The sequence below is a fragment of the Chanodichthys erythropterus genome, chromosome 22 (assembly GCF_024489055.1).
Source record: "Chanodichthys erythropterus isolate Z2021 chromosome 22, ASM2448905v1, whole genome shotgun sequence".
NCBI lineage: Eukaryota > Metazoa > Chordata > Actinopteri > Cypriniformes > Xenocyprididae > Chanodichthys > Chanodichthys erythropterus.
This window is the reverse complement of record NC_090242.1, coordinates 36918058-36989285: the sequence shown is the minus strand read 5'-3', so window position 1 is coordinate 36989285 and position 71228 is coordinate 36918058. Positions and strand designations below refer to the sequence as shown.

General features: G+C 41.1%; 6 protein-coding genes across 18 annotated transcripts in view; 3 read left to right on the top strand and 3 right to left on the bottom strand.

The window, feature by feature from the left end:
• dtwd2 (DTW domain containing 2) overlaps window positions 1-1301 on the top strand; it is a 4290-nt gene extending 2989 nt beyond the window's left edge. Inside the window, exons 4-6 of the mRNA XM_067375057.1 lie at window positions 42-234; window positions 925-1053; window positions 1122-1301. Coding sequence (XP_067231158.1) covers window positions 42-234; window positions 925-1053; window positions 1122-1292 — 493 coding nt within the window. The 3' untranslated portion in view covers window positions 1293-1301. The remainder of the gene's footprint in view (window positions 1-41; window positions 235-924; window positions 1054-1121) is intronic.
• Window positions 1302-1648: 347 nt separating this feature from the next.
• stard4 (StAR related lipid transfer domain containing 4) lies at window positions 1649-6982 on the top strand. 6 transcript variants are annotated; one of them, XM_067375061.1, is made up of 6 exons: window positions 1649-1773; window positions 2161-2247; window positions 2346-2392; window positions 2461-2587; window positions 3641-3755; window positions 3846-6982. In XM_067375061.1, exons 2-6 carry the CDS (start codon window positions 2161-2163, stop codon window positions 4067-4069), a joined length of 600 nt encoding a protein of 199 aa, XP_067231162.1. In that variant the 5' UTR covers window positions 1649-1773; the 3' UTR covers window positions 4070-6982. The 6 variants fall into 6 exon arrangements, with proteins under 6 accessions (XP_067231162.1, XP_067231161.1, XP_067231163.1 ...); XM_067375060.1 differs by having other exon boundaries at window positions 2343-2392; XM_067375062.1 differs by lacking the exon at window positions 2161-2247 and having other exon boundaries at window positions 1730-1773.
• Window positions 6983-11409: 4427 nt separating this feature from the next.
• On the top strand, window positions 11410-26645 carry jak2a (Janus kinase 2a). Of its 2 annotated transcripts, XM_067375052.1 has the most exons (25): window positions 11410-11491; window positions 11714-11914; window positions 15201-15324; window positions 15393-15510; window positions 15788-15933; window positions 16026-16317; window positions 17498-17572; window positions 17799-17918; window positions 17998-18155; window positions 18312-18423; window positions 18535-18721; window positions 18798-18916; window positions 19755-19889; window positions 19978-20065; window positions 20140-20267; window positions 20337-20475; window positions 20627-20778; window positions 20854-21004; window positions 21081-21214; window positions 21294-21483; window positions 21565-21689; window positions 21765-21937; window positions 22040-22157; window positions 24034-24147; window positions 24623-26645. In XM_067375052.1, the coding sequence occupies exons 1-25, from the start codon at window positions 11419-11421 to the stop codon at window positions 24728-24730; spliced, it is 3480 nt and encodes a 1159-aa protein (XP_067231153.1). In that variant the 5' UTR covers window positions 11410-11418; the 3' UTR covers window positions 24731-26645. The 2 variants fall into 2 exon arrangements, with proteins under 2 accessions (XP_067231153.1, XP_067231154.1); XM_067375053.1 differs by lacking the exon at window positions 17498-17572.
• Window positions 26646-31745: 5100 nt separating this feature from the next.
• rln1 (relaxin 1) lies at window positions 31746-33044 on the bottom strand. The gene is made up of 2 exons (XM_067376757.1): window positions 32800-33044; window positions 31746-32190 (listed from the first exon to the last, which is right to left on the bottom strand). The coding sequence occupies exons 1-2, from the start codon at window positions 32993-32995 to the stop codon at window positions 31955-31957; spliced, it is 432 nt and encodes a 143-aa protein (XP_067232858.1). The 5' UTR covers window positions 32996-33044; the 3' UTR covers window positions 31746-31954.
• A 228-nt stretch (window positions 33045-33272) lies between these two features.
• Window positions 33273-46763, bottom strand: plgrkt (plasminogen receptor, C-terminal lysine transmembrane protein). Its single transcript, XM_067376206.1, has 5 exons — window positions 46673-46763; window positions 45274-45355; window positions 35880-36010; window positions 34606-34715; window positions 33273-33888 (listed from the first exon to the last, which is right to left on the bottom strand). Exons 2-5 carry the CDS (start codon window positions 45352-45354, stop codon window positions 33761-33763), a joined length of 450 nt encoding a protein of 149 aa, XP_067232307.1. The 5' UTR covers window position 45355; window positions 46673-46763; the 3' UTR covers window positions 33273-33760.
• An 870-nt stretch (window positions 46764-47633) lies between these two features.
• LOC137012554 (ral guanine nucleotide dissociation stimulator-like) lies at window positions 47634-67738 on the bottom strand. 7 transcript variants are annotated; one of them, XM_067375852.1, is made up of 17 exons: window positions 59827-60791; window positions 57179-57483; window positions 56907-56975; window positions 56516-56709; window positions 56231-56352; window positions 55852-56067; window positions 55582-55770; window positions 55361-55438; window positions 54075-54161; window positions 53644-53676; window positions 53433-53554; window positions 53259-53354; window positions 52690-52906; window positions 52185-52259; window positions 51181-51249; window positions 49914-50028; window positions 47634-49770 (listed from the first exon to the last, which is right to left on the bottom strand). In XM_067375852.1, the coding sequence occupies exons 1-17, from the start codon at window positions 59995-59997 to the stop codon at window positions 49595-49597; spliced, it is 2334 nt and encodes a 777-aa protein (XP_067231953.1). In that variant the 5' UTR covers window positions 59998-60791; the 3' UTR covers window positions 47634-49594. The 7 variants fall into 7 exon arrangements, with proteins under 7 accessions (XP_067231953.1, XP_067231952.1, XP_067231949.1 ...); XM_067375851.1 differs by lacking the exon at window positions 59827-60791 and adding an exon at window positions 67029-67738 and having other exon boundaries at window positions 47635-49770; window positions 51181-51432; XM_067375848.1 differs by having other exon boundaries at window positions 47635-49770; window positions 51181-51432; window positions 59827-60789.
• Window positions 67739-71228: the final 3490 nt, after the last annotated feature.

The window sequence follows — 71228 nt, the reverse complement described above, 5'->3', positions numbered from 1 at the left end:
CGAGCGACGCGCGCAGGTGTTTGACCGTGTTTCTGTGTCAGATATCCGGAGCTGGCGGCTGTGTGTAGAGACCCGCACTCTCTCCTGCTGTATCCCGGAGCCATGGCTGACAATCTGGAGGATCTGAGCACGGATTTCACCGCAACGCCCCACAACGTCATTCTGATCGACGGCACCTGGAGTCAAGCTAAAGACATGTTCCTGAGGAACGCTCTCCTGCGGCTGCCCAGACAGGTGTGATCCTGTTCTCCGCTCCACATCCCGACCATCCCGCGAATACTGAATCATTTCTAGCAGTAATTGTGTTCAAACAATTAAAATAAACGTATATGGTCGGACCCGATAGCCTCGTGGGTAGCATGTCAACATATAACGCATTTTGGGATATCGCATAAAAACGCTGAATGAAAATGCCAAGATGCGCATAAATTCTAAAAAAAAAGAAAATCGTTTTACGATAAGAATGATAAGATGACATGCGCATAAATTCATTATTATGCGAATAAACTCCTCTATTCGGTAAACACATTTAACGAATAAATCCCTCAATGTGCTAACTCAGCTAACTGTGATTGGATGACTGGACTGCTTTTGAAGTCACCATGAAATCAAATGGACATTCTTGTTTTTTTATGAAATATTGCAGTGTTTATTCTAAATGATTTATCATTATTGTGTTAAATTCATGTTCTAGTAATCTTGAATCAGAATATCTTCTCCTCCCTCTTGCATCTCTTCTCTGATGACGAGGGCGGGGCAACCTGTCAGTCACATGAGATCCACCAATAGCAAACCACAACCATCCAATCAGTTCCCCACAGACAAAATCAAGCCCCGCCCTACATTTGTTTTTGTTTGCGAAGTGTTTCACTCGGATATACGTCACAATAGGGACCGAGTTTAACGTGCGCTCTTTTCCTGCAGGTTCAGCTCCGCAGCGCCCCCTCCAGTCAGTACGTGATCCGCACGCAGCCCACCAACATGTGCGTGTCGACGCTGGAGTGTGCGGCCGTCACTCTGTCCATCATGGAGAAGAACCACAGCATTCAGGAGGTTTGTGTTCTTCAGAAGGACGGTAACCCTGGTGTGATGTGTGTCTGACGTCGGTGTGTTTCTCGCAGGTTCTCCTCAAACCTCTTCAGGCTCTGTGCTCCTTTCAGCTGCAGCACGGCGCTCAGATCCACCACAGCAAAGAACATCTCATCAGAAACGGACAATACAACAAGATCATGCCCAAAAACAAACGCAAGATACGAAGGATGCAGAAACTCATCAGCAACCAGAATATATGAGACCCTTACTACGCATTTTCAGTTTCTTTCTACAGATTCAGCTTTTGTAATATTATTATTATTATTTGTAGTCTGTCTAGGTTTTAATGATGTGAATGATGGTTTACTAAGCAATATTTACATGATCTATCTGTGTGAATGAAATTTCATCTGTTCACTCTGGGTTTATATTGAACGCGTTCAGTAATGACTGTGATTGAAGAATTAAAGCGGTTTGTTTGACGTGTGATTGTGTTTTGCGCCCTCTGGTGTCACAATACTGTAGCGCAGCTTAGAGACCTACTGAATAACATCCGAGATTTAAATAACCAATCAGCTCGCGAGTATGAGCGCATCTATCTGCGTTTGACCAATCACGTGAGGGCAAATACATGTAAGGCGGAGTCGACACTTCTGATTGGCAGTTCAGCGTATTGACATCGTGGAGAAACAAGAAATCAAGCTAATATCACCTTCATCTGAGCGAATATTCGCCAACACGGTACGACTGGATCATATTTATTTATTCATTCATTCATTATGAAGATGTTTGATCAGCTGATAGTGATTTTAGATGCTTTCTGATAGTTTTTGAATTGCTAATGAAAACTTCTTGAAGTGATTTTAATGCAGCGATTTTATGTAATTTCGGTTATAATTTTTGAATAGTTTGCTATGATAGTAATAACAATTTCGCCTATATTCGCCTGCATATTTTCATTAACATATAGGCTGTTATAACATAATTCCAGTTATATTAAATGAGTTCCATGGGTGAGTTTCAGTTATGACATCAACAACACAATTTCGCCTATATATTTTCTTACATGATGGGCAGTTATTATTTAATCACATAATAATTGCAGATATACTGATGAATGCGTTTCAGATGGACAGTTCGTCTCGACAGCTTCGGGAAACTCTCGTCTCGTATCACAGTCTGAATGAATCCGAGTGGAACATCGCGAAGAAATCAGTCAGTTCTCTTCTATCCTGACCGTTAAATATTTCCCGCGTCGTTCATTTCAAACCGCGCTGAAAATACCTGTTCTGATTCTCCGCTTCTTTCAGAAGGATGTGACCGTGTGGAGGAAACCTTCGGACGAGTTTAGCGGATTTCTGTGAGTTTAAAGTCGCTAATCAGCAGCTCTAATCGAGTTAACTAGTTATTAATGATGGTTTTGTTCAGATATAAAGCCGAAGGAACTGTCGCGGAGAATCCGCGGAGGATCATTGATTTCATGATTCCCGGGCCCTGCAGGATGAGCTGGGACAGTCTGATGACTTCGATGGAGATTGTGAAAACACTCGACGAGGTGAATGTCTGTATGTCCACATCTATATCGCACGTTAATGTACAACTGGATTATGAAAGCAGGTGACAGTTCAGCAAGCAATAAACTTCACAAACACCTTTAAACAGCATTATCTTTACATTATTCACCCACAATCTTGCAGATTTTTGTCCATCACGAGCTGTAATAACACTGATTGTTTAGGATTAAACATTCTTTGAACGCCACTTAACCCTATAAAGCCTGACATATAAATAATGGTGAGATTTAAAAAAACGTGTTTTTTGAACCCTTTAGACAAAATATTTTTTTACAAATCAAAAAAAAAAAAAAACCTCGTTGAGGATCATATTTGATGCATTAGGATTTTATGGCTCATATAGAATGATAATAGTGAGAATATGGAGGGAAAAAAAACATTTTATGTAAAAATATGCAATTTGCTATAGTGTGACAGGTTTATCATATCATTCATTTAGAGCCTTAGAAACGTGCGTATTAAAGGGTTAGTTCACCCAAAAATGACATTTCTGTCATTAATTACTCTCCCTCATGTCGTTACACACCCGTAAGACCTTCGTTCAGGACACAAATTGAGATATTTTTGATGAAATCCGAGGTTTTTTTTTATCCTTCATTGAAAGTAACAAAATTACCACGTTTAATGTCCAGAAAAGTAGTAAAAACATTGAGAGACAAATTTGTTTGAAAAATTTGTTTTGTTTTTGCGCACAAAAATTATTCTCGTCTCTTCATAACATTAAGGTCACATGACTGTTTTAACAATGTCTTTAGTTCCTTTCTGGACCTTGAAAGTGTTGATTATATTGCTGTCTATGGATGAGTCTCTCGGATTTCATCAAAAAATATCTTAATTTGTGTCCTGAACGAAGGTCTTACGGGTGTGTAACGACATGAGGGAGAGTAATTAATGACAGAAATGTCATTTTTGGGTGAACCAACCCTTTAAATACGATACAGTCGTTTATAGGGTTAAATCTGTGTTTGTTTCTGTGATCCTCGACACAAAGATGTGCACGTGACAGAGGAACTGACGGACTGACTGTGTTTCAGGGCTGTTGTGTTGTGAAATACACCACCGCGGGGCAGCTGTGGAACATCATTTCTCCGCGAGAGTTTGTGGATTTCTCCTACACCTGCGACTATCAGCGCGGCCTGATGTCCTGCGGTCAGTCGCTCACGTCTCTTGAGTTTTCTGTTGGGTTGAGCCGTATCGTGACTCTTGACGGAGGTTGAATGTGATGTTTGTGTCGTTCAGGCGTGAGCGTCGATCATGCCGAGCAGAAGCCGGGGTTCGTGCGAGGATTCAATCACCCGTGCGGCTGGTTCTGTGTGCCGACGGAGGATCCCGCTGTCAGTCTACTGACCGGATACATCCAGACGGACCTGAGGGGAATGGTGCCGCAGACGGCCGTGGATACGGCCATGGCTTCTGGACTGGTCAGATTTTTCCATGACCTCAGACAAGCTCTGAAAGTTTAGCCTCCATGAAACACAGAACTGGAATGTACGTGTGAATCACGTGAAATCAATATGACGTATGTTGTGATACAGCTGCTCTCCACGGATACTGTAAATAATCCTCACAGGACACATTTATTTATTATTGCACTTCATGTTTTGTTTTTGTGCATGTTCACTTTTGGTTTAATGTGATTTTAATGCAGGTATTTTTCATAAAAAATATTTTTTAAAAATCCTATAAATACATTTTCTGACATTCTCCATCATCTCTCTTTCTGAGCAACACCAGGACTTCATTAAAAAATAAACAAATCACAGTTAATTTGTTTAACCTAAGTATTTTCATAAAGATTTGTGTGAGTTCATCTTTGAAGTCAGAAAATGAGGATGTGATTCCATCAAAGATCTGGTGAAGGTCCAACTCTGGAAACTCAACTCAGACTATGTTGAAAACATTCTACCAGAGTACGTCGATTTACATTGACCTGTTGATGTTTTCAGACTAGAAAAACTAGTGATCAGGGGCCTGTTTCAGAAAGGAGGTTAAGTGAAAACTCTGAGTATGTTAACCCTGAAATGAGGGAAACTCTGGGTTTTCCGTTTCAGAATGGGAGGTATGTCAAACCCGAGAAAGCAGGTTAAGTCGAGCCCGTTTCTGAAAGAGAGGTAACTTATATTCAGAGTCAGTTACCATGGTAACTTACTCTGAACCTAACCTGGTCAGGAGCAGGTTTTCTTCGGTAAACCCAGAGTTTCCTTCGGTCTCCTCCCCTTTTTTAAAGTGCAAGTGATGTTTAAATAGTTCATTCATTCACGCTGCAAAAATGCTTTTCTTACCGAGTATATTTTGTCCTATTTCAAGTACAAATATCTAAACATTCTTAAATCAAGATGAATTTTGCATATAAGAAAATTATATAAGATATTTAGTCTTGTTTCCTGGGGATCTAAATTAAGTGCATTTTACTTAAGTAAAATTATCAATATCTGCCAGTGTGATAATAAAAATAATCTTAATGCAAAACAGAAAACAAGATTATTTGGAGTGTCTATTACTAAGTGCAAATTTACAGTAGCTCCGCCCACCAATGTCAGACCAGGTTAAAATTGTCAAACTCTCTTGTGGCTGCAGTGGTGGAGGCAGTAGTGTGTTGGGTGCGGAGAACTAAGCTGTGATGTGATTGACGGGGTTCAAATCTGCCTTCTGCCGAGCTCGCTATTCTCCCTTTTCCCATCACATAAGAAAGGCATTTATTTTCAATAAAATGAAGAAAATGTTCTAAAAGTGGAAGTAAATTGCCTAACGAGTGTTTAATAATGATAAAATCCTTTACACTCTTATTGCATCCAGTTAAATTATTTTTTCTTCTTTTTTTGCATGTGGGATACCATGAAAATGAATATTAATTCAATAATTTACAACAATAACACTCTACCAGTTTTCACCTTTGATATTATAACAGTGATAAGAATTAGACTTGCATTGACTCAGAAGTATCCGGACGTCCTATTGTCATGTGCTGTTGCCATGGTGAATCGTAATATCAGAGCTCCATTGATGATGGCTTTTCATAGTCGTGGTGCACGCGCTTAACTCCGAGTCAACCTACCCAGAGTCAGTTCAGCTGTTCTGAAACAGAAAACTCAAGAGTTTCCCATCTCAGAGTAAGTCAACTCAGAGTTGATTGAACCTCCTTACTGAAACGGGCCCCTGGTGTTTTCATGTGTTGGGGTTAACACATTACAAGTAACGTGCGTAACGTAATCAGATCACTTTTCTGATGTAACGAGTAAAGTAACGCATTACAAGTAACGTGCATAATTTAATCATACCACTTTTCTGATGTAACTGTAAATTACATTCTAATAACAAATGCATTTATTTATAGACAAAGAAAGTTACTGCAGATGAAGTATTTTCAAAAATAACAGTAATAGTATGAATTATAGCTGAACTATAGCGGAGAACCTGCGTCTGGACCTGACTACAACGTAGCCCAGGAGACAATGGGCCTACAGATCCAGTTCTGGCTGCATCTATAATTCAGATTTTTAATCCCCGTATCCGCTTACATATATTTATATATAATCGATTTTTAATCTCTATAATAAAAATGTACAATTCAGATGTTGATCTCCATATACATTTACATATATATATATATCTTCCAAGGGGTTTTTTCCCTCCTAGGACTTTTTTCCCAGTGCTAGCACGCTGGGTTTTTCTCCTAGGGGGTTTTTTCCACCCCTGGAAGTCAGCCGACATTGGCTTAATGTAGCACCATCTTGTATATGTTACATATTACCACGCTTGTTTGTACAGTTTATTTTTAACCACTTCCCTTTTTTTCTGTGCTTCTAATATGTAAAGCTGCTTTGAAACAATTACCAATTGTAAAAGCGCTATATAAATAAATTTGACTTGACTATAGCTAGTGATGCATGATGTCCAATTTAGTGGACAGATGATTAATCACAATTTCCTCCCAATCTAAAATCAGTTCTTGGAAAATTGAACAATGATATGACTCCTTAGATGTTACCCTACAACTTTTTTTTTTTTTTTTTTTTACCTGCAAGAGTCTCCTGGGGTAGGATAGAAGGAATGGATAGATATTCTGGAGCAGATGGCTTTTCTGAGGCCGTCGGAGAAAAAATTCCATATACACCGGCTTGCCACTTGGTGGCAGTGTTACAGGATGATGCACTGGTGTCCACTGTAGTGACCTCAATGCGTGAAAGAGTTAAATTAATATAATGAGTTTGTGCTTTACTGCGAGGTGATATCTCTGTCCATTTGTCATATTCAGTAGATGTTTTATCCAAAGTAACTTAAAAATGAGAAAATCAAAAACCACCACGAGAGGCAGTAACATGAAAACACTGCAAACCAAAGTTCAGGCTCTTTTTCTCAAAGGTAGACAGAAACTCAGATGTTCTGTTGGATTTTGCTAAATCATTTCAGTGAAAGTCAAAACCCTCTGTATTTTAGGTGCTTGTTAGTTCATTTTAAATTACAAATTAATTTCACGGACACGGCATAATAATACATGGATAATTAAGCAAAAAAAATTTCTAACTTCAAAGTCCATTTCAACTAGGATGACGTTGACGTAGAAACTCCGCCCACCGACGCAGCTGCTTCTGTGCGTGCGCGCTCGCGGCGGCGGAACGAGTGATCGGAGTTGAAGTTCGTGCGATGAGTGTCTCTCTGGATCCCGATCCGTAAATGAGGTTCGGCTCCTTTACAGCTTCTGACGCGCTCCGTAGGCGCGGATATGAGTTTGACAGCCGGTAACGGGACAGTCGGTCTCGGGTTCAGTTCGATCCGGTGATGCGGTTCGGTTCGAGTCTCCATGACAACAGAATCAGCAGAGTGAGTAACTTTAGTAAATAAACACACACACGTTTATCTTCACAGAGATATTTATAACCGATCGAGCAGTCGTTGAGGCGAATGAAGCTTCAGAAGGTTGTTTGGATTCTTCAGGGTTTGATTTTTGCTGTTTTGTTGTTGTCTGTTTGTGTGTGTGCGCGTGTGTCCTTTAAGATCCACTTACTGGAAAATCCTGTTTCTGTTTCGCTATGAATCCGGAGGGTTTCCCCTCATCCCGCTCTGTTATGACACACATGTGGCCCGTTTTACTGTTTGTCTGTTGTTTAGACCTTCTCTGACCACTGAATGTTTGCAGCTTCTCACATCGCTGTGGTTTGGGGTTGACAGCTTTATGAAAGTGACAGATTCTCATAGATCGACGAGCTGAACTGAATCAGTGAGATTTACGGTCACAAACAATTGCTTTGGGATGAGCTTTATCATATGCTGTAGACTGAAGGACATTGCTGTTGTCATGATTATTATGGGCTGCTGAGAGTTTCCTCAAGTAATTAGGGCTGGGTAAAAAAAAAATTGATTTCTCGATTTTAATCGATTCTCATTTTTACGAACCAATATCGATTCTTAAATCCCAAGAATCGATTAGTCTAGTCTGTTTTCAGTTGATGAATGAGCAGAATATGTAGCTCCTCCCATCCAATAAATTGCAATAATCTTTGTTACTTTTGATATGAAGCAAAGTCTCAGATTTCAAATGACGTCCATCTTATTATGAGATTCAAAACATAAATAGCGTTTTGGCGCTGTTTAATGTGGCGTGACGGATCGCTTTAGCGCCTCAGTTAAAGAGAAGCATGTGATCATCCTCTCCTCCACTTTAATACCAGTTACAGCGAAATAAACATGAACATCTGAAGGTATGTTAAAATATACAGTACAACTTACTGAAATCCGTATCATGTCTCGTGTAATCGCTCAATCAGTGCTTCAACCTCAATAAAACAGCTTCAGTGTCACGTGACGTCACATTTACCTCAGAAAAACACATTCAGTGACCATAAACTCATTAGTCAGCTAGAAAAGTGAACTCTAGATTCAGCATTCTGATAAATAGAGATTATTTATGTATATAAATAAGTTAATTGAACCTTCAGTATTATTATAGTAGCACCAGCTGACTCTCATGTGTAGTTTACAGCATTACTGGAGAGATTTTTTTCCATGTACTGAAACTGAAATACTACATCCAAAATAATCAATATCGAATCGAAAGCATGTGAATAATAATTGAATCGAATTGTGAAAATTGTGTCAGTACCCAGCCCTACAAGTAACGTGAATTATGTGATCACGTCACTTTTCTGATGTAACTGCAAATTACTTTCTAATAACACAAATGCATTAATTTACACCCAAAAAATGACTCTGTGCTTTAACTGTAAGATGTAAAAGCTCTTAGTTTGGGTGGATTTGCAGTGCAGGAACAATGAAAGCTTGATTCCACCATGGAATTAAATATAAAAAAGTTATCATCTCACAGTTTTCTCATAATTGTGAGATATAATCTTGCAATTGTGAGATAAAAATTCATAATTATGTGATAAAGGCCCGGTTTCACAGACAGGGCTTAGCCTAAGCCAGGATTAGGCCTTAGTTTAATTAGGATATTTAAGTAGCTTATAAACTTTCACTAGAAAAAAACATTACTGGTGCATCTTGAGACAAAACAATGACAGTACAGGTTTCTTTCAGATAAAACAGCTCAAACACACATTTTAGTCTAGGACGAGCGTAAGCCTTGTCTGTGAAACCAGGGGATAATGTCATAATTGTGAGATAGAAAGTCACAGTTAGCTTCGTAATGTTTTATTCTGTGGCAGAAACGAGCTTCCATAAGCAACATCTCAGTACGGTTATTCTCTGGTATCTCTGCGAGCAGCTGTGAGAAAACCGCAGATAACAGCACTGCCTCGGCCTGATAACAGACGGACACTCGCTTCAACTGCGCGTGTTTTCTGACCGTTTGTCATGTTGTTGTGAGCAGGACTACAAGCCAATGAAAAGTTCAGGAAAGCATTAAAGTCCGTGTGAAATATCTGGTTCCAGTAGGGCAGGATCTTATACCGAATTAATTGAACGCTGGGCATTATCACATGAGGATTGAGACGCTTTTGTCTCTCATTTATATCTCGTTCTTCCTCACTCAGTTTGTATCTTCAGCTGTGTGACACGCATAACTCCAAGATTACTTCATTTAGATGCGCACAAATATTGCATTACGGTGGATATTAATGTGTTTTCGAAGTGATCAGAATTGGAGGAGTCTCATTTCAGATCATGTGGGAAAATCTGGTCCCGTGTGTTTTTTGTGCAACACTATCGCATCTCTTCTGTCTTTAGAGAAATATGCATTGAGGAATCAGGTCAAATAATCGGCTTTCTGACGTCACGCCGCATGAGCGTCACATCTGAGTGATCAGAAAGGGTCGTTCCTAAACAACAGACGATTCGATTAGAGTGAACGGTGTGTGTGAAAGTCTGAATTAAACCCTCGAGTTTGTTTAACAAGATGTTTATTTTTAAGGGAGTTAAAGCAGGATGGGTTCTGATTGGCTGTCAGTGTTTTTATCCTTCATCAGCTGGAGAAAACATCATTCTGAAAGTGATATCCTTCCTCTGTGCTGTTGTCATTATAGCTGTGCTGCGGACTCTGATTTTCTTTCACATTTAGAAGGATTTTTACCATATATCTTCTCTTCATATATTTCTTAAACTAACAGGCCTATAGGAGTCTTTAGTTTAACAGCAGCTTTCATGGAAACACGTCGTTAACTTCTGTCCTTCAAGGAAAAACCCAAGAGAGCAGTGACTGTCAATCACACGATTAAATCACGCTCTAATAAAATGTACACGCTCTGATGTTTCAGTTCCTGTTTCTGAGAGTCCAGATTGTCGGTGATTCACGCCGTCCTCAGTGTTTTTAAATACGGCTCCACACACTCCGCTTGAGCCGCGGCTGCGGAGCAAACTCCTACTGTGTGTTTTCTCAGATCTTTTGATCTAATGGGCTCACGCAATTTACAAATGAACGCGACTGGAGAATCCGCTTTCGTTTCTGCTCTAGCAGCCACTAATAGTGTGTGTTAGAAATCAGGAATGGCGAGAAAACATTGTGCTTGGTATGTTTTTCATCTTCAAACCAAACTTGGGTCTTCAGTCAACAGCTTTAATGATCCCATAATGTTTAGGCGTTAGGTCAGTAGTGGGTCTTTTAGAGGCTGTTCAAACACATGACCACATGAGCGTCTACACTATGAAAGAAATCCGGTCGAATGCGTTTGACTACCTCTGGAAGTGGTTGAAAGTTCAAAACGTTTTACACCACGTTTACACCTGGATTTAGTGTCGTCCACTTGTGATCCGATCGACCAAAACATCTCAGCTGTAAACGGCCTCTGAAATTACTGAAAAACATCAGCAGCCTCCATTAATGCTCCTGCATCCGGATCATCTCGGTCCGTGTTCTTCTCATGATCCGATCGCTCTGTGTCTGCGACACTCCCTGAAGTCTCGTTACAGTCGTTGTAAAGCTTCACTGACCGTCAGAAGGTCACGACCCCACAGAGCACCTGATGACCAGTTCTACAGTACTGTAACACACACTGATCTGCTGCACTTTACCTTTCCTACATGTGCTTTTTAGCTGCAGGGTGTGAGTGTGTGTTGTGTAAGTGTTGTGCACGCGAGTGTGTGAAATGAGAGCAGCAGTAGTCGTCACAGTAGTATCAGCCCCTCAGCGCAGCGCTCGGGTCAGGTCAGAGTTCAGCAGGATGTTCGCAGCTCTTTATCACACAAACACAGATAGAGATCAGGGCGTCGAGATCCAAAACACCTTCAGACGTCACTGTGACTGTGTGCTTCACTCAGCATCTTCTGAAGATCATTATTCACGGATAATTATTCCCTCAAATTTGCATTTGCAACAACTTTACTCATATTTCACCAGGTTGACACTGTTAAAAACTCTTTTATGTTGTTGTTTTCAGCCCCGGTAAACAATCTGATAAACATCTCCTGCAGTTCCAAAGATGAAAGAAAGTCATGTGGGTTTGAAAGGACAGCATGAGATTTTTTTCATTTTGATGAACAGGGAATAACCTGAAAATAGTATATTACTGTTAAAGATAAAGGATGTGGTGATTGTTTGCTGAGTTTTGCTTTTCAAATTAGTTTTTGAAAAGCTTTTTATTTTCACTTTTGAACTTGAATGCTGTTTTCCCCAGAAAGTGTGTTTTAAAGTAAAGACTGTGCCTGTTTTTCTCCAGGTGAAACTTGGATGGCTTTGACAGCGCTCGTTACCATGGAGACGTCACATGTGAACGGCGACGCCCGGTCAGAGAAACAGGCCAGTGGCGCCGCCCTGCAGGTTCATCTGTACTGCTGCAGAGACGAACCGAGTGCGCTGTCGTATCCGCCCGGAGAATACGTGGCAGAAGAGATCTGCATAAGCGCAGCCAAGGAGTGCGGTGAGTGACGGCTGCGCGATTATGACCAGATTCGCGTGTGTGTGTGTGTGTGTGTGTGTGTGTGCGCGCAGACTCAAGCGGTTGCACTTCATTTCCTCATTAAACCATAATGAAGTTAATCATGTATAACTGCTGGTATTTTGCATGTGCAGAAACGGTTTAGCATGAAAGAGTGTTTCAGGAGTAATTCAGAGCGAGGCGTCTCCTCTCGAGCGCTTAACAGATGCTGTTAGGGATAAAGATCTGATCACATGAGCCAGATTTCACGGGTAAAAGGTTAAATCAGTGATGCAGCGATGTATGAAGTCACTTTCAAACCAAGCATCTTCTTCTCTGTCAACACGGTGAATTCGCACAAACCTGCATGAGAGAAATCTTTCGCCCGATTCACGATCGTGTGGATTGCTATTGAAATGACTGGATTTCAACAAGAAACTCATGCGACTTTGCCTCAGCAGAGGCTGTGATTGGATAACTGCACTAAAACCAGTGGACCAATCACATCACAGCATCTCAAATGTTGGTTTGGTGGTTCTGAAACGTCTGAGTCAAAGTCTGTCATCAGAATGATTTGGTTTAATTCCTCCAAAAGCGTCTCACACGATTGTGTTCCCAAACACCAGCATCCGAACGCAAGATCACATGACCGCGTTTACTGTGTTTCATCTAGGGCTGCAACAACGAATCGATAAAATCGATAAAATTCGATTATTAAAAGAGTTGGCAACGAATTTAATTATCGATTCGTTGTGTCGCGCGACTATTACGCCTCTCAATGAGACGCGGAGATGTTTGAGTATAAAAACGCGCGGTTGAGCGAGAAGCAGAGCGGAGCATAAATAAATAAATAAATAGCAGAGCGGAGGTAGAGGAAAGACCATCGGAGAGACCCGTGACGTTGTTCTGAACAGGCGTGCCGTTGTCAGGACCCCTGCAGTTTTGAAAAGACAGAAATCGACCCCAGCACTTTTGACATAGGCTGCTTCAATCAGTCACACTATATCATCTTTTAGCTTTGGATATTTTCTTTCAAATGAGACCATTTTCACGTTTTTTCACACTTTCGTTCATAAATGATCAACTGTTTTGTTGCGAATGTAAAGAACAGGAAATGCGCTTCGAACAGAGAAACACGCGATCTCCAAACAATCGATCAAAGCGTGCTAGCGTTTTAGGACAGGTCGATGGTATATAAATCATGCCCGAATGTCAATCAAGCCAAACCGTCCATTCATAAACCGAGAATTTGACCACTTGACAAGGTAAGGAGGCTGATCTCTCAGGTTGACGCGCGAGCTGGCTTGACTGAAGTTTTCTTGTGGATTTAAGGTTTATGGACTGCTTTGATTTTGGTGATTACATCTAGAAAGATAAAAGCATTGATGGCATCTATAAAATAGATATCTGAAAGCGAAACAAAAGTGATATTGCCTCGTCCAGTGAGGAGGACGCACGAGAGGAGACCTGCGCGTTTAATTGGTATGTGTGTACTGTAATACTGCATTTACAATGCTTATCAGTGGCGTACATTTCGATTGCGAATGTGAAAATCCAAAAGACCATGACTAAAACTAAATCAAAATTTGCTGTCAAAATTAACACTGATCTGTTGTCATGTATTTATTCTGTGCTTTGTCCCATATCGGTTATTGTTGTTGTACTTTTTAAAATTCATTTTAAAGTTTTTTTATAGCACTTGGTCATCTTAAGCTAAACAAAATTGTACATCTTTTTGTGCAATAAAAAAAAAAAAAAAGCCCTATATATTTGGCAGATGTAAAGCATACATGTGTATGTTTTTTGTGTTAGTCCATTTGTTTTTTATTACTTTAACAGCTCAGGGATGTTAAAAGAGCAACCTGTTTTTGCACGTTCTGAGGATTTTTTTGCACTGTGAATTTGCACTGTCATTTCTGTTTTTGAATAAAAGGTTGGAAATTAATGTTTTTTCCCTCCGATTCATTGATTAATCGTAAAAATAATCGACAGATTAATCGATTATTGAAATAATCGTTAGTTGCAGCCCTAGTTTCATCAACTCATTTATGATGACTCGCATTTTTATTACTGATATTTTGCGCCATTTTCCCAGGAAGTAATGATTTTGTTCTCTTGAACACATGGGATGAAACGCTGCTTTATTCGCAGATGTTTTAAGCCATATTGCAATTGTGCGCAGAATTTAAATTTGCAATGGATGGAAACACAGCTGGTGCTACTGTTATATTCTTATATTCTTCGCATTTCGGCACAAACAGACTTTTACGATATGGACTCGACAGTAATGCAACGACATGTGAGTAACTGTGTTAATTATTGTTCTGTGTTATATATGTTCTTTGTCCGTGTGTCAGTAAATCTAACCAGTGACTAAACGCTCAACTTCATGGTGATTAAATTATATATATAAAGAACGCTCTCTTTACAATCGCTAGAGCTGTCAATCAAAGTTTATCAGTGGCTGAGTTCTGGACTCACGCCAAAACTCAAGTTTTAACGACTCTCTTATTTACATTGCATTTGCACTGTTAGTTATGATGAAAGCATTAGTTAGTGTGCAGAAATTGAGTTTCAGTGACGAGATCACTGCTTTCATGAGCTCAACAACTGCAACCTTTCAGGCCACGATCTAAATATAATGCAGCACTTTTCCTATTAAGTTAACCTTGAGAGCTGTAATAGTAAAAATGTGCTAAAAGTTTGAGAGAGTAATACTTAACCATTTCATACGCAAAGATGTCAGCCAATCACAGCAGTGGGCGTTTACACTGAAGTCTCAGAGACACGCGTTCAAATCTGAGGCTAAAACCAGGGTAGAAAAATGCCTTTTATTTCTAAATTATGTCCATTTTTGATGTAAAAAGCATACTAACATTATAAGTGCACCCCAGGAAACATTATAGAACAATAAAACAACGCAGTTCACGACCCCTTTAAACCGCCAACGCTTCACATGCACGCGTATCAAGAACATTATCAGTGCGTGATAACTTAAATTACATAACGCCAGTAACATGTTAGCGTGTTCAGAGGGGTGAATGCATGTTACTGCAAAACTGTGGCTAGAGTGTTAATGTAGGCTGGTAAACTTCCTGTTCCCACTCTTACCACTTCCTGTTTACCCATCTTCAGGGTTTAAGTAAGTGTGTGAATGACACACCCTGAACTACTTCCTCTTTTCATTCACTTCCCTCTTTAAAGCTGCGGCTCTGTCCTCATCACAAACACAGTCAGTGTGTTGACAGTTCAAAGGTCACTCAAGATGTTTGATCTGAATGTGTGGCAGGTGTCAGTCCCACGTACTGCAGTCTGTTTGGACTCATGAGAGAGCGAGACCGCGTGTGGCTTCCGCCCAATCACATCTTCAAGATGGAACCCTCGGCCGATGAGACGCTGCTGTTCAGGATCAGGTGAGGATCAGCTTCAGCAGTGGTCAGCCTGCGCTCATCAGCTCCATCCTAATCCTCTCCGTCTGCAGGTTTTATTTTCCAGGCTGGTACGGCAGCGGCTCAAACTCCGCCCGCAGGTACGGGGTCACCAAGAATACAGAGGCACCTGTGCTCGATGACATCACAACGGCCTACCTGTTTGCACAGGTGAGGAGAATCCAGATCCACGGCACTGATTTTACAACCGATAGTTTTATTTCATCCTTATTGTGTTTTTCCACTTTCATAGCACTCATTCAATTAATTAGACAATACAACAATAATTATTGTCATAATAATATAATGCATGATATAAAATCATGACGAGTGATATTTTACCAGTTTTCTCACGAGAAGCAACGCTTCTTATCGTCACACGTGATTTGTTGTGTCATGTGTAGATTTCCATCTGTAAGCAGTTTTATCTTGTCTGTCCGTCTCTCAGTGGAGGTCAGATTTTCTGAGTGGCGCGGTCAGCGTTCCCATCAGCCTGGAGTTTCAGGAAGAGTGTTTGGGATTGGCTGTTCTTGATATGATGCGTTTGGCCAAAGAAAAAGCCAAGTCACCTGTTGACATCTACAACCACAACAGGTGAGAGCTCATTCATGACCTTTGACCTGCCACTTCCTTGCAGAGTCTGATGGACTAAACTAAACTCTGCTGTCTTCTTGGTTGATTTGCAGTTACAAGTCGTTCCTCCCGAAGAACATGCGAGTGCACATTCAGAATCAGCACTTTGTGACCCGGAAGCGGATCCGCTTCCGATTCAGGAAGTTCATTCATCAGTTCGGTGCCTGTAAAGCCACGCCGCGAGACCTGAAGCTCAAATACGTGGTCAGTCTGGAGACGCTGCAGTCGGCCTTCTACACTGAACGATTTCACGTCAATGAGCCGTCCACAGGGAACGTCACCATCGTCATCAGCGGAAACCATGGGATCCGGTGGTCCCGAGGAAAAGAGGCGAGAGACCGAGAGGTATGGACATGTGTTTATGAGCAGGTTTGAGCTTGGCTGGGCTTGTGACGTATTTAGCAGACACCTTTATCCAAATCAAGTTGCACAATTATTCTAAATTATGGGATTACAGCATAATGCTCCAGTTGCATCAAATGTAAATGGTCCAAATGAAGAAGCCATTTTTGCTGTGGCTCCTGGGGAGGAATTGGGGGTTTGGGTTATTTTGTTCATTAACTGTTATTAGTATACCATTCATGGGTTTATCTCGCCCAGAAGTGTAAATATTGAGCCTCCCAGACACCATCTAAACACTGAGAGCTTCCGCTCAGATCCGCCAATCACTTTCTGATCAACCTATGGCGAGAGTTTGGGGCGTGGCTACTGTAGCAGGCTGGGGTTTGGGGCGTGGCTACTGTAGCAGGAGGGTAGTTTGGGGGCGTGGCTACTGTAGCAGGAGGAGGGTTTGGGGCGTGGTTACTGTAGCAGGAGTCGGGTTTGGGGCGTGGCTACTGTAGCAGGAGGGTAGTTTGGGGCGTGGCTACTGTAGCAGGAGGAGGGTTTGGGGCGTGGTTACTGTAGCAGGAGGATAGTTTGGGGCGTGGCAACTGTAGCAGGAGGTAGTTTGGGGGCGTGGCTACTGTAGCAGGAGGAGAGTTTGGGGCGTGGTTACTGTAGCAGGAGGATAGTTTGGGGCGTGGCAACTGTAGCAGGATGTAGTTTGGGGGCGTGGCTACTGTAGCAGGAGGAGAGTTTGGGGCGTGGTTACTGTAGCAGGAGTCGGGTTTGGGGCATGGCTACTGTAGCAGGAGGGTAGTTTGGGGGCGTGGCAACTGTAGCAGGAGGTAGTTTGGGGGCGTGGCTACTGTAGCAGGAGGAGGGTAGTTTGGGGCGTGGTTACTGTAGCAGGAGTCGGGTTTGGGGCGTGGCTACTGTAGCAGGAGTCGGGTTTGGGGCGTGGCTACTGTAGCAGGAGGAGGGTTTGGGGCGTGGCTATGACTGACGTGTTACATTGGAAAAGACATTCAGCTTCTGTTGCAAAAGTGCAAGCCAAATTTTGCAACATTTAGACCTTCATAGATTAAACGGGTCATGAACACGTCAGAGCGAACAAGGCTTTCAACACCACACAGCATCATCATGCACCCGTTGAGAAAGACAAAAGTACCAGTTTATAATGTTTACTTTGTGTTCAATGTAGACAGACTCAAACAGTTGTGCAGATACGCTGGAAGGGTTTATTAGAAGCGAGGCGCTCACATTCACTCTAGACGGGGTTAGTCTAATCAATCTCCTACTCATGACAATTTATTTGTTATTTTATTACTGACTGTTTACTTGACTTTAATAATGTTGGATAATACGTTAATGTTTGATAATTAGTTAATAATTAGTTAGGCTAGTAGTTTTTGCGTTGGTATTGGAATCGAGCATTGTGAAATTTCATACTCTGAACTGAAGGCGGAGCGCTTCACTGTGATTATCTGTTTCTCCCGGTTCAGGATCTGCAGGTTTACTGCGATTTCTCTGACGTCATCGACATCAGTATAAAGCAGGGGACTAAAGACGGATCGGTCGAGAACCGAATCGTCTCAATAAACAGACAGGACAGTCAGACGCTGGTAAGGTACACTCGCACAGCATTATGGTCCGTCCTCACATCAGCCGGTGTCTGGAGTGTCTGTCTGTGTCTCTCCACAGGAGCTGGAGTTTCATTCTCTGAGCGAGGCGCTGTCCTTCGTGTCTTTGATCGACGGCTACTACAGACTCACTACAGATGCGCATCATTACCTGTGTAAGGAGGTGGCGCCCCCTAGACTGCTGGAGGCCATTCAGATCAACTGCCACGGGCCCGTGTCGTGAGTTCAGATTCACACATTCACACACATGTATATAGGGCCCTATTATTTTAAAAACTGAATTTGGGAAAAAATAAAACATTTTATGGCCATATATGTATATATACACACACACACACACACAGCCTTTAGAAATGAGTTGTTTTCTTCACTCAGGACGGAGTTTGCCATCAGCCGCTTGCGACGATGTGAAAACCAGCGGGGCGTTTATATCCTGAGGTGCAGCCCTAAAGATTATGACCGTTACTTCCTGTCCTTCGTCGTGGAGGTGAGTGTTTGTTTATGTGGATCAGATCATGGTTTAAGGCTTGAGTCTCGATCAATCCACCGCAGTTTATTTACACACTAAATTTACACTCTTCTGTGTGTGTGTTTGTAGTACGAGGGTCAGCTGGAGTTCAAACACTGTCTGGTCGTTCGCTCTCATTCTGGCGAGTTTGTGCTGAACGGAGCCAAATGCAGTTTTGCCAGTCTGGGTGAATTACTGCAGCGCTACCAGAAGGAGGCGCTGCGCTCCGACAGACACGTGTTCCAGCTGAGCCGCTGCTGTCCGCCGCGGAGCAAAGGTGAGAGACGCCGCGCCGCAGACGCCTGACTGTAGTCTGAGCGTGAAGTGACGAGTGTGTTTGTGTCCAACTCTAGATAAATCCAACCTGCTGATGTGCAGGAACCAGACCTCTGACGCGCGTCTCTCACCTTCTGAGTTCAAACACGTCAACCAGATGATCTTCCACAAGATCCATAAGGAAGATCTGGAGACTGTGAGTCTGGACACACACACACACTCGGGTTGATGATCACAACAAAAATCAGAATCACAATTAAAGCACGTTTCGCAGTAGACTGCATTTTATGAAAGTTAAGGAATGGAATAGAATGTGGAATACTAGTTTAATCTCGATTATTGTGTTTTCATAATCATTGGAATCAAAGATGGAAATCTGATTAATTGCACATCCCTAATGCACACATTGCGATCAAACATCTTGTATTACTGACTTTCTCTTTCTCAGTAAGCGCGCAGATCACTTTGTGTTCTCATCGTACCTTTGTCTGTTACTCAGCTAACATTCTCAGAACGTTCTTCCAGTAACATTAATATAACATTTGTTTAAAGTTATCTGGTCTTTAATAATGTTCTCAAAATGTTGGCACAAAAACATTAATTATCCATCGATCATGGAACGTTTTTCGGAAATATTTTACACCGGGTCTACACCGGATGCGTGAAGAAAATTGAACCCATTATAATCAGTGATATGGTCTACACTGAACGCGGCACGATACGTTATTCCCGTCAGTAAACGACTATTTCTAAGACTAAGGACTATTTCTGACGTAGTCCAAGTGCTTTGCAATGGTCGGTTTGTCGCATTCAGTGTAGACAGCTTTCAGACAGCGACACAACAGTCACGTCTGGTGTAGACACGGTGTTAGTTGGAAGTTCGTCTAACATTTTTTAAATGTTACTACTTGTTATAGAGAACATTCAGAAATAACTTAATGGGAACGTTAGCAAAACGTCCTCTGAGCATTATTTTGTTAGCTGGGATTCAGTGTGATGACGTTACTGTATTTTCTTGACTTTCATACGTTCAGAGGGAGAGTTTGGGTCAGGGAACTTTCACGCAGGTCTTCCGCGGCGTCCGGCGAGAGCTCGGTGATTACGGCGAGATCCACAAGATGGACGTTGTGCTGAAAGTTCTGGATAAGAGCCACCGCAACTACACAGAGGTATTGTGGGAAAAACCGAAGGGTCTTTGTCCCTGTTTTGATGAGTTTGAGCCATACGGGACATGACGGTTTTCCATTTCTGTGACAGTCGTTCTTTGAGTCGGCGAGCATGATGAGCCAGCTATCCCACAAACACTTGCTGCTGAACTACGGCGTGTGTGTGTGTGCAGAAGAGCGTGAGTATCTCACACACACAAACACACACACAGGTGTTTTATGAGGTCTGTAAGTGCGTGTGTGTGTCTTCCAGACATCATGGTGCAGGAGTATGTGCGCTTCGGCTCTCTGGACACGTACCTGAAGCGCAACCGCAACACCATCAACATCACCTGGAAACTGGAGGCAGTGAAGCAGCTGGCCTGGGCGCTGCACCACCTGGTGAGAGTCAGAATCACTGCAGCCCTAACCCTAACCAACCAGACATCAACATGTGCTTCTGATCCGCAGGAGGAGAAGAACCTGATCCACGGAAACGTCTGCGCCAGGAACGTTCTGGTGACCCGAGAGGAAGACCGAAAGACGGGAACGCCTCCGTTTATCAAACTCAGCGACCCGGGGATCAGCATCACTGTCCAGCCCAGAGAATGTGAGTTAAGTTTGTGCTAGTTAGTGTTTCACAGACAACACTTCATCTTTCAGTAGGGATCGATTTATTACACGCAGCCGCTTCTATAAACGCATGACGCTTGTTCATTTAACTTTCATTCACTTGTCTCCTCACAATGTTCTGTCCGCAGTTCTGCTAGACCGTATCCCGTGGGTTCCTCCGGAGTGCGTGAAGGACAGCAAGAACTTGAGTTTGGCAGCGGATAAGTGGAGTTTCGGCACCACACTGTGGGAGATCTACTGCAGCGGAGAACATCCACTCGCTGCCTATGACGCCTGCAAGGTGAAGCAGACGGCCGAAGCGTCTCTGTGTGCCGCGTGTCGTTGAATGGAGTTAATGCTCTTGTTTGTCCTGCAGAAGCTGCTGTTTTATGAGGACAAGCACCAGCTTCCGGCTCCTAAATGGACTGAACTGGCCAGTGTGATCAACAGCTGCATGGATTACGAGCCGCTGCACCGACCCTCGTTCAGAGCAGTCATCCGAGACCTCAACAGCCTCTTCACCCCAGGTGAGCGCTAATCACACACGCCGCAGCATGAGACGCTAGCGCAGTCCATCACACCTCTGTCTTCTGTGTTCCTCAGACTACGAGCTGTTGGTGGAGAGCGAGACGCTTCCCAACAGGAATCGGCCTTTAGGTTTCGCTGGAGCCTTTGAGAATCGGGATCCCACTCAGTTTGAGGCCAGACACCTGATCTTCCTCCAGCTGCTGGGGAAGGTGAGCCATCATCATCATCATCATCACTCACCTTTACAATTTCAGCCCTCGTTACTCCCGTCTGTCTGTCCGTCTGCAGGGGAACTTCGGCAGCGTGGAGAAGTGCCGCTACGACCCGCTGCAGGACAACACGGGCGAGGTCGTCGCCGTCAAGAAGCTGCAGCACAGCACGGCTGAGCACCTGCGCGACTTCGAGCGGGAAATCGAGATCCTGCGATCGCTGCAGCACGAGAACATTGTCAGATACAAGGGCGTGTGTTACAGCGCAGGTGAGTGTCCGGACTAGAGCATGCTGGTCCTGAAGCGGTGACGCGCGTCTCTCTCTTGATTCCCTCTCTGTCTGTCTGTAGGTCGTAAGAACTTGCGGCTGGTCATGGAGTACCTGCCGTTTGGTAGTTTGAGAGATTATCTTTCGAAAAACAAAGAGCGTTTCGACCACATGAAGCTCCTGCTGTACGCATCTCAGATCTGCAAGGTAAGATTTCACACACTCACACACACATTAAAGATTTATCAAGAACATCTGTGAGCATGACGTGTGTTTGTTTAGGGGATGGACTACCTCGCATCGAAACGCTACGTCCATCGAGACCTGGCTACGCGAAACATTCTGGTGGAAAGTGAGTTTCGCGTCAAGATCGGAGACTTTGGCCTGACTAAAGTTCTTCCTCAGGATAAGGAGTATTACACGGTCCGTGAGCCGGGCGAAAGCCCCATATTCTGGTGAGCGGATTCACAAAGATTCATTCATCATCAGATATTTCTGAATTTGATTCAGCATTATTGGTGTCTTTTGTGTTGATGATGATGATGTGTTTGATGAAGGTACGCCCCGGAGTCTCTGACCGAGAGCAAGTTCAGCGTGGCGTCAGACATCTGGAGTTTTGGAGTCGTTCTCTATGAACTCTTTACATACAGTGACAAAAGCTGCAGCCCTCCAGCTGTAAGTGACGAGGATCTTCAAGTCTTGATGCTTATTTGTTTGTGATCATCTCATAAGCTGCGTTTCCACCGCAGGAACTTCCCCAGGAGCTAGGGACTTTAGGGTGGTACTCGGTGTGTTTCGACCACAGAAACTAGGGTCTAAATGAAGTTCTGTTTAAAAAATTCTCACTTAGAAAGTCCCTGCTCACGAGGTAGTACATTTTCAAAGTTTTTAGGCGCTGAACATGCTGATTGGTTGAGTTCACCACCATTTTTAAAAGCTTGTTGCGGTGTGTGCAGTAAGAGTTGTTTGCTATTCAAATCAACAGTGGAGTTTAAAAAATATGACCGATGGACTGACGATGAAGTTCAGGCTTTATTAAGCTTATATGCGGAGGACAAAATCTAGCGGGAACTGTAAAGTCACGCGCAGTCCAACATCACCGGACTTAATCTTCACGGTACTTTAGACGGATGGAAACGCAGACAGCAGCTGATTTGGGGGAAAAACTTTCTGGGACAAATTGTTCCGGGTAATTTCGGTGGAAAAGCAGCTATAATGTGAAAGTTAGCAGAAGACAGATCTATTTTAGGGACAATCAAAGTAAATCACCAGTGGTCACATTAACAGGGTCTATACTATACAAGACACAATGACACATACAATAGTCATAATAATACAGTGTGAAAACCACTTAATATTCAGTGCTATTATTGATCTGACTGCACTGACACTTTGGCCCCATTTACACTGCACGGTTCAAGTGACCCAATTCCGATTTTTTTCCTCCCATGTAGCACAGATCGGATATGAGTCACGACCGTGTAAGCAGGAAAAAAGCGCATGGATTTTCACAGATCGGTTTCAGGCCTCATTCATATGTGGTTATAAATCGGATATGAATCGGATACATGTGTTTGCGCCTGCAGTGTAAGCGGACAGATCGGATATTCCCCTGTAAATGCGACTCCTGCGTCATTGAAAAGTAAGGTTTTTTTAACATTTCACGGTACAGACATACCTATAACAAACGGAGCATCTCTAGTTGACTGGTAGGTTATTAATTTCATTTGTTTGTGTTAAATAAAAGACGATCTGACGTTGAAATCTGCTGCTCTTGAAATCCCACTGAGTGCTCGTTGCCGCTGTAGTCAGTGACGACGGCTCGTGCACAGACGCGCTCTTCAGTCCCGTTGTGGAGACTCTATTCGTTCCATTGAAACCACAAAATAAAAGCACACAAACTTGAAACTGCCCTTGATATACAATCACTGAAGAACGAATTGGTTTTAATGACAAAAGTATAGGATGGCGGGTTCGAGCCCATGAAGCTGTGAATATCTACCCGTCTCCGAGTATTATTCAATTCGCACGCATCCAGCGGAGCTGCACATGTCGTGAAGAATTTGTATTATTTTTATATAAGGATGTAACTATTGCATTAAAAGGGTTTCTGTATGAATTCATGTCAATAAATTAAGCTCAGTGTATCATTGAAATTGATTTGTGATGTCATATAGGCTATTTTTGGCACGCTTCGCCAAGTGCACTGTAAAAAGGAGATATCCGATACAGGTCACTTTTAAAAGAAATGTAAGCACGTCGTCCAAAAAAATCGGATATGGTCAAAAGATCGGATCTGTGCAGTGTAAATGCGGCCTTAGTCAGATGAGAAAACCTGAACTGATCTATATAATGACTCTATTGTCTTCTGTTAAGCTTCTTTACTGCTGAATTTGAGTTTGTCTCATATTTGATGAAGTTTCATCATTGATTTATTACTGTGAAGCTGCTTTGAAATGATCTGAACTCTGTAAAGAGTTGTAGAAATGAAGCTGACTGGATTGGAAACAAAGCCTAGCATAAGTGACGTGTCGTGGTGTTTCCGTTTCAGGTGTTTATGGAGCAGATGGGTGAGGACAAACAGGGTCAGATGATTGTTTATCACCTGATCGATCTGCTCAAGCGGAACTACCGTCTGCCACCTCCAGATGGGTGTCCTGCTGAGGTAAAGCCACCAGAACCTCAATCGAACACTTACAAATAAAGCCTCGATGAAGAACCTTTAACTTCCACAGAACCTTTCCTTTGCGCTAGAGCAGTGATCTCAGTTCCTGGAGGGCTCTTTAGATGATCAAGTTCTTTACATAAAAATTGTTCTTTTAAGAACTGATCACCGAAGGGTTCTGCGGGGAACCAATTATGGTTCTTCTAAGGCAGGCATGGGCAAACTCCATCCTGGCGGGCCGCTGTCCCTGCAGAGTTTAGCTCCAACCCTAATCTAACAAACCTGATCCAGCTAATCAAGGTCTTCAGGATTACAGGCAGGAGAGTTTTATCAGGGTTGCAGCTGAACTCTGCAGGACAGTGGCCCTCCAGGACCGGGTTTGGACACCCCTGTTCTAGGGCATCACTGCATACCCCATACCCCCCGTAACCAACCGGCCCAGAGCAGAGATACTTGACGCACGTCTCTCTTGCAGATTCACTCATTGATGAAGGAGTGTTGGGCGGCAGAACCGAGCGATCGGCCCACGTTCAAAGGTCTCGCTCATAGAGTTGATGCCATCCAGGACAGCAGGAGCGTCTGACGAGCAGGAGAACATCTAACGCTTGAATCACAGAGCTGTTCTGTGACTGCGGCCTTCAGTATCCTGTGGCCTTCCTTCAATGTTTCTTGTTTTTCCTCTGGAATTCTGGGATGCTGCATTTTCTTTTACTATCAGGGGTTTTCACAATTTCTTGCAGGTGTTTATGTTCATTTCTAATGACCATTCATTCAGTGGGAGTACAACACATTATAACCATGTTATTAAATAATTCATTTTTACTTTATTTTCAATTCAGTTTGTAAGTATTTGTATGTTGTTTTCTCTCCATTATTTCACGAATTGCAGTTTGAAAACCCCTGATTGAACTGAACTTTCTCTAGAAGATCAGAAACACTTCTGCTGTTTTAGAGGCAGAAGTTTGTGTCCAGTATGTGTCCAGATGTGTGCGGATGCAAGTGTTCATGGGAGATAGCCTATTAGACTGAAATGTCCTGCAGTGTGTCTTTGAAGGGCATGTGTACAGTAATTATGCATGCAGCCTCATATACATTTGTAATATTAGTACATTTACAGCTTGTGTGTCTGGTACTTCATCAGATCATCAGAGAGTTTGTGGTGCATCAGTTTGACGTCCTGAAGAGCGAAATACTGTGACAGTGTGTGTAAATCTCTAGTGAGAGTTTATCACTCGAGTGAGTTTATCACTAAAATATGCAAATCCTGTGAAAACATCACATCAGCACCTGCTGATAATCACCATATTTTTAGGATGTTTTTTTCTCCATGTACTCATTTCTGATTAGGGATGTCCCGAGCCGATCTCAAGGATCTGTATCTGGGCTGATTAAGCATGTTTTTAACTGATCGGTATTGACTATCCTAAACATGATCCTTTATTTTACGTCAGCTGTCACGCAGATGTCGTGCAGTAGGTGGCGGTGTGCAGCTTTAAGATGTTTCTGCCATTAAAAGGAAAAGAAGTTCAAACGTGCGTGTGTAAATGAGGTCCGTTCTAGCGCACATTCGAGGTTTCCATGTTTGGCATATTTGACGCGCACTTTTGTAACAAATCACTCATTAACTGTTTAATTTTATCCTAAGTCAGACTGAGAAGTTGTGTCCTAACGCACTGCGATCAAGAGTTCCTTCACTGAAAAGTGAAGCAAAAGCATTTCAATCGCCCTCTGGTGGCTGGCTGCAGTATAGGTCATTATCATTCATTTTTTTCCAAAGATGGTTTCAGTCATTTTAAGTATTTCTTAGCATGCCGATGCATGTTCAAGTGTTTGTTTTTCCATTAAGTTTGGTTTCAGCTAGTTGTTTGATGCTATAAAAATGGGGTGCAACATCATGATTGACAGCTGTGCAGGAGCGGGAGTGTGGGCGGGGCCTTGATACCGCGGCTCCACTACTGGCTCCGAATGATGTTATGGGAATGAGCGGTCCTGGAATATTTTGGCTTCATTTTTCTGCAGTGGAAGGAAGCAGAGACGCGACTGACATACTGGCATTCTGACGCCGCAAGCTTCATGCTTTCTAACCTTATCTCCAGTTTTTTTTTTTGTTGTTGTGGCAATTATTATGCTTATTGTAAATATAAAATACAAGAATTTTATTTCAGTGGTCCCATATTCATTTTCAATGTTAGGGTTAGAGATTTTAGCTGCACAACAGAGAGGAAACCTTCCAGATCATTTCATCATTTAATCTCAATCCTCTCACTGGATCTTTCTCTCATTTCTCCTACATGGGCTTTTACTGAATCAGTGAGAATGCACTAAATGACTGTTTTTATAATAATTATTATTGCGTTTATTTTAAAATAAATATATCACTCCTTATGTGTGATATTTTTGTGAGGTACACTGGTGTACTGAAGTTAAACAAATGTCCCAAAGAAACAAAAGTGATGTCTACTTTTCTTAATATAAGATCAAGTTAATAAAACCATTTTGCAAATAACTTGTATTTGTCGTCAGTGCTTGAGGATTTAGTTTTGATTTGAGAACTGAAATCATTATGATCCCTGCCATCTCTAGAACACGTTTTATATGAATTTAGCAACATTCCAAGACTACACTAACAGATGAACATACAAAAATAATAAGTCTATTCTGAGTTAAATGAGAACGCACAAAAATCACGATCAATTTTAAAACGCGAGTTTAAAACATTCAACCGTTATTTTAAAACGCGGCAAGCGTGTCACGTGACACTTCGCAGTCACATATAGATTTGGTCTTTTTCTTCTTCTCTCGTTTTATTCATAATATTAAATGGACTATAAAATAACTAATATTCCAATATTTAAGTAATTGGGTTTACACAAATTAATCTACTTCTCTTCAAATCAAACTAGTGTGTAGCTGGTGAACTGAAGGATTATAAAATTCGGTCCGTTTACATACAATGTGTGCTTGAGGTGAATAAAACACCCAGTCAATTTGGAAAGTCAATTAGGCCTTTTTCAATTATTAAATGGGCATCGGTTTATATTTTGACAAACTACCTGTTTTTAAATCTATTAATTTCTATGTAAATGTCTGAAACATAAAACTGATATTATGAGGTTGATGAAAAACCGCGCAAAAGCAGATTTGAATTTGTGACTGATGACGTCGCGCGCTGTAGAGGTGAAAGTATATTTAATATTTCTGCACGGCGGCAGCAAAAACATTTCTTACCTTTCGATCCTGCAGATGAGGCTGTGCGATCAGGATTAATACCGGTGAAGCTTCTGAATGTCACTGACATTCGGCTCCAGCCAGGATTCAGCTCTCGCCACCTGTTGATCATGTTTTCTCATTTGAATATTCTAATTTACCGTAGCACGTCATTCACGAGAGATTTGCTTCTGAAATATATTTTTCCCCTCAGTCACAAACCACATTCGACAACTTACAAAAATGAATTAACCTTTAAAATAATTTTAGAAATAAATATGGAAAAAGAAAAAAGCATGTTGAAACACAAAAACTTTATTTCAGGTTGTTTCAGGCCTTGAAACGGTGGGCGTGTCTCGATCTTCCGAGGTCGTGAATCAGTACATCATGATCTTGTACGAGTTCAGTGAAGAAGATCCTGTCCTCACTGTCAACATCACTATTTATGAGAACTGATATCTTTCTGACATTGTTTAGTACAGTATGTTAAATACTTTGCTTGTTACCTACACTCTAAAATGCTGTGTTAAAAAAGGACAAACCCTGCTGCATAGTTTTATTTAACTGTTGTTTAAAAATTATTATATTGCTCATTTGAACACAAAATATGCTGGAAATTAAAAATCAGACACATCAGAGGCAACAATAATAATCAAAAGGTGAACATTTATTAACTCTTGGAGTGTCTATCAGTTGAAATTGTAGTTGAAGACTCAAAAAATGTAATTGTCAGTTGCGTGTATAGAGCCCCTGTCTGGACATATTTAATCAAAAAGTAGATACACTGTTTAATTATATAAACAAGGTGCATGTTGTGTGTGGTGACTTCAATATTAATCTTTTAAACCCCAATCATAGCCAGAAAACTGCTGATTTTATTACAAGTAGCAATAATCTTTTTTCACTTATCCTTAAACCAACTAGAATTACAGTTGACACAGCTACATTAATAGATAATATATTCACAACGGGAAAGCCAAATTACAGCTGGAATTCTTATTAATGATATTAGTGATCATCTTCCTGTTTTTAGTATTTTTCATGAACTCCTACAAAAGGATGATAAACTTACAATAGATACTCATGCATTAAAAAGACACAGAACACCGGAAGCCATCGCTGCCCTCAAAGAGGACCTGTGTGAGCAGTCGTGGGACGAGGTCTGCTACAGAAGACCCTGATCAGGCTTATGATGCCTTCCTGTCTATACTAATTAAGTTCCATGACAAACACTGTCCACTTAAAAAGTCCTCTACCAAACATAAAAACAGGACAGATAAGCCATGGATTACTAAGGGCAGAGCGAATGCATGTAAAAAGAAAAATCATCTCTATAGACTATATATATGAAACATAGAACCAAAGAAACAGAATATAGATATAAAACGTATAAAAATAAATTGATAAATATAATTAGATTAAACAGGAAGAACTATTATCATAACAAATTGGAACAGTACCAGAGTAATATCCAAGAGATCTGGAAAGTAGTGAATAGGAATGGGCCTTTACTTTTTATCTTTAACTACTATGTTATAGATAATTTAATTATAAATAAGACTCAGGAAATTACAAATGCTTTTAACAATTTCTTCATAAGTGTAGGACCTACTTTGTCCAACCAAATGATTGAACCAAAAGATATAAATGTAATTAATGAACAACTTATAAAACCAAATCTAAATTCTTTATTTATAAATAGTGTAGATAAAAATGAAATAATTGGAATTGTAGGAAATTTCAAAAATAACAGTTCCAGTTTAGACATGTGGCTAAAAGACATCATAAATTGCATAGTTAAACCACTCACATACATCTGTAATCAGTCCTTTCTAACTGGTATCTTTCCTCATAAAATGAAAATTGCAAAAGTAATACCCATCTTCAAAAGTGGAGACAAACAACAAACACAAACTATAGACCCATCTCACTACTTTCACAGTTTTCAAAAATTTTAGAAAATTGTTTGTGGTCAGGCTTGACGAATTTATAGAAAAAAAAATCTTCAACAATATGGATTTAGGTCTAATAGATCTACTTCGATGGCGGTCATGGAACTGGTGGAGAAAATAAAAACAGCAAAAGAAAACAAGCAATATACAGTGGGGTATTTATAGATCTCAGTAAGGCCTTTGACACCATTGACCATGCAATGGAAAGATATGGTGTCAGAGGAACTGCTTTTGCATGGCTGAAAAGTTATTTAAGTGAAAGGCTACAGTATGTACAAATGAATAATGTAAACTCTGGGGGAAAAAAAATTACACACGGAGTCCCACAAGGCTCGGTATTAGGACCCAACTTATTCATAATGTATATGATATCTGTGAGGTCTTACAAAATCTAGATTGTATTCTGTTTGCTGACGATACCAGCCTCTACTGCTAACAGATCTAGAGCAACTCCTGAATACTGGTGAAAATAAGCTAAAGATATTAGAAAAATGCTTTGATATAAAGAAAATATCAATGAACTTAACTAAATATATTGTATTTGGCAATAGGAAAATTAAAAAAGAAGTTAAAATTAAAATAAATTAATGATATAGAAATTGAAAAGGTAACTGCCAATAAATTCTTGGGGATTTATATTGATGAATATTTGAATTGGAAAATGCATATAAATTTCATAAAGATGAAAATTGCTAAAACTATTGCTATAATGTGTAAAATAAAAAACTTTGTAAATCAACACTCATTATTTTTACTGTACAATTCTCTTAATCTGCCATACCTTAGTTATTGTGTAGAAATGTGGGGGAATAATTACAAGTCAAATATTAATCCAATCTATTTACTCCAAAAGAAGGCAATTAGAATTGTAAATCAGGAAAAATATTCTGCACCAACAAATCTTTTATTTATAAAATTAAATACCTTGACCTTGTTGACTTAAATACAGCAGTTGTGATCTACAAGGCATTTAACCATCATCTCCCTCACAATCTCCAGATGTTCAAGCTCAGAGAGAGTCAGTATAACCTCAGAGGAACAGGTATTTTTCCAAAAAACAAATAAAAAAAAATAAATGTATTACGTTTAGGGGGTAAATTTGTGGAATAGTCTAGATGATAAATGAAAAGGGTGTTATACAGTAAAATTATTAAAAAAAAAAAAGTACAAATCTAATGTCATTGAAAAATATAAGGGATTAGAATTATAAAATAAATAAATAAACGATTCATTAATAGGATTATTATTATTACAAAGGTGTGAACTATAATTGGAAGGTGATTAACGTTATTTAATTCTGCTTTAACTTCTGTTTTTGGTAATGTAAAGTATAGTATGAATGACTTTGAGGGTTAGGCATAATAAGTTCAGACTTCAGCCTAGACCCTTTCGGTCTTTGTCCTTGTCTTTGAAATGTTGAAGGATTTAATTTAAAATGCTTTGTTTTGTTTTTGTTTTTTTCTTTGGATGGATGACTATAAACTAATAAACTAAAAACTAAATAAGCAATTTAATTAATGTTTATTGTTTAATTAATATTCATTAAACATAATAATAAATGTTCATTTCCAACTAATTTTGGGTTCATTTTAAGCAAGAAATACAGTATTTTTTTAAACAATTGTTGAGTTAAATAAAACTATCCCGCATGTTGAGCAAACATTTAACCCAACCGCTGGATTTATCCATTTTCAACCTATTTCAGCTGTAAATAAATAAATGTTTGCTAGAATATGTTCACTACCTGTCTATCAATGTATGTTTATGCTGAAATATAATTAAATATTGGTTTGTACTCCCTGGTTTTCACGATGCGTTGAGGGAATTTTTAGGGAGCGTCCGTTTCGGTGCACTGGTAGCTGATTGAGACACATCCCAGATCTCCTTTTTAAAGTCACCATGAAATCAAAACTGACCATTCTTGTTTTTTTTTACAGAATATTTCAGTGTTTATATTAATGATTTATCGATTATTGTGTTTAATTCATGTTCTGGTAATCTTGAATCAGAATATCTTCCTCTTGCAGCATCTCTTCTCTTCTCTGATGATGAGGGCGGGGCAACCTGTCACTCACGTGAGATCCACCAAAACCATCCAATCAATTCCCCGCAGACAAAATCAAGCCCCGCCCTACATTTATTCTTGTTTGTGAAGCGTTTCACTCGGATATACGGCACAATAGAGAAGAAAAGATGTTGTTCTGTCATATCTAAACACACTCAGAAAAGTCTGAAGAAAAACCTTCTACGTAATGAGAGGATCAACTGAATCTCTGGACCTTCGAAAGATTCCTGTTCTCGTTAAACACAATTTAATGCTTTATTATAAACCATATTTTCATCGGATGAGCCGCTTCAGTTCTGATAAACATTGACAATGAAACACTTTCATTCACAACAGAAGAATTGTTTATTCTGATTAATACAGTAACGAGGTGGTTTTACCGCGGTACAGCAGAGTAAAATCGTTTGCCTTTATTCGTTTGGAGATTCTCGTGTATGAACGAATCATTGGCATGAAAGTTGCAATCAAGACGTTGACGTTTATTAATGAGGTCAAAGGAAATAAATACAAATGAAAGCAGTGGGACGGATCTAACAGTTCAGTGTGAGTCCTTCATCATCATCATCATCATCATCAGTGATTCTCAGCACAGGCGGCCGATGTCGTTTTTCGTGCAGCCCTGATTACAGCACATTCCCGCCAGTCCCAGAGAGAAGTTCCTCTTGCTCCGGTCGGGACGGGGCCAGTTCACGCTCGTCTCCCCGTCCGCAGCCGTCTGTGCGACCCGCAGCAGCTCCGAGAGAGACGAGAACAGCGGGACACCTTCATCCGGGCCCGGCGCGGCGTCCCGGTCCAGATACGAGTCCAGGAGCCAGTGACCTCCGAGACACAAACACAAACATGAACACAAACACAGCTTGTTCCCAAAACACCTTTCAGTGATCCTTTCCTCTACTAGCTTTATTCACTGATAGTTCAACTAGAACGCTCACATTATTGTCATTAATTATTGTATCATATTGATATATTATTAGAGCTCAAGAATTCATATTCTTGAATGTTTATAAAATAACTGAAATAGGAACATGGATTTATGTCTTTTAATAGGATGAATGTATGTTTTACACTGAAAGGTGAGTTATTTAAATAAGCCACAGGTCGGGGTTTTTTATTCTCATGGTTTTAAATAAGCAAACACTGATGACCATAATGATGATACTGAGGCGGTTATTGTTATTTTAGTATCATCAATTTTTTAATATAGCCTATTTTTGTATTTTCCATTTTCAGTTGTTTTTGTCATTTTTATGAGTTATCGTTTTTCTTAACGTATCTATATCGTTTTGTTTCTTCAGTTTTTGTTATTTTTAGTACAAGTTAAACTAAATGTTAGTTTATTTTATTTCAAATAACGATTTTTTTTTTGTAGTTGTACTTTTAGTGTAATAGCCCTGGTAAAGATGATGATGATGGTGATGAAGTACATACTGTGAGGGGTGTCGGATCTCCTCCACCGGGACCCTCCGCACGTGAAGATCACGGCTCTGATGAACTCGCGCCCGCACAGTTTCACTCCGAAGTCTCTCGGTAAATCCGCCCGCTCCGCGCGCTCACACACACACACACTGCACACACACACCAGCACGACAGCCGAAAACACGCGAAACATCGTCATCAGGAACATTACTGTGACTTTATAAAAGAAAAGCCGCTGAAGTTTCTGGAGCTGCTGGTTTCTGATGATTCTCCATCAGTTCACGGAGACTTTATACGGACTCGGACTGACGTCACTGACGCGGGCGCGCGCACGCTGATTGATTAACATCACAGAATTCCTTTCTACATCAAGAACACTGATATGGATTATTATGGATATATCTCTCACTACTGACGAATGATGTCAGAGCACAAACGAGATTTAATGAGAATAATTTATTTCCAAAATATAGATTTCTTGTTTCATCATTTGGTCGGGAATTTCGGAACAGAAAATCAAACGACCATAAAATACAATCAGATTTATTTTCATGAACAAACATTGGCTTCATTTTGAAAAAAAAAAAAAGGTTACGCATCACACACATTCAAATAAACTCATCTATATAACATTTTAGGGAAAAATTAAACATTAAAAACTGCTTTAAATGTTTATTTTTGGACACAAAGATCATGATCACAATAAAAACGGATGCTCTGTCACAACAATGAATAATTAAGTGCATTGGAAATATACATTATATATGTTAATCATGTTATTTTTCTTTCCAGGCAGTTTGAAACAACTAATAATTAGGTAATATGTGTGAACAAACACCTGAGAATCAACATGAAGCACTGAAACAATGACATTCCCAGAGCGGTTTTTCCGGAGAAGTGCCGACCGCTCTTAATCTGAGTGTTTCTCAGTGGAATTCCGGGTTCAGGTCGTTAGGACGCTTCGTCAGGTGACTCATTTCTCCAGCAGAGACGACAGATGAGCTTTGGCTCGCCGGGATTTCTCGATGCTCTCGAAGGTGGGCATCCCATGAGGAACATCCAGACGCTCGCTCTCAGAGACCATGATGCTCTCTGCCTCGGCTGCGGATCACATGATCACAAACCATCACAACAGGATCATCGGCAAAAAGCATTTCTACTAATTACAAGTACAACAATCCCTCGTCATCAAAGCAGGACGTTTGAGGAATCCTTCTACAGCCAATCAATAATCAATCAGCGATAATAGCGGAAACAAGACGTCGTGACGTCACTGCGCTCCATCATTCAGATGTTTAATCAGTAAGAATGTCACACTGATGATGATGAAATAATTACATTCTGGCCGTATTCATCAGAACGATCAAAGAGGACCTGCTTTATTACACTTTGAGCATGAGAAAGCTCTGAAAGTCCCTCCAGCGGGAGTTCTTCTGTTTCTGAACTCCCTGAAACTTTTCTTCACAATATTCCTCATTTAAATAATTCATGCGCAGAATAAAGGGGCGGGGCCTGGTTGAGTTAGTTAGCAGTGTGTTGAAACTGTCGGTTATGGTAAGGGGCGGGACATTTCCCAAACACCAATCACAACACACTGCTCCAGCCGACCAATCGGAGCACATTGTGCTTTTCAGAAGGCGGGGCTTCATAGAGACAGGAAGTAAACAGAGCGTTACTGACAGACTGGGAAGAGAGGAGCTGCAATAATGGAGAATATGAGGAGAATAATCAACATTCAATCTAGTAGAGCCCAAAAACAACATCAAAACTGTAAAGGGGTCTTATTTAAGTGTTCTCAGGATGAACGGGTTTGTTTACCTCTCATGCGGTGAATCAGTGATCCGTACGCCATGTCCATCTGATATGCCAGGATGAAGCTCAGAGGAATGATGGGAGCCAGAAGAGCAGCTTTCCTCTTTTTCACGGCTCTGGAGACAAACACAGTTCGAGCGACTCTCTCAGACTCTCATTTCATCTGTGTGTCACAGACTGTTTTATTAAAGATAAATGAAATGTTAAAGATTATTAGCTTTATCAGATGTTTTGTTTGAGAACAGTGACTCGATGTTTTTATTATAAAGTTTAGAATTACATAATCATATTTCTACTCCTATTCGTTTTTTCTAAATATAAACATTTAAATCGCGGCTGTCATAACTGATTTATTCAAACATGCATTAAATATTGAAGAACATTATAGATTATAATAAATATGTAACGGTGCATATCTATATTTATCAGAATGCTGAATCTAGAGTTCACTTTTCTAGCTGACTAATGAGTTTATGGTCACTGAATGTGTTTTTCTGAGGTAAATGTGACGTCACGTGACACTGAAGCTGTTTTATTGAGGTTGAAGCACTGATTGAGCGATTACACGAGACATGATACGGATTTCAGTAAGTTGTACTGTATATTTTAACATACCTTCAGATGTTCATGTTTATTTCGCTGTAACTGGTATTAAAGTGGAGGAGAGGATGATCACATGCTTCTCTTTAACTGAGGCGCTAAAGCGATCCGTCACGCCACATTAAAACGCGCCAAAACGGTATTTATGTTTTGAATCTCATAATAAGATGGACGTCATTTGAAATCTGAGACATTCTTCATATCAAAAGTAACAAAGATTATTGTGATTTATTGGATGGGAGGCACTACATTCTGCTCATTCATCAACTGAAAACAGACTAATCGATTCTTGGGAGTTAAGAATCGATATCGGTTTGTAAAAATCGAGAAATTTGTCGATGGATATTTTTTACCCAGCCCTGGTTAATATTGATCTGACTGAACTGACACTATCAGATGAGAAAACCTGATCTGAATAATGTCTTCTGTAGAGCTGCTTTACTGCTGAAACTGAGTTTGTCTCATATCTGAGTTTCATGTCATCTGTTATTTTCCTGTTTATCACTGTGAAGCTGCTTTAAAACAATCTGTATAAAGCACTGTAGAAATAAAGATGACTTCAGTGGCATTCATGAAACAGGCAGTGTAAGAAAACTGCTGTAAAAGAATGTGTGTGTATGTATATATATATATATTTAGTGAGTGTGTGTGTGTGTGTGTGTGTGTGTGTGTGTACAGACCCGACAGTGAGACCCAGCGTAGCCAAACCGAAGAAAGAACCGAAGTACTTGAGAAACTCTCTGGACCAGGCGACCTGCATCGCCATCTGACGCTCACGCATCTGATTCTGCATCACCAGCTGACGCTCCAGCTGCAGAAACACACAAACACACAACTCTGTGTCAGGCTGACGTGTGTGTGTGTGTGTGTGTGTGTGTGTTCAGGTGAAGAGCTGCAGAGACACGCGTGACCTCACGAACACGTCACTCACACACGGAGGTGACGGCGTCTCGCACTTCCTGACCAAACAAAGCATCTGTCACAGACAATATGCAAATGAATACTCCTTTATTTGTTTATTCAGTAGCCCTCATTAGCATAAATGCATGTGTATGTGGCCTGCTAACACCTCACATTTCCATGTTTTGTCTGGAGGTCAAAGCCACTTCCTGTCTGCAAGCGGAAGTCCTCATCTGATCTCGGCATGAGTGTTCATTATGAAACTTTAATAAGTAGTTTCTGCGAATCAGACGTGCTGCGACAGATTACAGGTTCTCTGATTTCACACTCGCAGCGCTCAGTGTTAATGACTTCAGTCTGTAAAATACCAGGAATAACGATTGCTAACGAGGTGAAGTAAACGACAACCCAACCACCCCCAGGGTCCAATCACACGTTCCCATTGAGCATCACTCCACTCGACACAAAAGCATTAATTATCTTTAACCAATCAGCTGGTTAAGTGCTAATCAGGAGTGAAACTGAGAAACGGAGACATTCACTCATGATTTTTCCACAGAGAAACTCACAGACTAACGTCAGTTTATTTACATGCGCTAAAGTTCATCGATCTGTATTCTATAAACCGCTATAGGAATAAAGCTGACTTGACAAATGAGGGAAGCCTGAAACAGTGTTTTTATTGACTCCAGGACGATAAACATGACAGTAATCAATGAAAACACACTCAGTTATAAATGAACTTCAGAGCTTCAGCAGGTCTCTCAGCTTGTATTTGCTCCAAAAAAATTCACAATTATGAGTTTAAAGTCGTCATATCGCCACATATCCCAGTTAAACTGCTTGGCAAACAAGAACAAATGTAGGGCGGGGCTTGATTTTGTCTGTGGGGAATTGATTGGATGGTTGTGGTTTGCTATTGGTAGATCTCATGTGAGTGACAAGTTGCCCCGCCCTCGTCATCAGAGAAGAGAAGCTGTAAGAGGGAGGAGAAGATATTCTGATTCAAGATTACCAGAACATGAATTTAACACAATAATGATAAATCATTTAGTACATCTTGTTGACTTTAAATGCAACGATCTTTATCAACCGATGAATTCAGCCCGAAGTGATTTCAGCTGATGACCGTCACAGATCTGATGTCCTTCAAAGGAAAGCGTCGATTCAGTGAGATGTTGAGAAGCGACGCAGAGGTGATGAAGTGGAAACGCTGGTGGGAAACTCACTGACATTTTCCTGAAAGGCCACGAGTGACGATTTCTGTTAAGCGTAAACCAGACGGGAGGCTGACAGACCCGCACAAACACCGAACACGGGTCATGATGCGCGTGACACGCTAACAGAACAAACAGAGAACATATAAAAGCCACACTTATGAGTTTGATATGAGCACATGTGTCAGACGCATTAATGCACGTCACTGGACCCTCTTCCACTCGCGGCGTTCAGTTCCATCAGTGAAAGCCTTGAATGGACCGGGACGCGTCCGTCTCCTTTCTGATTCACACGTAACCCACAATTTTATCATCTCGCCTTTTCAGGACAATTAAAATGTCATTAGTTTGAATTTCAGAGCAGCAGAAGTGAGAAACAAAGAGCTGAGGGCGACGGACAGGCCAGTCAATTCTCTGACCGCTCAACAATCAGACGAGGAACGGAGAAACGAGGGTGACAGCGTAATGGAGACGCGAGACGTCACTGATCTTCTGAACCGTCTGCTAATGAAGCAGAAGAGCTAAACGAGTTTGATCACCGCGAGCCCCACGTTCACGCTCTGAACTCTCCATGTGGCATTTCTGAAGCACAAAGGTCATGATTTTTCGTTATCCTAACAAAAAACTGAGTAAATATGATGTTCAATGAGTAACAACAATATTTGGAAAGATGATCACAGATTCCTGGAAGTGCTGGAGGAGCTTTAGGACGTTTATGAGATTGCGGCTGATAACGAGTATTTATGAGCGTCCAAACGCGCCCGCGGCTCAGAAATACCTGCACTGAGAGCAAAAGCACCGACACACAGTCCCAAACACGTGAATTACTGCTTACGTGGAGACAGAAATGTGCCAGAGATTCTGCTGTGCCGTTTACACTTCACCGAAACACAAAAACACGGTTTCTCACTGGAAATAAAATAAGCATCGACTGAAATAAAACAAGTTTAAGTACTAAAATTATAGTATAGTTCACCTGTGGGTGTTTATAAAGGGGTTTTTCAATTAATGAGTGAAATAAAGTCTGTGAAAAATATAACTTTGATGATACTCCAACATTTTGTTCTACGGCATAAATTACACTGCTTTATGTTACTGACATGTGAAAACAAATAAGAAACTTGAGGTATGGAGAAACTATAGAGCAAAATATAAGGTGAGGTTTAGTTGAAGATCATTATGTTTCACTGAATTTCCAGCAAAAATGGACTGTAATATTGTGACAATACCGGTTCAACGCTGCTCAACGCTGCTGCCTGTCTGCTGTCTGACCTACGCTCAGAGCTTCGTGGAGTTTATCCTAAATCCTTCTCTTTATTCCTATTCACATAATATAACTTTCTTATTTTCACTAGATTACTTAACCTATTGCATAGTATTACTAAACGGAACGATTTATTACTAGCAATCCACCAGCGTAATCACCTAGTGTTAGCCATAGCCCGCTAGCCTGCTAGCTACCGTCTACTTTCTTTTTTCCTTTAAACCAAACCTTCCTTGTCGAGTGAATGGCGGATTTATCCGATGTATGTTATTCTGATCTGTCCTCGCCAGATCGGGAAGCTGTGGAGACGTTGCTGCCTGGCATTCATCGATCCACCGCGAGGTACAGCGTCCCGCACATCACCCTCGCCCCAGGCACCGGCAAGCGACCGAGACATCCAGCCAGCGAGTCCCGTGTGCGTTGCAGTTTTTCGGACGGCGTTCATCAAACACACGGTCAGTCATGTCCGACGATTATCATGTGTAGTAAATGCAACATGTACAGCTTAGCTCTTTCTGTCAGCAGTGAGACTTACACATGTGATAAATGCAGGGATATTGTCAGGATGACAGAGAGAATCTCAGAATTAGAGACACGCATCCAAACTTTAATTGAGGATAGTGAGAATGAAAGGGCCTTAGATACTGCTTTGGATGCGACTAGCCTAGTAAACACTACACATTCGGTTCCGGTTGTAGAAGCCACGCAGCAGGCTAACTGGGTGACTGTGAGGCGGCATAATGGCAAGAACAAACACCACTCTTCCGTTCCGATTAGAACATCAAACAGGTTCTCCCCACTCAGTGACGCACCCACTGAGAATCCTGTTGAAAGTGCCCTAGTAATTGGCGATTCTATTACACGGAACGTGAAAATAGAGACACCAGCCACCATAGTCACATGTTTGCCGGGGGCCAGAGCACCTGACATCAAAGCAAATTTAAAAGTGCTGGCTAATGCTAATCGTAAATACTCTAAAATTATTATCCACGTCGGCACAAATGATGTTCGACTTCGCCAGTCGGAGATCACTAAAATTAACATTAAAGAGGTGTGTGAACTCGCAAATTCAATGTCAGCAAAAGTAATTTGTTCTGGCCCTCTTCCTGTTCGTCGGAGTGATGAGATAGTTAGCAGGTTATCATCACTCAATGGCTGGCTGTCTAAGTGGTGTGCGCAGAATAATATAGGTTTCATAGACAATTGGAAAAGCTTTTGGGGCAGACCTGATCTGTTGAAAAGAGATGGTATTCATCCCTCCCGGGATGGTGCTGCTCTTCTCTCTAGAAATTTGGCAAATAGTCTTAGAGCTGAAACATGACAAACCAGGGCCCAGATCAGGACGCAGACAAACTGGCTAAAGCGACCGTCTGCTAGCCGCCTCACGTCACAGAACTCAAATAATTCACAGCACATAGAAACTCTTTCACCTAGATATTATCACATAGAGACTGTGTCTGTACCTCGAACTAGTAAATACAAAAAAACGTCCGAAACCTTTAAAGGGTAAAAATTTAATTGATGTTCAAAAAATGAAAATCACAGATAAATCAGATAAACAAATGATAAAGCTTGGGTTACTGAATATTAGCTCTATTTCTTCAAAAGCACTTATTGTAAATGAAATTATCACAGACAATAAACTAGACTTGCTGTGTTTGACAGAAACCTGGCTAAAACCAGACGATTACATTACTTTAAATGAAACTAGTCCTCAAGGTTATGATTATCGACACAATCCTCGACAGAAAGGCAAAGGGGGAGGTGTTGCTGTAATTTATAGTAATATATTCAGAATCACTCAAAAGAATTTCAAATATAATTCCTTTGAAGTGATGGTGCTTTATGTAACATTATGTAAGTTGACATTTGTGCTGGCTACTGTATACAGGCCACCAGGGCACCATACTGACTTTATCAAAGAATTTGCTGAGTTTCTATCAGAGTTAGTACTGGCTGAGGATAAAGTCCTTGTTGTTGGTGATTTTAATATCCATGTAGATAATAATAAAGACGCATTTGGATTGGCATTTGCAGACATTTTAAACTCTATTGGAGTTAGACAACACGTGTCAGGACCCACTCATTGTCGTAATCATACCCTAGATCTAATACTGTCGCATGGAATTGATATTGATGCTGTTGAAATTCTACAGCAGAGCGATGATATATCAGATCATTATTTAGTCTCGTGTATAATACAGTTAGCCAAGGCTACAAAACCACCACCCAGCCATAAATATTGTAGAACCATCACGTCTACCACTAAAGATTGCTTTATAAATAATCTCCCCGAGCAGTTTCATCGCCTTAGTATACCTGACAACTTAGAAGAACTCGATGCTGCTCGATGAAAACTATTGGCTCTCTCTTTTCCAGCACATTAGATGCAGTCGCTCCTTTACGTCTAAAGAAGATTAAGGAAACTAATCCAACGCCGTGGTATGATGAGCACACTCGGGCTCTAAAACGAGCTGTTAGAAAAGCTGAACGTAGTTGGAAGAAAACAAAACTAGAAGTTTTTCGCCTTTCGTGGAAAGAAAAAATGATTGAGTACAGAACGGCTATAAGAAATGCTAGATCTACTTATTTTTCAAATCTCTTAATAGAAAACAAACATAATCCTAGGTATTTATTTGACACAGTGGCTAAATTAACTAGAAACAGAGATTCAACTTCTGATGTTTCCATAGAGCACAGCAGTAATGACTTTATGAACTTCTTTACTTGCAAGACTGATAATATTAGAGAGAAAATTATAAACATGCAACCGTCTACAGTTTCTCTTCAGACCGTGCACTGTAGTGTCCCTGAGGTAAAACTAGAATCATTCGCCGCTATAGGAGAGGAAGAATTATCTAAACTTATCAAATCATCAAAATCAACAACATGTATGTTAGACCCAATGCCGAGTAAACTACTGAAAGAAATGCTTCCAGAGGTCGTAGGTCCACTTCTTGATATAATTAATTCATCTTTAACACTAGGATACGTGCCAAAAACCTTTAAGCAGGCTATTATTAAACCTCTTATTAAAAAACCTCAACTAGATCCGAGAGATTTAGTAAACTACAGGCCAATCTCGAATCTACCTTTTCTGTCAAAGATACTAGAAAAGGCAGTTTCAATACAACTGTGCTCCTTTTTAGAAAGAAATGGAATCTGTGAGGATTTCCAGTCAGGATTTAGACCAAACCATAGTACTGAGACTGCTCTCGTTAGAGTTACAAACGATCTACTCTTATCATCCGATCGTGGCTGTATTTCTCTATTAGTGTTATTAGATCTCAGTGCTGCTTTTGACACTATCGATCACAACATTCTTCTAAAAAGACTTGAAAACTATATTGGCATTAGTGGAATTGCTTTGGCATGGTTCAAATCGTACTTATCTGACCATTATCAGTCTGTAGTAGTTAATGAAGAGATGTCGTATCGATCACAGGTTAAATATGGAGTACCACAAGGCTCAGTACTAGGACCGTTGCTTTTCACTCTGTACATGCTGCCCTTAGGAGAGATAATTAGGAAGCATGGTGTTAGTTTTCACTGCTACGCTGACGATACTCAGCTCTATATTTCCTCGCGCCCTGACGAAACCTACAAATTCACAAAACTAACAGAATGCATAGCTGACATTAAAAACTGGATGACAAGAAATTTCTTATTATTAAATTCAGAAAAAACTGATATCCTAATCTTTGGACCAAAAACTTCCTCACGAAAAAACCTTGAATACTCTCTAACACTTGACGGGTGCTCCATTAAACCTTCGTCCTCAGTTAGGAACCTGGGTGTGCTCTTTGATACCAATCTTTCATTTGAAAGTCATGTTTCTAGTATCTGTAAAACCGCCTTCTTCCATCTAAAAAATATATCTAAATTACGGCATATGCTCTCAATGACAAATGCGGAACAGTTGGTTCATGCATTCATGACCTCAAGACTAGATTATTGTAACGCTCTACTGGGTGGTTGTTCTGCTCGGCTTTTAAACAAACTACAGTTGGTCCAAAATGCGGCAGCTAGAGTTCTTACTAGAACCAGAAAGTATGACCATATTAGCCCAGTTCTGTCAACATTACATTGGCTCCCTATTAAACATTGTATAGATTTTAAAATCTTGCTACTTACTTATAAAGCTCTAAATGGTTTAGCTCCCCAGTATCTAAGTGAGCTCTTAATGCATTATAGTCCTTCACGTTTATTGCGATCTCAGAATTCAGGCCAGTTGATAATACCCAGAATATCAAAATCAACTGAAGGCGGCAGATCCTTTTCCTATTTAGCACCTAAACTCTGGAACAATCTTCCTAGCATTGTTCGGGAAGCAGACACACTCTGTCAGTTTAAATCTAGACTAAAAACACATCTCTTTGCTCTTGCATACACATAACACATTATCAATACATTAACATTTTTCAAATCCGTTAAAGGATTGTTACGCTGCAATATTTAGGTCGGCCGGAACCGAGAACATTTCCTATAACACTAGATATACCTGTACATCAGAATAAGAATAAGAATCATCTCCGCTAATATCTGTCTCTCTGCTTATCCTGAGGTTTGCCGGGTGCTGGATTCAGGCCGTATCCAGATCAGATGGAGAACCTGTGTCTGGACCTGACTACAATGTAGCCCAGGAGACAATGGGCCTACAGACCCAGTTCTGGCTGCATCTATAATTCAGATTTTTAATCCCCGTATCCGCTTACATATATTTATATATAATCTATTTTTAATCTCTATAATAAAAATGTATAATTCAGATTTTGATCTCCATATCCATTTACATATATTATATATATCTTCCAAGGGGTTTTTTCCCTCCTAGGACTTTTTTCCCAGTGTTAGCACGCTGGGTTTTTCTCCTAGGGGTTTTTTTCCACCCCTGGGAGTCAGCCGACATTGGCTTAATGTAGCACCATCTTGTATATGTTACACATTACCATGCTTGGTTGTACAGCTTATTTTTAACCACTTCCCTTTTTCTGTGCTTCTAATATGTAAAGCTGCTTTGAACAATTACCAATTGTAAAAGCGCTATATAAATAAATTTGACTTGACTTGACTTGACATGTATGGTAGTGGCCAAGCCTGTTAAAACTGACATCTTCAGTAGAGATGCACCGATATATCAGCCAATAATCAGCCGATAGTGCGAAAATTTGCTTTTGCCGATTATTGGCCGATATATCGGTGCATCTCTAGTGAAGATGTCAGTTTTCAAAGGCTGGACATCACTTTTGGCCACTACTGTATTTATCACAGTGTTATGGCCATTTTTGCTGGAAATTCAGTGAAACATAATGATCTAATGCTGTTTAAAAACAGCCGATAATCAGAGCCGATATATCCTGTCAATCAAAAGAGGGCAGGAGAATGCACTGCATTTACTTTGTGTAAAGAAAATGCTAAGAAACCATTTCGATGTTCAATATTAATAGTAATTATATGAAATAATAACATTAAGAAAGCTAAGAAATATTAATTTAATCTTCAGAATTTAGTCAATGTGTTTTATATTATATGTGTTTTATATATTAATTTTAGCAACCACCTGACTGCTGCAGATTCATTTCGGCGTTGAACAGGACGTGAACAGCTCCGGGTGGAACGTCACGGGTTGCCATCTCTTAATTACGGTTAGGACAGGGCATGAACGCAGCATAAGCTCATTGTTTTGGCTCAGGAGGAAGTGTAAAAGGCGGCTGCTGTTGTTTGTGGTGCTCTGCGACTGACGTCTGTCTACAACTTATTCAGACTGAATGCGGACATTATTTAATCCTGAGACTTCTACAGAAGATATATGTACATAATATTCTATTACCCAACACTTCTATGATTGATTGCTATCAGGGTGTGAAGAGAGTTTTATCCAGAATAACAAAAAGTGTTTATAACACAAATTGCCTACCCTACCTTTGATGTTAATTCCAACATTCCAAAATACATTTTTAAAATCCATATTTTAAAAAAAGTTGTATTTGTTGACATATTTGTTAATGCACTGTAAACTAACATGAACAATTTTATTTTACTAACATTTATAGTAATTAATAAATGCTTTAAAATTTTATATTCATTGTTAATTTGTTAACTAATGCATTAAATTATGTAAACAAACAAGACCTTACTGGTATAATAATCTCCTCATCTGAATTTTGTGATCGTAAAAACCTGAAACTAAAGTTGGAAAAGAAATCCTGTAGAAAGAGTGATGAAGAGCAGAAGAAAGGAATGAACGTGAAGGTGTGACTCATATGGATTCATCAGAGCTTTATGAGCTGCTGCAATGGGACAAATACAACCATATTTTACTGAATTCTTCATAATCTGTCAGCGCGTGGAGATTTTTCCCTTCATAACATCACAGGTGATGACTGCCTCACGGGCCGAGATTCATCACAAACACAAGCAAGACAAAACGAGCACTTCGCCATCGCAATAAAAGGTTAGTGGCTCTCGGCTAACTGGAGGCCAGCGGAAACAAAAGACCCGCAACACGACATATGAAGGTCTGACCGGAAATATCCGTGTTTGATCTGTTCTGAGATCATGTTCACGACCTTCACAATAAGCCTAAATGTTCATTCTAGAGACTCCAGCCCATATTTATATTTGTATTCAGGTGATTATGCAGCCGCACAGGCCACTTTACTCTGATTAATGAAGGTGTTCGATCTCTCGCACCTGCAGCCGGCTGTTGAGCAGCATGAACTCCTGCTGTTTCTGGAAGTTCTGCTCCATGGATTTGGAGAGAATGAAACCCATCCTGCAGAAGAGACAGAAAAGACAGGATCGCACCACACTTCTCCAACATTCAGGAGTTCAAACACACCAAACATGTGAGCTGAGCAGAAACAGAATACTTATGTTATGAAAATAGAGCTTATTTAGACAAATTAAAATGATGTACATTTTGAATGGAGGTAGATGGATAGATAGGTTACAATTAACAATTAATCGGCACCGATAGTTGTTGTTTGGAACTGCAAATATGCAAAAAACGAATGTTGATAGTTTGGGTTCAACGATATATGTGTGTGTGTGTGTGTGTATTAGGGATGCACAATATATTGGACACAATATCGGTATCGGCTGATATATGTTCATTTTTAATGTTATCATTATCGGCCAGATAAGAAAATTTGGCTGATATATTAAAGCCGATAAATGATGATTATTTCCTGCAGCTGAGACACTTCAGATCAGCACTGTCCGCAATTATGGTTTTTAATTGCTTGAAATATGATTGAAATCACTTCAAAAAGGAAAATACAGTTAAGTTCAACACGTGCAGCGCAAGTCTGTCATATAGGCTACATAATATTATAATGAGAAACATTATGAACATTATAATTGTGTGCTTGGGACATGGCTTTTAATGGTGAGACTTTTTGTTTTTGTAATCAGGCTCTCAAAAATTATATAAAAATTTGGATTTAGATTTATCGGCCAATATATCGGTTATCGGCTTTCAAAAATAAAGAATCGGCGCATCCCTATTTATAAATTATATATATATATATATATATATATATATATATATACACACACACCAATTTTAATACATGTAATGCAAAAAAAAATGTAGGCTATGCAGCGTTATTTTTACAATGTATTTTCTGTAAGTGTACATTTCTTTACAGCAAACAGGAATGGGGGGGGGGGGGGTCCTTATTACATCAAAAAATGCACAAATATTAATTACTAGAATTTAATTTTTTAAACTTGAAGTGAAAAATGAAGTACAGATGTGTTTCGATAAACATGATCATTGACTGTAAAACTCTACAGTCACTGTGAATCTTGATAAAAGACACTTTCAGTTGAATCATTAATCATCGTAATGACAATGCAGGAATCAGGGTGATTTCAGCGTAAAGTCAGTGAGTCAGAACGCAAAAACATCGTGATCTCGAATAATCTGAATTTGAAAACAATAATATCTGGAGTTTAATAATGATTTGATGATCTAGAGAGAAACTAACCAATCTGTCCCTCAGTAAACTCTGGTTTTTATTCCCGCACATGAGCTTCAAAGTAAACACAGTTAACAGCATAAATCACACCTGAATGTCAATCGTACCTTTGTAAAAATGAGTCTGTCGTTTAATAAAAACCAAGGGCACACGAGCTCCGCTTACGCACTGACGGCACGTCACTGACGCAGAAACGGCCCCGCCCCTCATTGCCTCGGCTTCTCTCCTCGACTCTCATTGGTTATTCTGTGCAGACGTCAATAAACTGAAGTAAATGGAATTTTTAAAGTTGCTACTAATGGCTAATTATGACATTATGTTCCAGTGGGGGAATATTTCCAAAGGCTCATTTAAGCCGCTTTCAAATCTCAGCACAAATATTAAAAGTAGACTAGTAAATGAAGAGCTGTTAAAAGTGTTGACTCTTTGACGAATTTATTTTGTTCCTGCATCTGCTAATTGCATAAATGTAATTGTAAACGCTTTTTAGAATGATTAAACAAAATATCGTATACCGAAATCCTGTGATTGGTCCGTTCTGACCAGCGCTGAGAAAAGTATCAGGTTTCACGTGACAGCGCCAGTTCAGCAAGAGCGGGAAATAATTCAAACAGATAATTTAACGGTCATTCGGTGTGAAGCAGATAATTATTGAGGAAGAACGATCCGGTCATCGCGTCTGACAGGTTTTTACTTGAAATCTTTCATAATGTTCAAGGAATCAACTTTTCTTGTAGGATGTACATTTACATTTAGCGTTTGCTCTTTAATCACAATGTATTTTAATAGCGGATATATGACTTGCTTGTTTATATTTTCACATGCCATTTTGTTTGCAGTAAAGGCAACGGTCTGTGTGAAGCAAATACAGTAAGTGTTTATATTCCATTTGTTCTGATTTCATAAGATAGTTTTCCCTCTGATGAAGCTCAAAAATGTCATTCTCTATTCGAGTGTCGTGCTTGATTATCGTCGATGCTATTTTTTATTCTAAATGCAGAACAGCGCTTTATTTTTCAGCACTTTATTGGGGTGGAAATTATGGAACAATTATTTCATTTTCTTTCTGTCTTCAGAAGACGTGGAACATAAGACCAATTAATGGTGCATTCGTTGTGCTTTTTGCAGCTTAACAGACGTCACGTGGTGTGGATGACGAGTGACAGCTACAATTTCTTTACATCCCGAGTCTTTCCAACATCATGTTGAGCAGCATTTCCCTAACTAGAGCTCAAAGCCATCACCATAACGCCACCTGCTGACCACATTAGTGCAGTTTTTTCTGCATTCAAGACTTTTTCTTCATCAGACAATACAGAAAGATGAGCAAAACAAAGGAAGACTATGATTGAATCGCACTGCATATGTGTTTATTCGTTATTTTCTCCAATATTAGAAACAGTGCATCATAAAGAAAGAAACAATATCAAATTTAAACCATGAAAAAAGACGACAAACAGAAGCTGAAAGAAACACAATCCCTTATTTGCAGCGGTATAAACTTCGCATAGATATATTCATATTTACATATTAATTTATAATTACATGGGAGAAGAAACTAAATGTACAATGCTACAAAAAAGTATTTACAAATCAATAAATACACATACACACGCGCACAAACTAAATGAAAGGCAAAAGTACAAAGGACAATTTATATTGTACAAAAATTACAAAAAAGAACATACAAAACCAGAGTTTGTGAGTCTTTCTTTTTCTTAAATATTTCTTGACAGTGAAAAAGAAATGGCACCAGATATCTGTGGTATTCCGATCGGATCTGAGAGATCTTGGCAAATGGTTGATTTTCCTGAACAGGCAGTGCTGATCTCACTGGACTGAGACGCTTTAAAAAAGCGCAGAGATCTTTGGCCCTTTTGGTTTTGTCGTCATAAAACACAAGACATGAACACACATACAAAGACATTAAAACATAGCAAGCACATGCACACACACACACACACACACACACATACATACACACACACTCGTACAGTCACGTATAAAGGATCTGGGTTCTGGAAATATGGCAGGTCCGTGTCACCCAGCTTGTGTAGCGTGTGCATCCAGTCAAGAACATCACTGAACGACAGGTAAAACAAAACATACTCTCATTACAACTCATGTCAATTTCTCTTTTTGAATTCATATGTCATGTTGTTTCTCTCTTCTCAGCGCAGGTTCATCATGACCGCAACGCCAACAAAAAACTACAAATCCTCATCTTTATTTCAAATGCCACGGTCAAAAATTAGCATCGCGGACAAAAACGCAGCACACTGCAGAAGAGGCTTTCTTCACGCATCAATGCGCAACCAAAGTCATTCATTTTCCACAGGAAATTGCGATGGGTGCGACTGACGGATAGTGCCGTGTGGGACTTGATAACGCGTGAATAGGACTGAAGACATTGTAGCATGTGATCTCGATGAGATACTGGAGTCAAGATGGAGACGTTCATGAGCGACTGCACTGTTATACTAAAAAAAGACTGGAAATTGCTGGAATTTTGTTCATTATGCACTGTTCACTATAACATCATACAAAACCACTGACAGTCACTCGGCGTTGATTAACATCTCTGAATGTGTGAATGAAAGTGAGAAATCAAAGCATGAGACTGAAGAAGAGAGAGACGATTCATCGGCCTGAGCACCACCGGGTAGTAACGAGGAAAAAACATGATGCGTGTAACATTCTGATGAACATGTGCGGTCTCTTCCTGTCATGTGACCACAGCATCATGTGAAGGAGAACAGTGGCGTTCTGGAACCATAGTTCATAGAATGACAGATGCTTCTGTCTGGTTCAGTCCTCCGACGGCGAGCGCTGACATCAGAAGCAGAGCAATCCGTGACATCACAGACAACGGTTGGGAGATTGGGGAATGACTGTAAACATACAGACTCAGGGAGAGAGTTTTGCTGTGAGGTTGGCCGTGGTCCCTGCCAAACCCCTTATGACGTATTTGCGAAGTCCACTGCTAAAATTCAGCCACTGCTGTACTGACACAACAAGAGTTTGGAAATTCAGAAGATTCCCTTAGCGATTTTAAGACCTTTCTGTTTCATTCGAGGCAGCGTGGAGCTGGCCACGTGTTTGGTTCGGCCTGCTCTGGGGAAACCTCTCTTCTTCAAGACAAAGTCATAGTTGGCTGTGGAGTTCATGGCGTAAAAAACATTGGCGTTGTCGGGAATCTTCAGCTCTGTGTGAAAATAAACAGAATAACAGGCCCTACTTTAAAATCAGATCACTTTCAACAAAAAAAAATCTGATGAAACTGAACTGAGCAGCAGGCAAAAATCAGTTGTTTTATACTGTATTCATAGGTATTTTATGAAGACTGACCCTTGTCCTCACTGATTTTCTGAACCAGTTCATAATCCTCGGCTCGCTCACGGTCCAGGTTGTGTTTAACCATGGCTTTCCTCACTACCGCAGGAGTCTTATCCTGACTGGTGACCTGAAACAGACAAACAAAGAAGGTTAAAGGTTGGTTAAAGAAGACTACATCTGTGTCAACAATGTGAGTATGAACAGCAGCTGTAGCTTGTTGACTAATAGGGAGGAGATTCCTCAATTCACATTGAACTCATCTTTTTATCGCTCTGGCTTACTGCTAAAATTTCACAAGCACAGAACAGCACTTATGTCTGCCGCAGATGTAAATAATGAGAACATGTGATAAACTGGCTGCAATACTTGCAATCAGATCTTTATCTAGTTAGAGGACTTGTGTGAAGAGAGTCCAGTCAAACTCAAAACACAAAAACATTATATATTTTTACTCATTTATTCATCAAACTGAATGTCCTTGCTGAATCAAGTATGTGAACTTTTCTGTCTGTTGTGATCGTTTTGAGCAAGTAAAGGTCCCGCACATCAGCTGATAAATTCACACTCGATTCAATGAAACATCAGTAACTATGAGGTGGTGTTTACACAACAACGTTTTCAACTAAAAACAGAAAACTTTTTATGCATTTTGGCTGTTCATTTACACGACAACAGGGTTTTGGGGGCCTGAAAATGCAAACTTTTGAAAACAGGTTTCAAAGTGCAAGTTTTTGAATACAGTTATTGTCTCCCTGTAAACTAAAAAATCATGAATTTGTGAAAACGGTGACGTCATGCACATGCGTATTATGTGTTTATAGGCACGTAGTGTTTCTTTGGAAAGTGACATCGCCATCTACTGGCCTGGCAGCAGAATACAGCGCTTTTAGTCGTTAACGCAGATCCGTGCGAACGGGGATCGTTTTGACGACGTTGTCACCTGTATGCGAGGGAAAAACTTCCGTGTTTACTACATCATTGTCGTGTAAACGTACCCTAATAATTCTCTATAGAGGTTCACAAACTTTGTCTAATAAAGATATTTACTCCTGCATCACTGTAGTCAATAAATAAATGAAACAATACAAAGATCTGTTCATTATTTGCGTATAGTTATATGACTAGATGAAGATCTGATCAGGACCCCAAAAAACAAACCAACAAAAGCATTGAAATTAATATAGTTCTTCTAAGTTTTGTTTACTTTTATATGATAAACAGTTTTGAGTCCTGAAACAAAACCAGCTGAGAACAAATGATCTAGATGATTCTTCCTCACCAGTATGCTCTTGTACATGTTTCCGTTGTCTACGTCCATGCTGACTCTGATGATGCAGCAGTCGTCCACCTGTTGGTTGTAAAGCGGCAGAGAGAGAGACGAGTAACTGGACACGCCCGACACGGAGCGTTTGTGTGAGCGGGACGCCGTGACCGGTGTGGACGACACCGAAGACGAGGAGGCACTACTGGAGCCAGAACCTGAGCCGAGACCCGACGCGTCCAGAGACGAGAGAGACGTGGACTCCCAGAACTGAAGGACAGACAGACAGAGATTGAAGATCTCTCAAGTTCTCAATATCAGTTCTGATTTAAGCAGTGATAGAGGAATTGATGATTCCAGACCAGATAAAACCCACACAATCGTGTGGTGACCACACACACAAACACCAGGAGTCCCGACTGTGACTACAATGGTTTTACGCTAACGGAGGGGTCTCATCAGATTTCATCTGTTCAGGCATTAGTTAAAGACATGCATACCAGTGTTTCCTGCAGTGCTGTTCAGCATTATTCTGTTTTGCTCTGTTCTCTGCATGCAACAACAAACATAATCATAAACAAATGACTTTTATGAGACCAGTTCTTTCTAATGAGTAAGTTTAACAAATCAGTCTCAATCTCACAAGCAAGTTGGTGGTTTAAATAACCACTATGAATACAGTTTTAATTGTTAGGAACACTTTCCACTGCTGGGATTGGGCGGAAACACTGGAACACACTGGAATATATCTATGGAATTTGGGAACTAAAAAAGGTGATTTGGCTTTGTCAGTTTGAGTTAGTCATTTCTTTAGTCGGGAGTCCTGATGCACTCAAAGAAAATTAAAAAATCAAACCAGAGTGATCTGCAACCAATTAACCATCACAAACACAAAGACACATCAGAAACGCTGACACAATGAACGCCAGTGATGATGAGCTCGGCCAGAATGGATGAGAGAAATGACTGGACGGGCGGAGAGACCAAATGAGATGATAGAGAGAGAGTGAGAGAGAGAGTACCGTGGGTATCAGGTCTCCTGTAGGGCCGCACTTCCCTAAGGTAGAATTGGAATGTTTTACGAAGGGCGTGGAGGTCTACAGGAAGGAAGTAAAGCTACAGTCACTAATAGACACACCAGAGCTCCGCAGCGCCCCCTCTCTGTGAGAGAGCGCACAACAGACTCGTTGAGCGTTTTCAGACCTGTAGATCGCTAGCTTTGTTCCGAAACAGGCACTTTAACTGATACAATGTTGCATTTTCTTCTCGGTTCAGTTCGCCTTCACAAAGCATAATTTCAAAGCATACTAAAATGTGTTTATGCAAGTTACATGTGAGTAAATCTCAAAGTATAGTTCACTTTTTATGTGTACCCGAGGGTCAGCGTACAGTGCACGTGACGCGAATTTCGTTATCAGAGGAGTATGTGCGTACTGTACAAGCACCGCCGTATTTTTTACACACATGCGTACGCTGTAGGATAAACAAAGTAACGATAACTGAGTGTCAGTCAGAAGATCTCCTCACCTTCCTCTCTAGAGCATCTGGTGAATCAGAGATGAAGCTAATGTTGACCTCCTCCACGTCAGAGCTGCTCGATCCCGCAGACGTCACACTGAGAGAGTCGCCGCCGTCACCCACCGAGCCGCTCAGACACGGCGGGAAACGCAGCTGATCGAAAGACTTTGAGTGGGAGCTGCCAGAACTACTGCAACCGGCCTCACCCGAACCCACCGGCTGCCGACTTCACGAAGGAGAGACAGAATAAACAACACCGCCGCAATAAGCACAAGAAACACATCTGAATAAAATCGACAGAACGGTTCAGTATGGAAGGAATACAAGTCTCATTTCTCAGGGAGCTTGTTGCAACGCATTCTGGGATTGCCTTATATTTTGGCCTAAACAAGGCAACTAATCAGGCAGCATAACTTTCTTGTGTACAGGGATGCAATGCAATGTAAGTCGCTTTGGGTAAAAGCGTCTGCCAAATGCATAAATGTAAATGTACTGTTTGGAATTATGCCGTCTAAGTAAACTGCTGACGAGACTTGGGAACAGAGCCCTAATGTGTCGATGCGACACTCAGCACTCACTCGCTCCATCTCTTCATGATTCCTGAGCTCTTCTTGGCTCTCAGCGTGTTGGAGGCCGATTCAGAGAGCGGCTCGATCTCACACGACTGACTGTAGCTGCAGGAAACAGAACAGAATTCAAGAGTGTTTGTATGAATTTATCTCTGCACATCTAAACTGATGCCGACGTCTTACCTCTCCGCCTCTGAGAGCTTCTCCACACTGGAGAGCCACGTGCTGAACCCAGCAACACGCCGAAAGTTATAATTGTTACAAGCCAACTGTAACAACTTAATCTGCGCGATGACCTCAAACTCCTACAGAGGGAGACAGAGAGACAGATCAACACAACATGGCACTGACACGAGATTCATCATCAGGAACTGTTCATTCTGTTCAGACTTACCTTCCTTCTCTTCTCAAAGTTGATCAGGCCTCCCTGAGATGCACAGAAAGAATCAGTTATTACCCACATGTGCAGCTGAAACACATTCAGTAGTAACAGCTAGAGTCTCATTAGCTGAACTGCAACACGTCGACTGACGGCTTCTTTAGGTCTGTGACACACCCATTACGGATCACACAGGGGTGACAGAATAAACGTCTCAACTGGAAGAAGAACAGGAGCACCTCCCGAATATACACAAAATGATTATGTTCGGTTCAGTTTATACTTGGAAGAACAAAGAATCAGTCTTGAAATCATTTATTTTATATAAACACAGCTATTGCCACGATTGATGAGAGAAAGGAGAAAGTCTCCCATGCACTTGATTTGAGGAGCACTATTTGTGAATCTGTTAAACTTATAATAGAGACAGAAATACAGATACTCACGTCCAGATAGTCTTTCATGGCTGTGTCCATCATGACCAGATCCGTGAGGAAAGTTCCCAGATAAGGAATCGTCCCCTGCATTACAGTCTGAAGCACACAATCATTCTGTGAGTTCAGCAGTATAAAACACGACATATAAAGACAGACAGGGGGCGCCATTTAGATATATATTACACCGATCAGGCATAACATTATGAGCACCTTCCTAATATAGTGTTGCTGCCAAAAAAGCCCTGACCCGTCGAGGCATGGACTCCTCTAGACCCCTGAAGGTGTGCTGTGGGATCTGCACCAAGATGTTAGCAGCAGATCCTTCAAGTCCTGTAAGTTGTGAGGTGGAGCCTCCATGGATCGGACTTGTTTGTTCAGCACATCCCACAGATGCTCGACTGGATTGAGATCTGGGGAATATGGAGGTCAAGTCAACACCTCAAACTCATTGTTGTGCTCCTCAAACCATTCCTGAACCATTTCTGCTTTGTGGCAGGAGCATTATCCTGCTGAAAGAGGCCACAGCTGCAGGGAATACCGTTTCCATGACAGGGTGTACATGGTCTCAACAATGCTTAGGTAGGTGGTACATGTCAAAGTAACATCCACATGGATGGCAGGACCCAAGGTTTCCCAGCAGAACATTGCCCAAAGCATCACACTGCCTCCGCCGGCTCGCCTTCTTCCCATAGTGCATCCTGGTGCCATGTGTTCCCCAGGTTAGAGACGCACACGCACCCGACCATCCACGTGATGTAGAAGAAAACATGATTCATCAGAACAGGCCACCTTCTTCCATTGCTCCGTGGTCCAGTTCTGATGCTCACGTGTCACTGTTGGCTCTTTCGGTGGTGGACAGGGGTCAGCATCACCCTGACTGGTCTGCAGCTATGCAGCTCCATACGCAACAAACTGATGCACTGTGTATTCTGACACCTTTCTATCAGAACCAGCATTAACTTCTGGAGCAGTTTGAGCTACAGGAGCTCATCTGTTGGATCGGACCACATAGTCAAATCCTTACGCTTGGCCATTTTTCCTGCTTCTATCATCAACTTTGAGGACAAAATGTTCACTTGCTGCCTAATATATCCACCCACTAACAGGTGCCGTGATGAAGAAATCATCAGTGTTATTCACTTCACCTGTCAGTATCATAATGTTATGCCTGATCTGTATATATATGGACTAAAAGATAGATAGATTAAAACAAAGATAGATGGAGAGACAAGCTAAATAGTGATTGATAGACATATGAATCAGATATGAATGTTTATGGTTTCTGAATATCTCACCAGATCTCTCTGCGGCTGCTGTCTTTTCTGGGCTCGTTTAGGGTTGATTTCCAGAGTGGCAAATTTGGATGTTCCCTCCTGCCAAAGAGACACAAGCAGTGAATTTGTGAAAAATGTTCTCTGCGTTAGGATGTCCCCAAGAGTAGTTTATATAATTTTTTTCTTAAATATAGCACCTAAAGGAGATCTGTCAGGTAAAGCAGTGAGTGTCACACTTGTACCTTTATCAGCAGTTCTCGGCTCAGCGAGTGATTGTTCTCGTCAGAGAATATCTCCGACAGCTCCTGGAAAATGCGAATGTTTTCTCGTGACACTTCATCCCATGTTTTCTTGAGCCGGTGAACAGGGTTGCACTGCAGCGCCGACAGAATCGCACGCAGAGACGAGAAGTTCTTCAAGATCCGACATTCCTGAGCAAAGAGACTAATCTTAAAACCAGCAGTCAACAAGGAATCGGACAAGCGATGAGTTTGTCATGTGATCAGACTGACTCTGGCTACTTGTATCCAGTGCTCCAGGATCCGCGCTCTCTGGGAGAACTTGAGCGTCCGGTCGCTCAGACAGGTGGAAATGACGCAGTTGGTGACGCGGTTAAACTGGCTGACCGTGGCTCTGATGGTCGGCGCCAAATGTTCCTTTCCTTTCTTATCTCTCTGAGACCAGATACTTCCCAAACAGTGATACGGCACCACCCGCTTAAACAGCTCCTGCACAACAACACAGAGTTACAGTTTCCAGTGTAAATCTTTCTCTCTCTGAGAACGAGACACACTGAGCTTTTCCAGTTCTCTTTACATACAGACCAGAGGATCAGATGTGTGAAACTCAAGCATGCTCTTGTCTGTGTGTGTGTGTGTGTATGTTGCTCACCGCGTCCATCAGGGTGAACTGCTCCGCCACCACAGTGGGGTCGAAGCTCAGGAAATCGGGTCGATCTTCATCGAATCCATTCTCCTCCAGCAGAGTGAACGCACAGCATCCCTGATCCAACACTGCACATAGAAAGACACAAACACTGTTCTGCGGATGCTTTACTACCAGTAGATGGCGCTAACGTCCGGTATTACATGTCTATTTTAGATCAGCTTAGAAAGAATTATAACGCTGCTAGAAAGCATCAGAGTTGAGATGATGGACTGATAGTTGATGACAAACCCTCCTGGTCTGATTCCTGCTGGAGTCTCCGGTGGAACTGGCTCAGGAGGTTACAGGCCCGGCGCTCCAGGTCGGATCCCGGGAAGTTGAGCTGCAGGTAATGGATCAGGCGTCTCAGGCAGCTGTATTCTGGAGGCTTCCAGAAGTCCTCAGAGTACTGATCCAACCAGGCGCCCAGGATAGAGGAGATGGTGCTGCAGAACCATTGCAGGAAATATATTTACATTCATGCATGTGACAGATCCACATTTGACCAGTTCATACATTCCCTGAGAATCAAACCCTAGTGCCACGATCTGCTGTCTGAGCTTCAGGAATCCTTTATTATTTAAATATGTAACTTTTTAAATAAGCGACATGCACATATGTGTTTCAGACATGAATCACGTACTTCCTGAGCTCCGTTCGCTCGTCAGCAGTCATTCTGCGCGCGTCTGCGCCCGGCTGCAGTTTAGCGTATCTGTAAGAATACACACGCTCATATCACATCAAAATGTTGTAAAATTCATGAATTATTAAACAAATTCAATTTCAGGAGTAAAGCTGCTCTACAGAAGATAAGAGAGTCATTATTCAGATCAATTCAGTTTGTTCTTATCAGTGCAGTCAGATCAATAATATCACTGAATATTAAGTATTTTGAATATATATTGTGTGTGTGACCTGTTGAGCAGAAGGTCCAGCACTTGTTTGGTAGTGGCAAACGTCCTGTAAGTGCAGAGGAAGATGGTGACGTATGTGGAGTCGTTCCCTCTGAAGGCCGTCACCATGTACTCCACCAGACGCTCCAGCGTTCCGGCTTTAATGGTGCGCAGCTTACAGGTCTCGTACAGACTGAGGCCGGAGTCAGAGTCCACACCCATCCAGCGCTGACTCTTACTGGACGACTGGTACATCTGGACCTTCCTCAGCGTGATGCTGAACACGGCGCCGTCCTCCACCTCCTCACCGATCTCCTGACTCGCATTCTACACAGATGAAGACAGCTGCTGTCATTTCACTGTAGTCAACAGTGTTAAAGGGTTAGTGTGCAAAAACAAAAATAACGACTTTATTCAACATTTACATTTACATTACAATCTCTTCTCTTCTGTGTCATTACCTTACGCAGGTGACGCAGTAACACAGTGAAGCTTCCGTGTTTACGTCCGAATGCCGGCTCAGTATTGGCCAAAGCTGATCACATGATCAGCATGACGCATCATGCAGGAGCCGGCCAATAATGAGTCCGCATTCTGATGTAGAACCTGGAAGTGCTGGACATAAACAATGTATGAGAATGACACAGAAGAGAAGAGATTGTTGAATAACGTCGTTATTTTTGTTTTGTTTTTGCGCACAAAAAGTATTCTCGTCTCTTCATAACAATAAGGTTGAACCACTGCAGTCACATGACTGTTTTAATGATGTCTTTAGTTCCTTTCTGCACCTTGAAAGTGTTGATTATATTGCTGTCTATGGACGAGTCATAAACCTCTCGGATTTCATCAAAAATATTATACTTTGTGTTCTGAAGATGAACAAAGGTCTTACGGATGTGGAACGACATGAGGGAGAGTGATTAATTTTTGGGTGAACTAACCCTTTCTAACGCACAAGCTCGGCTCAGACGGGTGGATTAATTCTCTCTTCAGTATAAAGGAGATTCAGGGTCACAGTTTCACAGGTTTAGTCGATTAATCTTTGCTCTTGCTGTATAAACACACATCTAAACCAGTTTAGGGCTCATATCACACATTCAACATGTTTTTTATAAAATAAGTAACCAATGGAAGCTTGTTTCTGCTACGAAAAAAGGTAAGGTCAACTATTTTCTTGCACTTCTGAGTTTTCTGTTAATTCTGAGCAATTGCAAGCTGTAAATCCAAATTGTGATATATAAACTCACAATTCTGAGTTTTTACTCGCACGTCTGAGTTTATGTCTTGCAATTCTGAGTATCTAAATTCAAAATGGAAGAAAAAAGAATTGTGTGATAAAAATTGGCAATTCCATTTTTTATTCTTTATTCCGTGGCGGAAAGGAGCTTCCACAGCAGGTCTGAAGTGTTTCTCAAGGGCTCCGTCCAGCCTCTTTGCTTCATAAACCCGAGGCGTCGGGATCTGCTACACCAGACCGGTTTAACTCCGGGAGAACTCAACCTATCACAGACAGAGAGACGCTTGGGATAAAAGCATCTGCTGCACGAGAGAGAGAGAAACGAGGTGTGTCGTGTTTCAGGAAGCATCAGTGATTCACACCGATCAATAACTGAAACAGAAAACAAGTTGCACAATCACCGTCTCTGTGTGTGTTTTCATCTCGAGAAACTAGGGATGAGCAAAACCACAAAATAACCAGGAGATATTAGACTGTTTCCTCAAACACACTCTTCATGAGACTCGCTCGTGTTTCTGATCCGATACCAGACGCTGAATAAAGGAGAGAAACTCATATTCATCATCTGACCTCTTTAAATATGATCTATAAACCAGTCTTCAGGGAACATTCAGGATTCAGGTTTCTTCACGGCAAATAAAGCTCAAACATTACCCAGAGTGCTTTGCACAGAGAGAAGTCAGTGTTTTTCAGGTTTTCATTAGATCAGTTAACAAACTCCTGACTCAAATCAAGTAACGCTGTCAGCTTCTGGCAAATGCATGAGCTGTAAAAATGTAAACGCAATAATCAATATTGGCACAACTCGAGAATGTTTCGTATTGATCCACACAGACTGATAACCAGCAGACGGACGGAAACTCTCAGCATTACAGAACATGTTATTAGTGACGCCAACAACAGCACAAATATCACTGATTCACGCTGCAGTGCATGCTGGGAAGACTGCAGACATCACAACAGTTCTGCTGATGTGACCATCAAATACCTGTCAAGAGAAATCACACATATAAACGAAACTTTATATTTTTACTGTATTAATAATTCACTGTAAAGCTATTAATAATGCGGAATTAAACATTTAAATGCATGTGCGATACATTATTTGTTTTTATAAATAATTGTAACCATTTTTATACATTACATCTTTATTACAATATATGTATCGTGACAGAAACACATGACATTTGTCTGCATAATGATTAAAAGGTGTCATAATATGTGGTTGCATTGATATATTACAGTACTTAACTAATAAAGTGTGTATTATGTGGCATCATCCATCATTTTTTGTTTAATAATATTTCTGCAGGTTAGAAATATTCAAAACAATATTGCTTATAATAATACTAATCCAATAATACAGTCTGTTGTTTTATTGTAGGAGTGTCTCCTAAGAGGTCAGTAATATCTTTAGTGTTTATTATTTCTACCTCCAGGTGAGGTGTGTCCGGGTCCAGATGTGTGACTCGGTTCAGCACCGCAGGATTCGGCTCGTCGTGAATCTCGAGTCTCACGGATTCCCGGATGCTCCGGATCCGCCAAACACTGGCGTCAAACATGACGGAACCGAAGCCGAACTCACACCCCGCTACAAACACCATCGGTACCGAAACCCGACAGAACTGCAGCAACACACGATCGAGACCATCACTGACTGAGAGACGATGAGAGTGAGAGAGAGTTCGGGCTCCGCCTCTTCTGCTCTCGGGATCATGATATCATTCCCACATCAGAACCACAGGAACAGAACGGGTGAGCAGAAGGAGGTCTGAAAGTGGGCGGAGCTTCGGGATGAGCCGCAGAGCGCCGCCTGCTGGAGGAAACACGAAACGACCTGCAGAGATCCAGTCATCTGAGAGAATAGAGATACTTGACTCGACTGAGACGAGTTTACTTGACGAAAACATTCACAAGCAGCAAAACATTTAGTGCACAAACTCTCTCAAAATGCGTTAAAGAGTTCATGAAACTTCCGTCGCACATCTGGAGTGAGTTAAACGAGCAAACCGAGTCCAGAGATGATGTCACTTCCAGTATCCACACACACACACACACACACACACACACGCAGTGATTTATTAGTAACAACAATCAGTTCTGCCATTTAAAGTCACCATGAAATCACACTGGACAATTCTTGTTTTTTATGGAATATTGCAGTGTTTGTTCTAAATGATTTATCATTATTGTGTTAAATTCATGTTGAATCAGAATATCTTCTCCTCCCTCTTGCAGCATCTGATGATGAGGGCGGGGCAACCTGTCAGTCACATGAGATCAACCAACAGCAAACCACAACCATCCAATCAGTTCCCCACAGACAAAATCAAGCCCCGCCCTACATTTGTTCTTGTTTGCGAAGCGTTTCACTCGGATATACGGCACAATAGAAAAGAAAAGACTTCTGTTTCATGTTGGCTTCATTAGAGTAACTGTTGGATGGTTAAAGGATTAAAATTTCAAATTCAAATTCAAATTTCCTGATAATTTACTCTCCTCCATGTCATCCAAGATGTTCATGTCTTTCTTTCTTCAGTGGAAAAGAAATGAAGGTTTTTGAGGAAAACATTCAGGATTTTTCTCCATATAGTGGACTTGAACTGGGGTTCAACGGGCTGAAGGTTGAATTCCAGGGAGGCACATTCGCAAACGGAAAACATTAAACAAACTGATCTAAACACAGTGATGTGATGCCTGTCTGATTACATCACTGACAGCAGATCAGACACTGAAAAACCATCAGGAAATACGATCACATGTTGCAGAACAAACTCGACTTATTCTCTGCATGTTCAAAATGAACTGAAAATGTCATGAGTGCGGCTGTAGGTGGACGCGTCATGTGACAGGAAGTGTCACACACACTTCACTGTCCCAGTGCAGCCCACAGGACACAGACGTGACGCGACCCTTGACCTGTGCCAGTGCTGTATTACCCACACTCACAGGATGAATGAGTGGTCATGTGATCAAGCTGTGTACAGGACGGTCATCCCTCCTCAAAAACAATCTCTGTGATACAGTGAAACCTGTCAAATACCAGCTGAGAACATCGCTTCCAACCGTGAGTCAAGAAATAAGAAATCAGAATGAACTTACAGGCATCATTCAGCCAAAAACAAAATGGCTTTAAAAGATAATAAACATTGTTTTAATAATGTAAAAATGCAGGAAGTTTTGTGTGATGGGTAGAGAATATACAGTTTGTACAGTATAAAAACCATTACGCCTATGGATAGCAAACCAGACGTGTGTGTGTGAGTGTGTGTGTGTGTGAGTGTGTGTGTGTGTGTGTGTGTGTGGCTCTTCAGTAGAAACACTGATAATGAATCAAACTGACCTTCACATCTCACACCACCTCAAACACACACTGCACGTGTGAAAACTGATGACCGGAAAGATGGCAAGTGACACAGGACTTATTCTTGTTAGAAAATAAAATGAAAAAAACACAATAAGTGCATTGATAACGCAGAGCTCTTAGGGCTTCTGTAGTGTCGCATCTACCGTCGCTTGGTGAATTTACGCAGGTGAATTCTTCATATCGATAGGAATCCCCACAGTCGTTCATGGATTCGCATGAGATTTGGCATCAGCTTCAGTTGTTCATGCAGAAAGAGACTATACTGAGACTATACTGAGACTATCCTGAGATTATACTGAGACTATCCTGAGACTATACTGAGACTATTCTGAGACTATCCTGAGACTATCCTGAGACTATACTGAGACTATACTGAGACTATTCTGAGACTATCCTGAGACTATACTGAGACTATTCTGAGACTATCCTGAGACTATACTGAGACTATACTGAAACTATCCTGAGATTATACTGAGACTATCCTGAGACTATCCTGAGACTATCCTGAGACTATACTGAGACTATCCTGAGACTATACTGAGACTATACTGAGACTATCCTGAGATTATCCTGAGACTATACTGAGACTATTCTAAGACTATTCTGAGACTATCCTGAGACTATACTGAGACTATTCTAAGACTATTCTGAGACTATCCTGAGACTATCCTGAAACTATACTGAGACTATTCTGAGACTATACTGAGATTATACTGAGACTATACTGAGACTATCCTGAGATTATACTGAGACTATCCTGAGATTATACTGAGACTATCCTGAGATTATCCTGAGACTATCCTGAGATTATACTGAGACTATCCTGAGATTATACTGAGACTATCCTGAGACTATACTGAGACTATCCTGAGATTATCCTGAGACTATACTGAGACTATACTGAGATTATACTGAGATTATACTGAGACTATCCTGAGATTATACTGAGACTATCCTGAGATTATACTGAGACTATTCTGAGACCATCCTGAGATTATACTGAGACTATTCTAAGACTATTCTGAGACTATACTGAGATTATACTGAGATTATACTGAGACTATTCTAAGACTATTCTGAGACTATACTGAGACTATCCTGAGATTATACTGAGACTATCCTGAGATTATACTGAGACTATTCTAAGACTATTCTGAGACTATCCTGACATACTGAGATTATACTGAGACTATTCTGAGATTATACTGAGACTATCCTGAGATTATACTGAGATTATACTGAGACTATTCTGAGATTATACTGAGACTATTCTAAGACTATTCTGAGATTATACTGAGACTATCCTGAGATTATACTGAGATTATACCGATACTATTCTGAGGCGATCCTAAACTATCCTGAGGCTATCCTGGGCTATACTGAGATTATACCAACACTATCCTGAGGCTGTCCTGAGATTATATTGATGCTATCCTAAACTATACTAAGATTATGCCAAGACTATCCTGAGGCTATCCTGAGATTATACTGATGCTATACTGAGATTATAATGAGATTATACTGACACTATCCTGAGGCTATCCTGAGATTATACTGATGCTATCCTGATGCTATCCTAAACTATACCGAGGTTATACTGAGACTATCCAGAGGCTATCCTAAGCTATCCTGAGGCTATCCTGAGATTATACTGATGCTATGCTGATGCTATCCTAAACTATACTGAGGTTATACTGAGACTATCCTGATGCTATCCTGAGATTATACTGATGCTATCCTGATGCTATCCTAAACTATACCGAGGTTATACTGAGACTATCCAGAGGCTATCCTAAGCTATCCTGAGGCTATCCTGAGATTATACTGATGCTATGCTGATGCTATCCTAAACTATACTGAGGTTATACTGAGAGTATCCTGATGCTATCCTGAGATTATACTGATGCTATCCTGATGCTATCCTAAACTATACTGAGGTTATACTGAGAGTATCCTGATGCTATCCTGAGATTATACTGATGCTATCCTGATGCTATCCTAAACTATACTGAGGTTATACTGAGAGTATCCAGAGGCTATCCTGAGATTATACTGATGCTATCCTGATGCTATCCTAAACTATACTGAGGTTATACTGAGAGTATCCTGATGCTATCCTGAGATTATGCTGATGCTATCCTGATGCTATCCTAAACTATACTGAGGTTATACTGAGAGTATCCTGATGCTATCCTGAGATTATACTGATGCTATCCTGATGCTATCCTAAACTATACTGAGGTTATACTGAGAGTATCCTGAGGCTATCCTGAGATTATACTGATGCTATCCTAAACTATACCGAGGTTATCCTGAGACTATCCCGAGGCTATCCTGTGAAGCAGAAGCTGGAGATCGTGGCAGCTGTGCTGGCTGAAGCCCAAACATGTATTGTGGTGACGGCGGTAAGCGGAGACTGATGGGGCCCGACACAGGAGAACACAGAAAACTCACCACAGAACAAGACTGAAGTGCTGCTGTGAGGATTCCTGTCAGGAAAAACACCTCTGTAGCTCTACATCTACTCCTGAAGGAAGTGTATAAGCAGCTTAAAGAGTTAGTTCATCCAAAAACGATTAAAACAAATCCATATGAATGGAGCAGTTTTATCCAAGTCTCCTGAAGAGACATGATTGCTTTATATGATGAACAGATTTAGAAATCTCTCAGATTTCATTAAAAATATCTTCATTTGTGTTTGAAGATGCAGGAAAGTCTTATGGGTTTGGAACAGTTTCTGCACAGTTCCCACCTTCACATGAGTTTGTCATTAGAGAGTTTAATGTGTGTCAGTGCTCTCCCTACAGGACGGCTGTTTGGACACATGTGACTTCAGCTAGAGATCACCGCTGACACAATGATGATTCAGGTCCTGAAACTATTATTAAATGATCTAACGGACACTGTGAACGAGAGGCAGTGAGGTCGCATTCGGGTGAATATGAACACACACACACACACACACACGTGCAGTGCACAGCTGTGGTCAACGCACGCGGGGCCCAAGGGGTCAAAAACTTCCTGTGTCCGATTTCACTCTGTGACTGACACAAGCACAGAGATTCCAAACCCAGACGACACGAGCACATCGACTCTCTGAATCATCAGAGCTGAAAACACTAACCCTGTTGTTTCTTCTTCACACTGAAGGTCTTTCTCAGATAATCAATCCTCACACACCTTCACAACACATTCATACTGGATCTGTCCAAAAAAAAAACACACACACAGTCTAATCTCCTCCTGCACTGTTTTAAAAACATCATTCATTCATACCACGAATCAAACTGAATCAACAAAGTTGTGCGTACTGCTCGAGAATAAATGAATCAAATAACTGAACAAATCAGATCGAATCAAATGATTCATATCAAGTTGAATCAACAGAGCTGTGTACATTGGGTCTGTTTTCGAAATCGCCCATTCACTATTCCCTACATTAGTCCACTAATATAGTACACTTGAAGGAGTGAACTAGGACACTTTTGCAGTTTAATCTTGCTGTTTAATAATCAATTAAAAAGGAATGTATACCTGTATGATATTACGCTGTACTCCCATTGGACCAGCGGTCTGGATGGATGATTCAGCTGTTGGCGCCATCTTCTGGTGAGATGACCCTCACAGTGCATTATGGGTATTCTCAAGCCGCTGATTGTACATCAGGGCTGTGTTTAACTCCACTTTTAGACACACACTCGTGAACTTCCCTAAGCACTTCCCCTCGAGGGAATCCCTACTGCCATTTTGAAAAATCGTTCAACTTCTTCAAGTGGGCGAGGGAAGTGTATTTGGACAGACACTCGACCGAGGGAGTGAGTCTACTCAACACTTCAGGTAGATCCATAGACCACAATGCACCATGACTGTGCCATCACAGCAGATTGTGCTTAATTTACCCCCACCCTACACCAGGGTTGCCAGGTTTTCACAACAAAACCAACCCAGTTGCTACGCAAAACTAGCCCAATCACATTTCAGGGGGGTACCCCGGTAAAAATCACATCCCCTGAGGTAAAATCTGTGTTTTTTTGGCGGGGTTCCCCTGGTAAAATTAGCATTCCAGGGGCTAAATATCACATCAACCCGCGGACATATTGAAGTGACCCCAATAACGTGATATTTAACCCCAGGAATGCTCATTTTATTATTAAAGTAGCCCAATTCTGCAAGAAACACATGGAAATGGCAACAACTCTAGTAGTGTATGATATTGAAGCTACTCTGACATTTAACCACATACTACTTGTAGCTACCTTAAGCTGACTGTTATAGTTTATTATATTGTTATTTTCGTTTGTGTAATTTTTTATATTTTCTCCAACAGCCCAAACAGGCCTATAGAATGATGCGTAAAACAAATTCATAAGGAAGAAAATGGTAAATAATAAATCAGCTCCAGTGATCAAGGGCTTATTGCGTTCAAATCCGCCTTTTGTCGAGCTCGCATTCATTTTCAATAAAAATGAAAACAAAAGAGAGAAACGGCGACCGAGTGTTTTAATAATATTAAAAGTGTTTATTGGGTAGGGTTAGGAGGTGTTTTTATCCCTTTAATAATTTTAATAAATATAGTCATTTACACTCTGATATTATTGCATCCTGTTAATGTACAAAAATACTGAGGTGCAAATAATATCTGCCAATATAGATAGCATCTAATTACTATGTACTCTTATTGCAAAGATATTTTTACATGGTGTAAATAGCATCTACTGATATTTGAACAGTGCAAATAGCCCCTGCCATAAAAATCTTAAACGCAGGCCAGTTGTTCACTCCTTATTGTGGTGCATTGTGGGATTGAAGGAGTGCACTTGATAATGTCCACTATGGTTTCGGACACTACAAATGGCTGTCCCCTCGAATAGTGCCCTATTTAAGGGTATAAAGGACGATTTCAGACACAGCCTGAGACACATGAATGAATCAAATGATTCAATTCGAGTCAAGTATCGCTTCCTCAACTGATTCTATTCAATATTGGACAACATTTATGGGATAAACACCATATGAACATATGAAAATATAAATAAAACAGACAGACTTATAACATCTTATAAATGAAGGTTACCACACTGATGCCATAGAAGAACCTTACAGTGATCAGTTCCTAAAAAACATTTTTTTCTCAGAGTAAAGAACATTTGAATCATCTAAAGAACCTTCAGTGCAATGCAGAGATTCCATGGATGTTAAAGGTTACCAAAAATCCCAATATTGAAGCTTTATTTTTAAGAGCAGCTGATTGTGATATGAGAGAGATACCTGTGTCTCCAGCATCATCATCATCATCTTCATCAGCTCAGACTCATCTTCATCATCGGTGTTAAGGGCAGATGTGTCACCCCTCATTCATGGCTCTGATCACACTCTGCCATCTCCGAACCGAATCGGAACCAGCGCGAATCTACTGAAATGTTCGTCACTTCGAGTCTTTCTCTGATTATACTGAGAAACGCGATCAGATCAGATCAATATGTGAAATAATCCGACATCAATCCCCGCGTTTATCATCTATATAAACCATCGTGAGTAATGGGGATGAATCAGGGAGACGGAAATAAATCCATCATCGCCAATAAAATCATGATAATAAATTAGATTCAAAATGGAGGCGATGCTGAAGATCAGTCTGATTCCACATCAGATTTCTATTTTACTGTATATATCATCCAGCATTTGTCGATCTGATCTCAGTGTCTCATTCATAATAAACATCAGATCGCGTTCACGAGTCCATTTAAATCCACAGATGAGAGAAACGGTCGCAGAATCCGAATCGGGCCCGAATCCCGCAGAAGCCGCTCGGATCGGAACCAGAACCCGCTGAAGATCCGAATCCAAATCCTCCTTTATTCCGGCACGAATCTCGTGTTGTTATTCGCTCGTGCCCTTGACACACATCCAGTTCTCGCTCACATTCTGATGTGGGTTTGTGGGTCTGCGGCGTGAACGCGCTCGGGACAAGGGGGCGCGCGCGGGAGCGGAGGGCGTGTGCTCGCCGAAGATGACACCGTTCAACATACTGCTGCACACACTTGTGATCAGATGTACATTATGTATGTATGTTACAGCAGGAGTGTTTTATTTGCATTGATGCGGACCGTTATCACGTGACGGCTAATGAAAGAATCGCGCCTGCAGGAGGAGTTTCCATGGAAACAGAGATGCTCGACTGAGTATCACTGAACTGTGTACTTAAAAACTGCCTGCGAGACACTACCGGGATTATTATAGTTAACTAAAACCATAAATAACACATCCGTTACTTGAAAATATAATATATATATATATATATATAACCTTAAGTGTATTATATTTCAGTTAGTTGCCAAGGCAACATTTCTCATGATCAGACAGACCAGGTCGAGCACATTGCATTGTGGGATACTGTATGTAACACTGATGTATACTGGACTGGCAATGATAATAGATCATCCATGTGTTCAGAACACACCAAGGCTGTAACCATGTTATTGGATAATATTTTTATTAAATAAATTAAATAATTAAAAGATTAGAAGGGATTTAAGGGAATAACAAAAAAGAAATAAGTATGGTCTATTGTTGTCTATGTTGCAAATATAAATATATTCTCTTATTATTTGTATGTCTAATACGTCAAAAACGCAAAACATTTCTTGTCTCGTCAAATTCAGTTATGAATTACATAAATCATACCTGTTTTCAATTCAAAAAGGTGAAATATAGTAAGTTCACATCACTGGATTACTTTCAGCCGCTGTATATGTCATAAAACAGTCGTCAAATATTAAATATTTAGCTACTTTACTCGCCATGCACTCTTTCACTGCCAAAACAAAAGTGTTGCATTGGAATTCACACTCGTCTTCTGTGAACAGTAAGCCCCGCCTTCTTTAATCTGATTGGCCAGCTCATTCTGACAGTGATGAGCGCTGTTAGACGGTTGAGGCAGAACAGCCTAAAATTGTAACTTTTTTGTCATCCACAACAAACAGAGCGGTGAATACTGGAGCAGCATCAACAATCTGAAATATTGGGGGGGACAATTTGGCCATTTCAAATTATTTGGGGAGACCCTCGATGTCTGTGGTGTTCACGTCCCTGATACACACTGAAAACAGTGTTTTTCATTAGCTGGAAAAAAGCGTTTAAACTCATGATGTAACTGAATTAGCAACAGATGTTTTCTTCTGTACTGTGGCACATCCGGGTGAAACGGATTACAGGGTGGACGGACAGACAGACGGACAGACAGACGGACAGACAGACAGACGGACAGAAAGATGGACGGACGGAAAGATGGACGGACAGGCAGACGGACAGTTAGACGGACAGATAAGCAGACAGACAGACAGTTAGACAGACGGACAGTTAGACAGACGGACAGTTAGACGGACAGATAAGCAGACAGACGGACAGTTAGACGGACAGACAGACAGACAGACAGTTAGACGGACAGATAAGCAGACAGATGGACAGACAGTTAGACGGACAGATAAGCAGACAGACAGACAGTTAGACGGACAGATAAGCAGACAGACGGACAGTTAGACGGACAGACAGACAGACGGACAATTAGACGGACAGTTAGGCAGACAGACGGACAGTTAGACGGACAGATAAGCAGACAGACAGACAGACAGACGGACAGACAGTTAGACGGACAGATAAGCAGACAGACGGACAGTTAGACAGACAGACAGACAGTTAGACGGACAGATAAGCAGACAGACAGACAGTTAGACAGACAGACGGACAGTTAGACGGACAGATAAGCAGACAGACGGACAGACAGACGGACAGATAAGCAGACAGACAGACAGACAGACGGACAGACAGTTAGACGGACAGATAAGCAGACAGATGGACAGTTAGACAGACAGACAGACAGTTAGACGGACAGATAAGCAGACAGACAGACAGTTAGACAGACAGAAGGACAGTTAGACGGACAGTTAGACAGACGGACAGTTAGACGGACAGATAAGCAGACAGACAGACAGTTAGACAGACGGACAGTTAGACGGACAGATAAGCAGACAGACGGACAGTTAGAAGGACAGACAGACAGACAGACGGACAATTAGACGGACAGACAGACAGACGGACAATTAGACGGACAGATAAGCAGACAGACGGACAGTTAGACGGACAGACAGACAGACGGACAATTAGACGGACAGTTAGGCAGACAGACGGACAGTTAGACGGACAGATAAGCAGACAGATGGACAGTTAGACAGACAGACAGTTAGACGGACAATTAGACGGACAGTTAGGCAGACAGACGGACAGTTAGACGGACAGATAAGCAGACAGATGGACAGTTAGACAGACAGACAGTTAGACGGACAGATAAGCAGACAGACAGACAGTTAGACAGACAGACGGACAGTTAGATGGACAGTTAGACAGACGGACAGTTAGACGGACAGATAAGCAGACAGACGGACAGACAGTTAGACGGACAGATAAGCAGACAGACAGACAGACAGACAGACAGTTAGACGGACAGATAAGCAGACAGACAGACAGTTAGACAGACAGACGGACAGTTAGACGGACAGTTAGACAGACGGACAGTTAGACGGACAGATAAGCAGACAGACAGACAGTTAGACAGACGGACAGTTAGACGGACAGATAAGCAGACAGACGGACAGTTAGACAGACGGACAGTTAGACGGACAGATAAGCAGACAGACAGACAGTTAGACAGACGGACAGTTAGACGGACAGATAAGCAGACAGACGGACAGTTAGACGGACAGTTAGGCAGACAGACGGACAGTTAGACGGACAGATAAGCAGACAGACGGACAGTTAGACAGACAGACAGACAGTTAGACAGACAGACGGACAGTTAGACGGACAGATAAGCAGACAGACGGACAGATAAGCAGACAGACGGACAGTTAGACGGACAGACAGACAGTTAGACGGACAGATAAGCAGACAGACGGACAGTTAGACAGACAGACAGACAGTTAGACGGACAGATAAGCAGACAGACAGACAGTTAGACAGACAGACGGACAGTTAGACGGACAGATAAGCAGACAGACGGACAGTTAGACAGACAGACGGACAGATAAGCAGACAGACGGACAGTTAGACAGACAGACAGACAGATAAGCAGACAGACAGACAGACGGACAGTTAGACGGACAGATAAGCAGACAGACGGACAGTTAGACAGACAGACGGACAGTTAGACGGACAGATAAGCAGACAGACAGACAGACAGTTAGACGGACAGATAAGCAGACAGACAGTTAGACAGACGGACAGTTAGACGGACAGATAAGCAGACAGACGGACAGTTAGACAGACAGACAGACAGTTAGACGGACAGATAAGCAGACAGACAGACAGACAGTTAGACAGACAGACGGACAGATAAGCAGACAGACGGACAGTTAGACAGACAGACGGACAGATAAGCAGACAGACAGACAGTTAGACAGACGGACAGTTAGA

Bases quoted from the DNA above. Each gene is read 5' to 3' on its own strand.
- stard4 (XM_067375058.1), top strand. From the start codon at position 2,059: ATGACATCAACAACACAATTTCGCCTATATATTTTCTTACATGATGGG. The intron at 2,393-2,460 runs GTGAGTTTAAAG...GGTTTTGTTCAG, and splicing joins GACGAGTTTAGCGGATTTCT to ATATAAAGCCGAAGGAACTG. The intron at 2,588-3,640 runs GTGAATGTCTGT...ACTGTGTTTCAG, and splicing joins TTGTGAAAACACTCGACGAG to GGCTGTTGTGTTGTGAAATA.
- jak2a (XM_067375052.1), top strand. From the start codon at position 11,419: ATGTTGTTGTTTTCAGCCCCGGTAAACAATCTGATAAACATCTCCTGC. The intron at 19,890-19,977 runs GTATTGTGGGAA...TTTCTGTGACAG, and splicing joins GCCACCGCAACTACACAGAG to TCGTTCTTTGAGTCGGCGAG. The intron at 24,148-24,622 runs GTAAAGCCACCA...TCTCTCTTGCAG, and splicing joins CAGATGGGTGTCCTGCTGAG to ATTCACTCATTGATGAAGGA.
- rln1 (XM_067376757.1), bottom strand. From the start codon at position 32,995: ATGTTCCTGATGACGATGTTTCGCGTGTTTTCGGCTGTCGTGCTGGTG. The intron at 32,191-32,799 runs GTATGTACTTCA...TGTGTCTCGGAG, and splicing joins GAGATCCGACACCCCTCACA to GTCACTGGCTCCTGGACTCG.
- plgrkt (XM_067376206.1), bottom strand. From the start codon at position 45,354: ATGGGTTTCATTCTCTCCAAATCCATGGAGCAGAACTTCCAGAAACAG. The intron at 36,011-45,273 runs GTGCGAGAGATC...GTGTTTCTGCAG, and splicing joins TGCTCAACAGCCGGCTGCAG to CTGGAGCGTCAGCTGGTGAT. The intron at 34,716-35,879 runs GTCTGTACACAC...GTTTGTCTCCAG, and splicing joins ACGCTGGGTCTCACTGTCGG to AGCCGTGAAAAAGAGGAAAG.
- LOC137012554 (XM_067375848.1), bottom strand. From the start codon at position 59,997: ATGGTGTTTGTAGCGGGGTGTGAGTTCGGCTTCGGTTCCGTCATGTTT. The intron at 55,771-55,851 runs GTCAGTCTGATC...CTCTTTGCTCAG, and splicing joins ACTGGATACAAGTAGCCAGA to GAATGTCGGATCTTGAAGAA. The intron at 51,433-52,184 runs GTACTCTCTCTC...TCTGTCCTTCAG, and splicing joins CAGGAGACCTGATACCCACG to TTCTGGGAGTCCACGTCTCT.